Genomic DNA, 72,089 nt, shown 5'->3' on the forward strand with positions numbered 1-72,089 from the left:
TAAGAAGGTTCCCGAATGGTCCAAGAGCCAGTCGATGAGGGTCTGTATGAAGATGATGGGATATATACAAGAGAGGATGTTTAAGGTAGAAACAAGACTCGGTAAGAGATCTGATATGTGGTATAAATGCAAAGAAACAGTCCAAGTGATGCCAAGGTTATAAGCCTCAGTGACCGGAAAACTTTACCTAGTGTAATAGAGTTCCTACAATAAGGTCCAAAAAAGAAAAGAAACTGCCTCAACCAGTAAAAGTTTCTCCTCCTTGACGAAGGTAATATAAGTTTGGAATGCACGATCCTTTTAAGGTTATTAGTACAACGAACTCATAGATAGTACAAAATAATTCATGACAAATGCTTGAGAAATTTGAATGAATCCCTTCGTGAAGTCAGAAAGGGGAAAAATAACTCTGATGCAGGATAGATCTTTTATGTCCAAGGAATTTCAAAGTGTTTTTTTTAAGTAACGCATTAGCTTTTTAAGAAAAACAGATATTGCACTTTGGATATGAAGAATTACTTTAGAACTGTTGAAATTTTTATTACAACTCAAAGGTTCTTAATCTGTATTTTAAGAGTCTATGTGAATGTTCAAAAGGCTAACAATGTGCTATATTTCAAAAGGCATTGGTTATGAAGGTCACAATGGAATCTTCAGAGCTAATCAAGTATAAGTCATTTACAAAGACATCCAGAGAAACGAAGTGACTAAAGTTACATATCTGATCAAAGTTCCAATTTCCTATGCAATCATTTTTCTCTTACACTTATACCTCTTGCTCATCAAAATGTTTAAGGTGTGTCATCCTATTATGATTAATCATAGAGAGCAACAAAAATAAAGAAATGAGACAGGAGTTTTAGTAATTCCTGAATATTTTAAAGTAAATCGCAGATTCTTCAATGTAACAACTTCTGAATTCCTAACATTCCTATTAATCTGAACCTGCTCTCCCACAGCTACTCTTTCCCCTCCACCCTTACCCTTGTTGTAAGCTTAAGGAGAAAAACGGTTAGGAGCTTTTTTTTTTCCATTGGAGCAGCGATGCAAAGAGTGGTATTAGATATTGCAGTCTGCTGAGATGAGGATATAGACTTCTCTTTTCATTTTCTGTTTTTCCCCATACTTCCCATCACTAGTTCCATTATGGGTACAAAATTAGAAAGTTCATTTGATTTGGGCATTGATCGTCTAATAGTCTCAGTGAGTGGATCAAACATTGCTCAGAAAAGAGTTACAAGACACTAGCGTACATATATTCTGTTAGGTTGTATTGCATTACATTGCAATATATTATAGTTATTTTTATATTTTGTTATGTTACATCACGTTACATCACATCACATCAAATGACATCACATTACATCATCACATGATGTATTCTGTCATATTTTATGATATCTTTTTATTATATCATATATTATAATTGTATTATGCCATATTATATAGCATCATATTAAATCATATGGAACTTATCATATCTCATTAACTTATTATATTTACTATATCCTCCCATTTATTCAGCACCTCAAAATGCTATTATTTACAAAGTTCACTCCTCAGAACAACTCAGTGAGATAATATATAGAAATTGATGTAGTAGACTATAAGGAAATATGCAAGAGAGAGTGAGGAAATATGAAAATTCTACTCTGAAGAATTTAACAAGATTCACCACCGTCGCACGGGCTAATGGCAGTGATAAATTGGAAAAGGGGAATTGTAACACAAACTACGTGCGAAAATATACCTAAGAATCAAGAACTCAAAGTGACCACTCAAAAGTCTTACACCTATATAACATGAATATTTTCCTTAGTCGAGTAGGAAGACAACAAATATAGTGAACATTCATACACTCACTCACTCTCACACACACACACACACACACACACATTCAGAGACATACACACACATGGAGACATTGATACCTTATAAGAAAGGAAATCATGGGTTACTGTCATAATAATTACTTAATAACGAATTATCTATATGTGGTTTAATCATGTTCTTGGTAGAGGCTAATCTTGGTAGATAAAAGCAGTAGAATTATCTTTGAAGAAAAAAAGGGGATATAGCATGGAATTACATCAGCTGCAACACCAGAAATATAAACATTCAATGTCAAGTATTTTGAAATGGTCAAAGGGAAAGATATAGACCCTCATCTATTTCTTTTTAAAATTCATTTCTTCAATATATTTTGCTTTCTTCCATCACCAGAATTTTTCCTAGTGTCCTTTCCTGTACCTCCAGAGCCATCTCACATAAAAAATAGTATTTTCAAAGTAAACTATAACAAAGAGAACAGCTAGGAAAAGTTCAATTTAACAAATAAATCTGGAAACATAACCAATATTCCACACTGATGAACTTCCCACCAGTGTAAATGAGTGAGGTGGGAGTGCCATTTTAACTCTTCCTTGGGGACAGGCTTGTTTGTCATTCTACCACATTCACTTTTGATTATTTTGTGCTTGTGGTTTCATTTACATTACCATAGTCCAAGTATATATTGTTTTCCTGGCTCTGATTTCTTCACTCTGAGTCAGATCATGCAAATGTCTCCATGATTCTTTGTTTTCATGATATTTGCAGTTTATTATAGCACAGATAAATATCTGACTACATTCATGTACCACAATCTGTTTAATTATTCTCCAATTCTTTGGCATCTACTTTCTTTTCGATTCTTTTCTATGACAAAAATTAGTGCGATAAATATTTTTTTATGGATGAGGACTTGATTCTTGTCAAAGATCCTAATAGTGTAATATCTGGCTCAGAAAGTGTGAATGTCATACCCTCTTTATTTGCAAAACTCCAAACTGCTTTCCAAAATGATTGAACTACTTTGCTGCTCTACCAGCACTATACCTCTGTGCTTACCTTCTTACAATCCCATACCTTGCTTTCTGAGAGTAGCTTGATGCTTTGTGAAGTCAAAATACTTACCACAATGAGAATGTCCAATAACTTGATTTTCTTGCCCGTCAGAGATGGCCAGGGAAGGGAAGGGCAACATAGAGTTAGACTACAAGCCCAATTGTAAGAGTTCACAGAAAGTTAACCAATCAAGAAGAGTTTCATAAGCATTTACTATATACTAGGCACTGTGCTTAGGGCCAAAGAACATGAGATGACAAACAGCATAAACTCACAAAACAGTGAGGGGGAAAAGCAGTAGGGGGAAAAGTTAGTGTGGAGTTCTTGGGGTTCTAAGTCGATTCATAAGTTACAGTGGCTGAACAATATAGAGACGTGAAATGGAGCAGGTCTGAATATTTTTTCTGATCAGTGGTGATAACGGAACTACAACATTTGAATTCTACCTCCTCTATGCCCAGTTCAGAATGTGAGGAAATGGCAACAGCAGTTGAACAGATAAAACTAGGAAGAACACTTGGATCTAACCAACACATCCAGAAGAATTGCATAACGATAAAATTTACAATTAATTAAATGAATACAACAAAATTTTCATGGTACTGAGGAATATGTTTTCAAGGTATCTAAAAGGAGGAAAGAGTTCAGAAGGAGTGAGAGGCTCCTTTCCTTTTTAAAATGTGACTCAAAAATACAGCAGCAATTAAGCCTCACACACAGTCCTCATCATGATAAACCATAGGAATGGACTGTGCTTGCATACAAGGTATCCTGGATGGATGCATCATAAGGGAAGAAAAGGTTTTCAGAGGTTGTTATCAAGCAGACCATACCTTCTTAAATGGACGTGTTTGGATATCTTTGTTAATTTTTAAAAGTCCTTGACTCAGAAAAAAACGTTTAATCTTCTCCTGAAACATGATATCCCCAATCCTATGCTAAAATCATACAAAATTCTGTAACAGAGGCAGCCAGTCGTTTAACAGGGGACAAAACAGAGACATATTTGCTTCCTTTATTTATCTTTTTCTTGAAGGATGTCTTTTGAAGACTGAAAATGAAAGGATCCCAATCTATTCAGTGAAATTCAACAAACATCTTTTTAAAAAAAAAATTTAATTTATTTATTTTTCAGTTCTCAACATATAATTCCACAAGAATTTGAATTAAAAATTTTCTCCCCACCTCTCCCCAGCCCCTACTCCAGGACAGCATGCACCCCATCCACCTCTTCCTCCAGTCTCTCCTGCCTTCTAGTACCCATCTTCTTCCTTCCATTCCCCTACACCTCTATTTTCTTGTAAGTAAAAATAGATTTCTGTAGTCCTTTGTCTGTACATCTTCATTTCCACTTGCATGCTAAAGCAATATTTAACATTTAGTATTAAAATTTTGAGTTTCATATTCTCTCCCGCCCTCTCCACCCATCTCGATTGAGATAACAAGCAATTCAATATAGGTCATAAATGTCTAACAGTGCAAAGCACCTCCACATAGTTTGGTTTTAAAAGACTTACCACATTACTCACTGTCCTATCCTGCCCTCCACTTATTCCATTCTCTCCCTTGACCTATCTTGCCACAATAGTGTTTGCTTCTGATTATCCCTTTCCCAAATTTGCTGTCCCTTATATTATCTTCCCTCTCCTATGCCCTTTCCCTTTGCCTTCCTGTAGGGGAAAACAGATTTACACATGCAGTTGAGTGTATGTTATTCCCCCGCTCTAGCCATATCCCATGACAGTAAGGCTCACTTATTTCCCTTCATCCCCCACTCCTCGTCTCCTCCATTGTAAAAGCCTTCCCTTCTATTTTTCATATGAGATGATTTCCTACATTCCACCTCTCCCTTGCTCTTACTCATAATACATTCCCTTCAAAAGTAAATTTCATCTTTTTAGGTATTCTCCCTTCATATTCAGGTCATCCTGTTTCCTCTGTCTATATTGTTTATGTGTATACATATATACACATATGTATGCAAATATATTTATATATATACATATATATATACAGAGACATATACATACTCAGACACACATAGGCATATATAATATAAATATTTACATACCCATACATATCTGAATCTACTCATAGACATATGGATTTATATACATATAATATATATGTATATGTGTGTATACACACACACACACACACACACACACACACACACATATATATATATATGTATATACTACCTCTATCTGCCCTAATAATGTAAAAGTTCTCAGGAATTGTAAATAACAACTTTTCACGTAGGAATGTAAGCAACTCAGATTCAATGTGTCCTTTAAGACTTGGCTTTCCTGTTTATTTTTTCATATTTCTCTTGATTCTTGTATTTGAGAGTCAAATTTTCTATTCACCTTTGGTCTTTTCTTTTTTAGAAATTCGTATTTATGAGCATTTATTTCCACAAGATTTTGAGTTCCACATTCTCTCCCCGTCTTTCCCCTCCCCCATCCCAAAACACCCTGCATTCTGATTGCCCCTTCCCTCATTCTGCCTTCCCTTCTATCACACACCTACCTTTCCTTGTTTCCATCTTCTCTGTTTTATGATGGAACAAGATAGATTTCTATACCCCATTACCACTATTTCTTACATCCCAGTTGTGTGGAAAGCAATTCTGAACGTTGGTTCTCCAAACGTTGAATTTCAGCTTCTCTCCTTTCCTCCCTCCCCACTCATACCTATTCAGAAGACAAGCATTTCAATATAGGCTCTATTAGCAGAGTTTTGCCAAAGACTTCTATTATAAACATGTTGTGAAAAACTAACTATATTTCCCTCCATCCTATCCTGCCCTCTATTTACTCCTGTTTTCTCTTTAGGTTTTGTCCCTCCCCTAATGTGTTTACCTCTAATTACTTCCTCATCCCATTTGCCTTCCCACACCCCAGGTATCCCTTTCTCCCCTATTTTCCTGTAGTGTAAGATAGATATTTATAAGAAATTGAGTGTGCATGTTATTCCCTCCTTAAGCCAAATGTGATGAGAGTAAGCTTCACTTTTTCCCTCCCACCTCACCCCTTTTGCACTCCATTGAGAAAGCTTTTTCTTTCCTCTTTAATAGGAGATCATTTGCCCCCTTACATTTCTCCCTTTCTCCTCCCAATATATTCCTCTCACCTCTTAGTTTTATTTTTTACGTATCATTACTTCCTATTCAACATACCCTCAGCCCTCTCTCTCTCTCTCTCTCTCTCTCTCTCTCTCTCTCTCTCTCTCTCTCTCTGTATCTCTCTCTCTCTCTCTCTCTCTCTCTCTCTCTCTCTCTCTCTCTCTCTCTCTGCCTATCTGTGCATGTGTGTGTGTGTGTGTGTGTGCGCGTGTGTGTGTACTTCCATCAACTAGCCAAATACTGAGAAAAGTTTCAAGAGTTAGGAATATTATCTTTCTATATAGGAATGTCAACATTTCAACTCTAGTAAGTCCCTTATGGTTTCTCTTTCATGTTTATCTTTTCATGCTTCTTCGATTCTTGTCTTTGAAAGCCCAATTTTCTATTCCATTCTGGGGTTTTCATCGTGAATGCTTGAAAGTCTTCTATTTCACTGAATGACCGCTTTTCCCCCTGAAGTGTTCTACTCAATATTGCTGGGTAGGTGATTCTTGGTTTGAATCCCAGGTCCTTTGACTTCTGCAATATCATATTGCAACTCCCCAGTCCCGTAATGTAGAAACTGTTAGTTGTTTTGCTTTTCTGATTGTATTTGCACCATACTGGAATTTTTTCTTTCTGGCTGGGTGCTGTATTTTCTCCTTGACCTAGGAGCTCTAGAATTTGCCTGCAATATTCCTAAGAGTTTTTCTTTTTGGATCTCTTTCAGGAGGTGTAATTTTTACCTTCTGCTTCGAGAATATCGGGGCAGTTTTCTGAGATAATTCCATGAGAGATGGTGTCTAGGGTCTTTTTTGGGATCACGATTTTCACGTAGTCCCATGATTTTTAAATTGTCTCTCCTGGATCTATTTTCCAGGTCACTTGTTTTTCCAAAGAGATATTTCACATTGTCTTCTATTTTTTCATTCTTTGGGGTTTTTTTACTGATTATTTTATTTGCTTTCAGTGTTGTCCAATCACTTCCCATTACCTTAGATTTTTTCAGCATCCTCGTCCTCATTGTCTCCTCTCTCCCTACTCCATCGCAAAGACAGCAAGCGGTATTAAAGAGCCTATACAATACATTCCTACTGAATGCAATTTCACCTCCGTCGTGTTGAATAGAAGACTTAAAATGAGTGGGAAAAACCATAAAACCAAACCAAAGGTAACACACAAAAAATGGTGTGCTTCATGCTGTGATGAATCCCACAGTTCTTTCTGTGGATGTTAAAGGTATTTTGCCTCCAAAGTCCATTGGGAATTGTTTAAGTCCTTGCATTGCTTTGCAGGACGAAGTCTACCAGAAAAATTCCTCACACACTGTGGTTGTTGCTGTGTCCAAAGTTCTCCTAGTTCTCCTCCTTTCACTCAGCATCAGTTCCTGTAAGACTTTCCTGGCCTCTCTGAGGTCTTCCTGTTCATCATTTCTTATAGCAGAAGAGCATTCCCTTACATTCATATATCACATCTTGGTCAGCCATTCCCCAAATGATGGGCATCCCCTTGATTTCCAGTATTTGCCCATCATAACTAGAGCTGCTTTAAATATTTTTATACGTGGGAGACCCTTTCCTATATTGCTATATCAACGGGTATGAACATTTTTGCAACCCTTTGGGCATCGTTCTAAATGGCTCTCATGGGTGACTGGATCAGATCACAGGTCCACCAACAATGAATTAATGTTCCAACTCTCCTACATCGTTTCCCACAATTATCATCTTCGTGTTGTCTCATGTTAGCTTATCTGATAAGCGTGATATGGCACCTCCAAGTTTTTTTATTATTTGCATCGCTCTAATCAGTATTGATTTACAGAATTGGTTCATGTGACTACAAATAGCTTTAATTTCTTACTCTAAAATGTGCCTATCCCTATCCTTTGACCACATACCAGGTGGGAAATGACCTGTATTCTTGTCCACTTGACTCAGTTCTCTCTATATAGTAGAAACTAGACCTTTTACACAGACCCCAGTGGCAAAACTTCTTTCCCAGTTTCCTGTTTTCCTCCTAATCTAGGCTGAATTGGATTTGTTTCTGCAAAAACTTTTCAAGCTAATATAATCGAAATTATCCATTGTGCACTTCATAACGTTCTCCCTCTCTTCAGTCAAATATTTCTCCATTCTCCATAAAATTGACAAATACAGTATTACATGCTCCCCTAATTTGTTTATAGTATCAATCTTTATACCGAGATCATTTGGACTTTATTCTTGTGTAGGTATCACGTTTTGATCTCTATCCAGTTTCTGCCACACTGCTATCCAGTTTCGCCAGCAATTTTTGTCGAACAGGGGGTTCTTTTCCCAGAAGCTGGAATCTTTGGCTTTCTCGAACAGTAGATTGGTATATTCATTGCCTATTGTGTCTTGTGTACCTATATTTTTCCCCTGGTCGGGTCTACTCCTTTGTGTCTTAGCCAGTAGCAAATGGTTTTGATGAATGCTGCTTTGTAATACAATTTGAGATCTGGAAGTACTACCCCACTCCACTCGCATTTTTTTAATTAGGTCCCTTGATTTTCTGGACCTTTTGTTCTTCCAGATGAATTGTGGTTCTATCTCTATCTTTTCTAGCTCTAGAAAATAGTTATCTGGTAATTTGATAGTATTGCACTAAAGAAATAATGTAATTTCAGTTGAATTGTCATTTTATTATATTGACTCAGCCTACCCATGAGCAAGGGATGCTTTAATACCTACTGAGATCTGACTTTACTTGTGTCAAAAGTGTTTTGTCAATGTGTTCATATAGTCCCTGGTTTTCTTCTGACAGGTAGAATCCCAGATACGTTACAGTGAATACTGTAGCTTTCAGTGGGAGAAGGTAGAGAAGTAGGAACTCAAAGTTTGAGGAACGTACTTTGTAGAATTGTTTTTGCATACAACTGGGAAAAAGGAAATAAAGGGAATATAATGGAGTACAGAAATTTATCTTGCCCTGCAAGACAAGGGAGAGGACAGGGACAAGGGAATGTAGGGGTATGATAGAAGGGAGGGTATATTGAGTGAAGGGGTAATGAGGATGTTCAGTGTTTTGGGGTGGGGTTGGGGAGACATGGGGAGTAAATTTGGAACTCAAAATTTTGTGGAAATAAATGTTGAAAACTAAAAATAAATAAACACTTGAAATCAATGAATGAATCAATGAATGAATAAAAGCTGTAGCTTACCTGACCCTGAGGTGGCTGTTGTGAGAAAGCAGAGGCCAGGTGAAATCATTCCAGATTTCCCAGGAGTTACCAGAGAGCTAGCTGCCTTAGATGTGTGGGAGGAGTGGTCTGACCACAGAAGATCTCCTCTGTCGAACTAGAGCATAGGAACACTCGGTGGTTGGTGAACTTGTCTGCACTACTGTCTTCCCTTGTCCCCTGGGATGCTGAGGCATGTATAGATTCCTGGTGTTGGTTTGCGGACTCCAACGCACTGGGGTTTCACATTTCTTCCTTGTTCGCTGAAGTTCTTGATGATTTCTTAGAAGATATTGTCCAGGTCCTTTTTTGCACCATGGCTTTCTGTTAGACCAAGAATTCTTTCATTTTTTCTCCTGGATATATTTTCCAGTTTAGTTTCAGAACACCTACACTACTGGTCCCCTTCAGCCTCAGCAAGAGGGACCACCCAGCCCTTTGAGATTTTCCTAACCTCACAGGCTAAGAGACTGTTTTCGACTTCGACTGATCCCACTGTTCCAGAATTTCTCCTGGGGAATTATTTTAAGGGTTTTTCAAAGATCAACAAGAGGAAGGGGACAGCATTGAACAATCACTCCTGCATCTTGGCTCCCAGAAGTTCAAGTAGATAACTTACAGACTTTGGATCTGTGGGCTGAGAGTCACAGGAGTGACTGCTGCTGTTACCAAGGGTCCTGTACATCTCTCTCCCTCACTTACACAGGACTCCTTTTCTGGGCTGATATGTTGGAGAATTCGCATACCTTCTTCAGTTTCAGTCCAGCCAGGTGCTCCACTATGGTGTGTTCTGTGCTGATGCAGCATGTGCACTCCACGCTCCCCCAGCCCCATGTTAGAGATTCTTCCCGTCGAAATTCCAGACCGTCCTGGGTTGGAAATCTGCCACACTCTATCTCACAGTGGATTCTGCCACTCTCATATTGATTCAGGGTAATTGTAACAGGGCAGCAGAGTCAAGATATTAGAGTGAAAGGAACGACTCACGTAAGCTCTTGGCAAAACTCCTTCGGATACCTCTGAAGGCAAAATCTGTCCAAATTTTGGATGTGTGTGATCCAGGGAGAGACAGACTGTGGTGGATTCAGAACCCAGGACAGACCGGAAGGTTCACAGGAAGGATCGGTTCTGCGGGGGTCAACCCACAGCGTACAGTGCAGTGTGGCCAGCACAGTGGAGTGGAGGGGCCCCGGGAAACCTGATAGCAGCAGGCAGAATGGACAGAGCTGCAGCCATGTTTGGGAGGCCATCAAAGCCAAGCCAGTGAGAGCTACTGAGTGCCAGATATCAGCAAAGCAGCTCCTGAGACTTTCAGTCCTCAGATCAAACAAGGTGAACCTACTTGAACTCCTGGGAGCCAGGATGGCAGAGTGATCAGTAAGTGCTTTCTCCTCCCACCCTGATGACTGTGAAAGAACCATAAAATATTTCCCCATAAAAATCCTGAGTCAGCGGGAACAGCAAAGGGGGCAAATAGTCTCCCAACAGCTGAGGCTAGGAATATAGCTAAAGGGGATTTCTCCTACTGTGGCAGAGGCAAACCAGAAGGTCAGAGGACCCAGGGCAGAGAAAAGTTGCACTGGGACCCAGCCGAGCCTCAGCACCGTGAGAGAGGCCCCAGAAGGGGTGGGAACTCAGACTAGCATCTAGGAGTGTCTTAGCACTCCAGGAGAAAACGGGAAGACAATAGGGCAGCTGTGATCACCATCCCCTGAGCTTACTTTTGCCTCAGTGCAACAGAGGAGATAGCCTGTGACCAGATCACACCTCCCCCACACTTAAGGAGCTAACCTCAGGGCTGATCTGGGATACACAAAGCAAAAACTTGCTCTTAGCTTTTTCACAAGTCAGCTCAGCACCAAGTTGCGCAGCTTCTAACTGAAAGAACTAGAAGCCACAACACACAATCAATATCATGAACAAGAAAAAGCAGAAAGGCAAAAACCATAGAATCTTTCTATGGGAATAAGGACCAAAACACAAATATCAAAGAGGTCAGTACTGGGGCTGTACTTCCTTCTGAAACTTCAGAATGGTCTAGAAACAGCTCACATGCACAAACAACTCTGCAGGAACACCTGAAGAAAGAAATAGAAGAAAAACTGACCAATGATTTTAAAATGATAAAAAAAAAGAATTCACTGATGAGAACATCTCCTTGAAAAGGAAAATCGAACAAATGGAAAAGGAATACAAAATTAACTGGAGAAAATAACTCCCTAAAAGGAAAAGTTAGTTAAATGGAAAAGGAAGAGAAAAACCAAACTGGGAAAATTGGGCAAATGGAAAAGGAAGTACAAAAATTAACTGGAAAAAATAACTCCATCAAAGGAAAAATTGGACAGATGGAAAAGGTGATGACAAAGTTAACTGAAGGATACAATTCCATAAACATTACAACTGGGCCACTAGAAACCAATTAATCAAGGAGACATCAAGAAGCAGTCAAACAAAATCTAAAGAATGAAAAGATAGAAGAAAATGTAAAATATCTACCTAGAAACACAACTGACCTGGAAAATAGATCCAGGAGAGACAATTTAAGAATTCTTGGCCTGCCAGAGAGCCATGATGAAAAAAAGAGTCTGGACAGTATCTTCCAGGAAATCATCACGGAAAACTGCCCAGAAGTGCTAGATCCAGAGGGCAAAATACTCATCGAAAGAATCCACCGTTCACCTCCCGACAGCGATCGCAAACTCAAAACCCCAAGAAATATCGTGGCCATATTGCACAACTATCAAGTGAAGGAGAAAATACTACAGGAAGCCAGAAAGAAACAATTCAAATATGGAGGAGCTACAGTCGGGATCACATAGGACCCGGAAGCTTCTACATTAAAAGATCGAAGGAATTGGACCCCAATATTCCCTGAAGCAAAGAAGCAGGGATTACAACCAAGGATCAACTACCCAGCACACTTCAGCATAACATTTCAGGCAAAGAGAACACCATTCAACGAAGTGAAGGATTTCCAGACCTTCCTGACAAAAACACCCGAAAGTAATAGACAATTTGATATTCAAATGCAGGTCTCAAGAGAAGCATAAAAAGGTAAACGGGGGGGGGGGGGGAAGACTTGTTACTCAATTTGTTCAAACTGCTTACCTCCCTATGAGGGAAGATGGTATCTGTTAATCTTGAGAATTGTGCATCTATTATGAAATACCAAAGAGATATATGCAGAGGGAACGGGCATAAAGTAAATGATGTCATGTTAAAAATATGATTGAAGTATGCCCAAGGGATTCTAAGAGGAGATGTGAAGAGGAGGAAGCAGAAAGTGGTAAATTACATCACAGGAAGAAGTACAAAAGTATAGTAGAGGGAAAGAGGGGAGGGTGATGAGCATTGTTTGAGAGGTAGTCTCATCAGATTTGTCTCAAGGAGGGAACAATAACCTCAAGTAGATAATCCTAACTAGCTCCAGAGGCAGTAGGAAGGGAAGGGGGAAGAAACAGGAGGGAAGATAAAAGGGAGGAAAGAAGCAGTAAGGGTAAAGGAGAGTAAAAGGGAGTGGGGTCAAAAGAAGGAAGGGAAGGCTGCAGGAGGAGGTGGTGAAAAATCAAATTTATTCAGATTCTCCTTTTAGAGATATCTGAAGGAATTTCTGGTACAGCATAGGTGAGTACATGCTCTCCATCTCCCATCTTGCACAACAGCCCCCTCAGTTTCTGTTAAAAAGCAACAATCATCCAAACTACTTGGTACTAGCTAAGACATAGTTGGTTAGGCATAGGTTAGGTACACAAGACACATTAATCAATGCTTATAGGATCCTATTGTTTGAGAAACCCAAGGATTCCAGCTTCTGGGATACAAACTCACTGTGTGCCAAACCTGCTGGGAAAACTTGAAAATAGCATGGCAGAAACTGGGCATAGACCAATGCCTGACAGTATATGCCCCCCAAAAAAGTCCAAATGGTTCACGATCAAGCTATAAAGGCTGATACTATATAAAAATATCAGGGAGCAAGGAATAGATTATTTGTCAATTGAAGGAGAATGGAGACATTTATGTCCAAATAAGAGATAGAGAATATTATGAAATGCAAAATGCATAATGTTGATTACACTACATTGAAAAAATTTTGCACAAACGTAGCCAATGCACCCAAATTAGGAGGGAAGCAAAAAACTGGGATTCTTATGAATTTTGCCTGGAGAAAGGCCTGATTTCTAAAATATATAGAAAACTGATTCAAAGTTGAGAAGAATACAAGGCCTTCCCCAATTGATACACATTGAAACGATATGAACAGGTACTTTTTAGAGGAAGTAATTAACGTTATGTATGGTGACAGGAAAAATGCCCTAAATCATTCTTGTTTAGAGAGATGAGAATCAAAACAATACGCAGTTAACTCTCCGTTGATGCACTAAGATGTTAGCAATCAGCAGCAAGAACTCATATATGTCGGACCAGTGTTCTCCAGTACACGAAATGGAAGGAAAAATACATCTGAAAGTAAGCTTGTCTTCTTTTTTAATTAAAAATGACAACTAGTTTAGCAATTGTATCTGAATAAGAAGTAAACCTGTCTTATCTATTATTTCTTAAATAGAAATTACATTATAATGTTCAACGATAGGTAATTAAAGTGTTCTAGCCAATTTAGTGGTCTCGAGAATTCCTGCAACAACTAACAATTTGAGGGACACTGTTAAAAATATAGTGAAATAAACGTTTTTAATAAAGGATTGTACAAACATATTTTCATACATATACACCTGGTGCATATTAAAACATGACAACATATTTTCGAAGTCAAGATTTTTTCACATTTGTATATTTAATGGAAAAGCAGTAAACATTGTCAAACATAGTTCATTTGATACATAAACATTATTTCTTCCTCTAAGCGTATTTCTGGATGCTAATTCATCTTTGACATTCTCAAGGATTTTTCAGTCTGTTGTCTATTGGAGAAGTCCGTCAAGGTTTGTAATCAAAGTTTATCAGTAGCTGCTGGGAAAGGAACGAAGGAAAATCAATTGACCTTATATATATGTATGTTTATATGTGTGTATGTATACACATACCACATATATGTATGTGTGTAATTCTTTACTTTTCCTTGGGACAAAGGATTCATTATATGAAGGAATTCTGTGTGTGAGAAGCATGAAAATTGTCACTGGTACAACTGAGCCTAAGAGTGTCCTGAGCCCTTTGAAGTGAAGGAAGTTGGTCATGGTGTCATAGGCAGCATGTATCTTATCATAGGGATGAGTTGAACTCAAGCTCTTGGGGAAGTCATCTACCCTACAAGGTGTTTTAAAGTTCAAACACAATGCTTTCAATGTTTCAAGTGCTATAATAAAGTTCATCTTCTTATTACACTTAAGATGTGTGTTGCCTTGATTTCAGCCAATTGTTACTATGATCTTCTTTTAAATTTTTGCTGTAGAAAACACTATATAAATAACAATCAGGATGGTGTTCATGAAAACCTCTTTACTTATGCTCATGTTGAACTTTACTTCCTACTTAAGTATGCTGATGTTTGCTTTTGAGTTCACCACACAATCAATCATGCCAATAATTTGATTTGCCTGTTTCAATAAAATAAAAACCACAATAGCAGTTAGCGGCAACTTCTTTGTATCTTTTGGTTAAACTGATAACCAGGGCGTCAATAAAAATTTTGCTTTGATTTTCAGTACTGTTGGTCATGGGACAAAGAGTGTCCATTGAGATTCTAACAATTATATTGATATTTGTAAACGGTTTTTCAATCCTGTCATTCTTAGTACCGTTTGCCCCCTGTCTCCTCACCCTTATGAAATCATCGTAGAATCACAGGATTAAACAGAACAATAGACTCTCAGCATTGAATATGACTTCAATAGCTTTCTAATCCAGACAGTCCTTAATCCTCTATCATCCTGAGGGCATTCGCCCAATGTGACTCATTTCTCATTTGAAGATCAGAAGGTGCTACCGAGAACTCAGCAGTATTCTTCCTTCTGTTTCATGGGATATGGTGGCCAAAGATTCATTACTTACTGACCAGGCTTCAGCATCTGAGTCTCTCTTTAATTGACCAGGCTTCTCTTCTGAAAACAGACACAAGAGGGCTTGTGCCACCTTTCTAGCTTATTGGAAAGAAGCTGCTAAATCTTGCACTTCACCTGCAAAGAAGAGTCCCTGGTTGCATCAACGGGATGAAGAAGAGGGATGTGGAAATGAAACAGCACCTCTGTGGAAGTTTTCCACCATATTTAAAAATCAGGTATAGTATCTAAATATAACATTTTATTTGTGAGCTGTTAGAACATACCTTCATTGAGTTCCCTGGTTATATTTTCTTCCAACTCCTGTCACATCTGAAGTCAAATGAAAAACCAAGTCAGAACAGTGAGGTAAATGAGGAAAAAGGAAGTCAAGATAATACACAGAACTCAAAAAATCATATAAAGTATATAGACATTCAAAGAAATGACTAATAAAATTAAGACCTCAGTATATTTGATTTTAGACTTTCAACAGAAAAGCTACTGACGTAATAAATTAATATTATTATGAACACAATCATGAATTTCTCACGATTAAATGCAAAGAGACATGTGAACATTTTTTAGCACAGTAGTCATGTCTCAGGTTGGGAATACAATTTTCTTCTGTGTTGAGCAAATTGTGCCCTCTTTATTTTCATTGGATCAATATAACATTTTTCTCTAAAAATAAAATCAGTTTCATATCCTATGCTTCAAAATAGTTAATTTCAAACATTAAAATTGTCTTCATTAAGCTTCATTCTAAACACAAAATGACCCGTAAGAGGTCCTTAACAGAGAAGAAAATTCCTGGAAATGATGAAATACAATACATTATCGCCAAGGAAGGGCAGAGAGTACTAAATGAAAGCAGCTCCTCCATTGTCTGTTACATTCGAATTATTTCTTTATTCAGGCAGACACTGACTTCATTTGAGATTCAAAATACATGCATTCTCCTTGTGCAGATTTTAGAAACCACGCTAAGATAAATTCTATTTCCATCTTTAAGTTATAAAGAAGGAAGGAAAGATTGTTTCCTCATTCATTACTTCAATTCTTAAAACCCCTTCATAGATACAGGAAGAGAAGATGAAATGGGAAATCACTGTTGATAACGATTAAAGTGGTATAGTTTCCCTTTCAGGAGACAAATGAAATAGTTTGAATAGTATAGACAGATATGAGGTCACTCTTACAACATACACATACACCATTATTTGGACATTTTGTTTGTATTGAGTGTGACCTGGTGTGGAGTATGCCGACTTCTCATGTACTATAATTTTGTGCCTCCAATCTTATGGCCAGTATCGTAATTAGTTTTTCTGTTCTGTATTCTGCAAATGTGAAGTTCAAAATGGGTTTGTGGGAATTATTTCGTGTTTACTTAAGTAATGATAATGTCTGTTGCCTACGCAAGAGTCGAGAATGCCCTTCGGGCTGAACGTAAGGTTAATGTAAGGTTAATGGATCATGGGGGAAGAATTCAAGACCTCCCCATCCAGTAATGGGCCTCAGACATGTTTTGCTAATTTCTAACGAGGCACAGAGTCACAATAGTCTTGCCCTTCAGCCCTGAAAAGAGTATCTACGCTCTGAGGTGAGGGTTAATTTTGGGCCTTAGTATTTGGACTCTTAATAATCACTCTGAAGGCAGGAGTGTCCATACTCTGACTACTTCTTAAAGAGGCCTATTCAATGAATGAGCAAGGAGTCACCCTAAGGGAATACCTGTATAGCCATTGGCCTAAAAGTGCCAAGGTCTCCCATTGCATCTGTGGTCATCTCCAGGCTTCCTGAGGAATATCACTTCACTAGATTCAGATGGCTCTGGGGACGAAGTGATTCTATTGATGTTGCACAGCCCTCCCTCACTCAGAACAAATTCAAGTGTCATCAATTCTTTGATGGGAAGGTGTTCTTCGGGGATGAAGAAGAAACACATGTATGTGTCCATGGAGAAAAATATTCATAGCAGCTCTCTTTGTGGTGGCCCAAAACTGGAAATCAAGGCGATGACCATCAATTGGGGAACAGCTGTATAAACTGTGGTATTTAACGGTAATGGAATGTTAATGTACTATAAGAAATGATGAAGAGGAAGACTTTGAGAGACCTGGAAAAACTTGTATGAAATGATGCTGAGTGAAAGGAGCAGAACCAGAAATCCTTTTCGCACAGCACCAACCACAGTGTGTGAGAAATGTTTCTAGTGGACGTAGTCCTTCGTTGCAATGCAAGGACTTAAAAAATTCAGAATGGTCTCTTAAGGTAAAACGCCTTTCACATGCAGACAAAGAACTACGAAATTGGATCACAGAATGAAGGAGAATATTTTCTTTTGTATTATGTTTTCTTTTGTTTGATGATTTCTCCCATTCGTTTTAATTCTTCTAAGGAGCACGAATAAGATGAAAATGAATTGAGTACGAATGTATGTATAGACCCCATATGAAATTGTATGTTTTCTCATGGAGGGCGGGTGCAGAGAGGAGGACGGAGAGGAAGGGATGAGAGAAAAATCTAAGATATATGGAAGTGATTGTAGAACACTGGAAACACATAAAATAATAATTAAAAAAGAAAAAAATGTTATTCCATCTTCTATCTCCAAGATATTCCAAAGACTTTCTCCCATGCCAGGCATATAATCCCACCTTCCCTGGGTCTTTCAGAATTCCCAGTATCTTTTGAAAGCTCAGTTCAAGTGCGTCCAAGTCCTATTTTAATTCCGAGTTCATTTGCCCACCGTGTAAAACAAATGATCTTGTAGGTAGTGTGTATATGCTTCGTACTTACTTAGATAAAAGCATAAATGGCTTTTAGTCCTTTTCAACGACATCCCTCCTTCCACGCAGTGGAGATGGTATTGAGACAATCATAGTTTAAGTCATTTTATGAATATTAACTTAACTGTTGGTAATTTCAGTGTAGGATGACTGAGAAATTGCTCTGTTATTGCAAAAAATCCTTAACACCCTTAATGAAGTCACCACAATAAGGGAGAAGACAAAATAAAATTCTAGTGAAACTGAAAGATAGCTTAGAGGGATCGATCATTGTTGGTTTCACTACGTGCTCCAAAGCAACAAGATCCATCTTTCCACATAATTGGCCATCACATACAGCAATGATTACGACAAGTCTTTATAAAAAGACCACCATGAAGATAATTGTTACCTCCATGCCAATAATGTGTTGAATAGAGCAAAGAAGAGACCTTCTGTGAGAAATAAAGAGGTATTATTCAAATCATAACTTCTTTTGATGTTTAGTGACTTCAGAAGAAAGATTGAAGAAAAGGGGATTCTAGAAGGTATGCTGAAAAACATAACTCACGTTTGAGAAATGAAAGAGAACAAAGGCTTTTACGATGATTTAGAATATTTCTCTGTCTGCATGTCTCTTCTGATGATTTTTTTCCAGAATTTGAAGGTAACTACCCAAAGCAAAAGAAAACCACACACAAAGAAGAAATGAAATTGGTTATTATGAGAAAAGAAAAGATTGATTCCTGGAAATGACATCAGAATCAGCTGACTACAGTCTGAATATAGACTAGTTGTTGTTTTTTTAATGGCAAAAATAAACTTCTATTCATAAGGGAATTATATGGTGATATAGATGCCCCAGCATCTATGGTGGTCCAAGCCATGAACAGAGAGCAAGTAAGACCATTGAGTAATATTGAGTACACCCATTTTCATAGATATAGTTGCAGAGAACAGAAGGGTGAAACAAATTGTTGATTAAGGAGCTGCAGAAGTAAGAACACATGTATAGATCTTACGCCACACGATTCAATGAAATAAAATGAAGTGAAGGTGAGCTGATTGGCAAAGGGAAGGAGTGATTATAATTCCTATCTATGTACAAGTGAAACAAAGTGGTCAACTATGGCTTAATAAGGAGACTTTCTCATGAAAGTTTTCCTAAAAATTGCAAAACTATCTGTTTTCAAAATGAACGTTTTAATTAAAACTTCACAATGAAGACATGTTTATTAACTTTTATTCATGTTTCCTTATCATATCTAAATCACTCAGAAGATTACAAGCCATTGACCCAAAATGCTTAATCATTTCATCTTCCCTGAGTGATTAACACATTCAGTACATATATTTTTAAGGCATTTTAATTGTGTCTTTAAAAAAAATGAAACATTTGCTGTATTGAATGTTGACTGCATTACATTTATCATGTTGGCTCTGGGAGGTCCTTAGAATTAGGCACGTTTTATAAAGGGAGAGAAAGATGCCATAGATATGCAATACCTTTTAAGTTTCTAATCTTAGTTGAAGAAAATACGCATACAAATAGAAACTAATAACTAAATTAGGACGTAATTCTTTATATTATATGTGATGACTTTGCCAAAGATTTCTCTACAGTATTGAATAAAAAAAATGTGTTGATATGGGTATGGCTTTTTGTGTTTATATAGATGTTGAAGACGTTCTAAAAAAAAGCAGAAGGATCACAGAAAGACTGTGTTTTAAGTGTTAAGATGCCAGTACCATGGGAAAACAATCAGAGGAGATAAAACCCATGTTTAAGAACTGGTTAATGAGGAAACAGAATTCATTTTAAGGAATATGAGCGGCACTAGTCCCGGGTACATAAAATGTGTTCATTTATGTATGGCTACAACTGAGGACGTAACAGATGGCATAGGATAGTTGATCCATAAAAACATAAGTACATTTGCATGCATAAAATTTAAGTATCTGGCAATTGTTCTTCCAGTAGAGTTGTTACCTCCGCAAATTTGCATGGAGTGTTTCTTGTGTTAAGAAGAACACCACGGGATTAATCCCATCCACTGTAATCTCCAATTGTTGTGATCTCTCCCTTTTATAAATACTTATGTGTATATCATTCCCTCAATAGTTGTTTATGTGTTATCTTATATTAAAAATGAAATTCCTCTATTTTGCATTGGCTTCCTATTGAGGCTGCAGATTCTTCAAGGAGAAAGGGCATGTCTTACACAAAGCCTTTGCAACCTACTGAGGACCTACTATAGTGCAATTAGCATAATTAACATGCACTAGTTGATGATGTAAGTTTTGAACAAGGAAGAAACTGTAATTTGACTGAAAGCTGACATACTGAAAACTTGCATGCTCTGGGACATTAGACGAAAAAGGGTGCCAGTTTTCCCTGATCACAAATAAAATGAGGTAATTTGTACTGCCAAAGATGGACTCCAACTTATTGCTTCCTTGCTTTACCTTCGAGGGCTCGGTCCACACCTAGTTTTTTGACTGCAGCCTGAAGCCAAAAGCTTTGGAAGGTTATTATTTCCATCAGTGTGCTCCTAAAAGAAGGAGGGAAATGAAGACAATGAGTGATAGGGGAGTTAAATGGAAAACAAAGCTTATTTCTTTGCTATACTGATTTCTGAAACTTAGAAAAATTTCTGAAACATGAAAATGCAAAAGAAAAAAGTTTCCATAGGAATGAGACTGGCCCTCACAATAATTTCTTAGTTAAGACAAGTAAACTGAAATGAACCAGGTGAAGAGAACACTTTTTTAAAATTAGGAAGTGCTTATGAAAATGTGGGAGGCCGTGATTAGTTTAACATAATCGACAATGGTCACTATGTTTTTGGAGCAGAGACAGTAGCATTTATCATGTGTCTAATATGTGCCTAAAATAAAGGCCACAAAGCTAAGAGATTTACAATTATTATCTCTTTTGATTCTTACACCAATCCTGGGAAACAGCTGTTGTTATTATCCCCCAAATGAGAAAGATTAAATGACTTGTATCACACAGATAGCATCTGAGGCAACATTTGATATCAGATCTTTCTAACCCCAGGCTCAACTTTCTATGCATAATTCCTTCAAAGTACCTCTAAGTGGAAAAGAATCTCATGCTCAAAAATTCTGTTTTTGACCACATTGGCTTAAATTTCACTTACTTTATCACGTATGATGGATACTAGGCTGAAAATGTTTTGAAGAACATCGCTATTATCCACTTCCATACTTTTTTGGTTGGCATAATGATGAATAGCATACATAATTACATACAAATATGGGAAAGCAACCGAGAATGGAGAAATCTACTTGATGGTAATAAAGTGAACTCTTTAGGAAAATTTGACTGCAATGTTATTCTACGCTTAACTTTGCCTTCATTGTAACAATTTCCAAAAATAATAATAGTAACGATACAATAATTATATATGGAATATGTATTTTGCCATTGAGGGCTCTGGGAAATTGAAAATTTGTTTAAAAAAATCAGACTAGAAAAACTCAAAGTGCTTTAGTCCAAATGTCACCTTGCAACAATTTTAATTTTAGCTTAACTTTCAACTCATGGCAAAATCCACAAATAAATCTTTCGTTTTCTTCTTCTTGTTCTTATTCTTCTACTGCTAGTACTACTGCTAATACTCGTACTCCTGCTACTAGAATTACTGCTACCACTACTATCACAACTACTCGTACTACTTTTACTACTACAATAATAAAATTACTTCTACTGCTAACATGCTGTGAAAAGGAATTCTTTCAAAAATGACAAAGTATAAGTAATCCCTGTCTTGTAGGAACATTTTTCTAGTTGAGTTACAAAGACTTAGAAAAAAGAAATGATAGTTTGATAACAGATGTGAACACCATAATGAATATACACTTAAATCCTAAATTATGTGCTATCTGATGACACGTGGAATTCAGGAGATTAAGAAGTCAAGACAGGTGAAAAGTCCAAAAAGGAGCCTGGGAAAACATTCAGTCAAAAGTCTCTTGAAGTTGAAGAGTAGAGTAGGAGGAGTTGTTGTAGTAGTGGTAGCGGTAGTAGTGGTAGTAGTAGTAGCAGCAACAGTAGTACTAGTAGTACTAGTAGTAGGGGTAGCATTGGCAGTAGCATTAGTATTAGTAGTAGTAGTTTTCAGAACGTTTATAATATTGGTGAAAAAAGAGAAACATCATACTGAATATACTTTTCATTAATCAGGGACAAATTATTAATTGCGTAATTTGATTTTAGTTTTATTTTTTTGCTTCTGTAGTTTTTTCTGATCTTCATTATCAATTCGATAAAATGATGTGACTTGCTGTGAAACTACTGTCTGCAAATGATATTTGAGGGAAAGACGAAATTTTGTTGCAGGTATCTGACTTTAGCCTGATAGAAATATGTCCAAATAATTTCTATTACTGATTTCATAAATCAAGATTATCTTCCAGAGTCTGCAATTTTGGACACTGTGCAAGAATAAGTGTCAAAGCAATAAAAAAAATGGAGATAAATGAAAAAATCCTAGGGAAGCACAATTAAAAAATAAGATCAGTAACACACAAAAGTTAATGCTACATGCATAAACATAATCCTTTTGAACAGAATTACTGTCCTCAGTTTTACAGAAAAGTGGTGGTTCGTGTTTGGAATTTCACTAAAAATATGATACAATCTTTAGTGTTTCAAAAATTAGTTCAGAGAAGTCTGAGTTGCAACTACTCGGATTGTTCAGCATGGTTACATTCTTGTAAAACATGTAGTGGTAATATGCTCTAGTATCTCAAAAGAGATGTCTGATTTGAATTGTGATATTATTCCTAGCATGACATTGTAGAATTTTTCTTAAGTTTTAGCACTTCAAATAATTTATTCCATTACAGTATTAAAATGGAACATTAGGAATATTGTTAGAAGAATAAATTTATCAGTACTTCTGCATTAATGATTACCCCTATCAATATTTATTGTCAAAATTTCATGCAGTACATAATTTCTTTCAGCAAAGTGAGCCATCTAGCCTAAAAGATGATTTTAAAATTTTATTTGTATAATTTCATTTTTTATTTTATTTTTTATTTAAGATTATTGTCATTTCTTTATTTAATTATGCTTATTTTATTCCACTGATTTATTACATTCATATTAACTTAGAGACTATTATGTCATTATTTTCTTATCATATGTCATATTATTGGTTCTCATGCTCCTTTCTTACATAGCAGAATTTTTACAATAAAGTTAAAAATGTCTACCTGCTGAAAATTCAAATTCCTCAATTATTTTGATCAAAATTACTTTAACTTCCATTTCTGAAAGTTAAATGCTTATCAGATACATTATTTAAAGATCTACCTCTGCTCAGCTTTCTCATTTTCATATTTACATGTTTGCTTTTTAAATTGGTTACATTCACTGATTTAACCATTTTTTTCTCTCTTCTATCACAAGAACTTCCTTTTTAGTATCAGCATAAACTCTATTGAAGAGATCAAGAAACTGTACCTGGGCAAGACTCAATAGCTTTTCTTGAAGGATGACTGTCTTTTGGGTGTCTTCATGCTGTAGCTGAAGGAACATATTTGAACACTGAATTTGGGCACGTATTTCTTGGATAAGGTCGTTTTTGACAAGATGTATTTTTGCGTATTTTTTCCCAATTTATTTATTTATTTTTAATCTTCAACATGCATTTCCACAAGATTGTGAGTTTTAAATTTTCTCCCCATCTCTCCCCTCCCCCACCCCAAAACAGTGTACATTCTCATGACCCCTTCCCCCAGTCTCCCCTCCCTTGTATCACACCCCTTCCTTCCCATATCTCTATATTCTCTCTTTTCCAGTAGGGCAAGATACATTTCTATACCCCATACAGTTTTCTACACCCCATTACCTGCATTTCTTATTTCCCAGTTATGTGAAAAAACAATTCACAAGAGTCATTTCTAAAACTCCTCAAAACTGATTGTTTGTAATTACTTCCTCCTCCCATTTACCCTCCCTTCTGTCATCTCCCAAACCCTACTTATCCCTTTCCCCCGTACTTTCCTGTAGTGTAAGATAAATTTTCATGCCAAATTGAGTTTGCATGTTCTTCCCTCTTTAAATCAAACGTGATGAGAGCAAGCTTCACTTTTTTCCTCTCACCTCTGCCTTACCTTAATTTTATTTATTTAGATATCATCCCTTCCTATTTAAGTCAATCTCTGCCCTCTCTCCCTCTCTCTCTCCCTCTCTCTCTCTCTTTCTCTCTCTCTCTCTCTCTCTCTCTCTCTCTCTCTCTCTCTCTCTCTCTCTCTCTCTCTCTCTCTCTCTCTCTCTCTCCCTCTCTCCATGTATACATATATATTTACTTATGTGTGTGTGTGTATGTGTGTGTATAATCCCTTCCACTACCTAAATACTGAGAAGAGTTTCAAGAGTTACAAATATTATCATTCCATGTAAGAATGTAAATATTTCAGGTTAGTATATAACTTATGATTTCTCTTCACTGTTTACCTTTTTATACTTCTCTTGATTCTTGTGTTTGAAAGTCTAATTTTCTATTCAGCTCTGGTTTTTTCGTCAAGAATGCTTGAAAGTCCTCGATTTCATTGAATGACCATTTTTTTCTCTTAAAGTGTTATATTCAGTTTCACTTCCTAGGTGATCTTTCAGTTTAGTCCTATTTTCTTTGACATCTGCAATATCATATTGCAAGCACCTTGATCCCGTAATGTAGAAGCTTCCAGATCCTGTGTTGTCCCCATTGTATTGCTGCAATACTCAAATTGATTCTTTCTGGCTGCTTGAAATATTTTCTCTTTGACCTGGGATCTCTGGAATTTGCCTACAATATTCCTAGGTGGGTTTTTTTTTCAAGTCACTTTCAGGAAGTGATTGGTGGATTCGTTCAGTATTTATTTTGCCCACTGGTTCCAGAATATCAGGGCAAGTTTCCTTGATAATTTCATGAAAGATGATGTCTAGGCTCTATTTCTGATCATGGCTTTCAGGTAGTTCCTTAATTTTTAAGTTGTCTCTCTTGGACCTGTTTCCCAGGTCAGTTGATTTTCCAGTGAGATATTTCACATTATCTTCTTTAATTTTCATTGTTTTGGTGGTGTTTTGTAATTTTTTGGTTTCTCATTAAGTCAATAGCTTCCATCTGCTCCTTTCTGATTTTTCAAGGACTATTTTCTTCAGTGAGATTTGGAACCTCCTTTTCCATTTCACTAATTGTGCTCTTTAAAGCATTCTTCTCCTCATTGGCTTTTTGGGCTTCTTTAGCCATTTGAGGTAGTCTATTTTTAAAGGTGCTAAATTTTTCAGTATTTTTTTGGTTGTCTTTTCGCAAGCTGTTGACTCGTTTTTCATGATGTTCTTGCATTACGCTCATAACACTTCCCAATTTTCCTCCACCTCTCTTAGCTGATTTTGAAAATCATTTTTGACCTCTTATATGGCCTGAGACCACTGCATATATATTTTAGAGGTTTAGGATGTAGAAGACTTGACTTCCCTTGATGGTATGCATTGTTCTTCCTCATCCAAAGAATGGAAGAAATACCCGTTCGCAAAGAAAATAGTCTTTTATACTCATGTTTTTTCCCTTGTTTGAACTTTTCCCCAGCCAGTTTCTTGACTTTTGAATCCTTTTTCAAGAGGAGGGTCTACTCTGGTTACATGTAAGTTCTCAGTTCCTGCGAGGTGGCAAAAATAAGGGGGAGGGATTGATTCCTCTCCTGGCCTCTGGTCTGGTCAGTGAGCAGTATTCCCTCTACAGAGACTCCACTAGCTCCACCACACCAGCTACCATTCCTTCTAACCCCAAGGTCCCCACTCAGGATTGAGATCCACATCAGTTTCTCAGTTCACCCAGGGGTTTAGGCCAGGGCTCCAACAATGGAAGATGCAGCTGCAAGGGTCCTGCACCTAGACTGCTGCATTCCCTTCTCACCCAAATGAAAGAGCTTTCTCACTGACCTTTGAAGCTGTCTTTGGCATTTGTGAGTTGAGGAATATGGGACCTGCAGCTGCTGCTGGTGCTTTCTTGAGGCTTGCTCCAGTCTTGTCCCTGTCACTGTGCTACCTATTCTGTTGTTCACTCTGCACAGCATGACAGACCTTTTCTGTGGACTTCAAGGCTACTCAGGGCTGGAAATCTCTTTCAATCTGACATTTTGTGGCTTGTGCTGCTCTCGAGTTTGTTTAGATTTAATTTTTACACGTATCTAATGGGCTGTGGGAGGAGAGTGCTAGAGGTGCGTGCTTCTACTCCATCATCTTGACCATGCCCCTTTGACAACGCATTTGATCGGTTCATCCTTTTCCTGTTCAATTGTGTTTTCAAATTCCTTTTGCCTTCTGTTTTGCATGGTGTAATTCTCTCTGTATGCTTTCTCAAATGAATGTCTTTTTTCTGAGGGAATCATGTACATGGTACACCTCTTTTTCTAACCTAGTGATTATGTTCACCTTTAGAGAGCTCTTAACAAAGGGAACCACGGTTTTCTCTTAGGCTAGAAAAGTCATGACTTAGTTTGTGTTGTAAACGAAGCTATTCTTCACGTTGTCCCTGAAAGGAATGTTCAAGAGCTCTCTCTGATGTCCCATTTGGCTCATGAGCATGAAGAGCAAAAATCAGAAGGGAACAGTATGATGCAATTTCTTTCTCTAGACTGCTGTCCTTCCCTTTGCATTGTTTAATTTAGAGTTCAACACTGCATTCCCAGTTGTCAGAACTTTTATTTTTTCCACCCTAGTGGAATATGAATTTAATTAATGCTTCTTTATTCAGTTGTAATTCCTTTTGAAGTTCATCATTCTTTGCTTTTAAAACTTCAATGTCTTCTACATATTGATTTTATTTTTCCTGATCCTTAATTGTTTCTGCGTCTACATCCACTTTGAACATGGCAAATTCATCCTGTATGATTCCATTTTTATCCAAAAGATATTTTTCTTTTTCATTCCTAACAGGAACCCAAACATAATAAACAGAAAATATGTTAGTGAAAATAAATTCATGAATTGTGAGTTTTGCTTAGAAATTCAAAATCAACCCCAGGAGGCCAAGAAGGATAGTGTTTTCAGTAAACTGAGGAAGTTTCATCTATTTCACATTTCTGTCAGACTCAATTTTCCTAAAGAACAGGTCTTAAAAGTGCTTCATCAGTCAGAAAATATGGACTGTAATTTTAAGCCCACAAAGCTGTCTGCTTTCGGTATATTTGATTTCTTTTGCACTATCCATTCTATCCCACACGGATTAGTCACGATGTTACAATAAAAATAGCAAAACCTAATTATTTATGTGGGCCTTCTATGGTTTTTCAAAAGTACTTTCAAAACATCATGTCACCTAAAACTTTGATGAACCTTTTGAGAGACATATTTGTAGTCATCCTCCCCATTTTGCTGATGAGGATTTATGAATGAAGTATCCCACACCAGAGACAACATTTTTTAGGCTTGCTTACCATGAGGAACCAGATGATAGTCACAGTCATTATGAAGTGACATGCCTTTAGCGACCCTTTATTATTGTGATAAGTTGATGGAGATCTCACATTTTCAAACTTTTTATTAAGCAATCTTCTCTGATTTCATCAACTGTTCATTATCTCTGGGACATTACCAGTCTATGAGAGACTTATACAAGTTCACATACTTGAAGGTGGGAGGGAAAGATTGGGATGGAAAGCAAGGCAAATGGACCTGGCAGTACAAATCACACCTTCCTGTTGGATGCAACAAATACTCCATAAAGAGAACAGTTCTGGTCTTTCAAGGAACAGGTGTGCCACCTACACAGAGAGATGGAAAAGGGACACTAACCTGAACCTGAATCCCTGCTATCAGAAGAGCTCAAGTTGCTGCTGCTGCTACCCCAGCCTGAGGAGCTGCTGCCACCGCCGTCACTGCTGCTGCTCTTCTGGCTCAACCTTGTGCCCCGCACCCCCCTGCCCCCCGCATGGCCTTGGACACTTGTGTTTTCACAGTGTGAGATTTCCTGGGTCTCTTTCCCACACCATAACGTATTTTTCTATTTCCCTCAGGATTGATGCTTTTAGTGTTTCAAAATCAATTTCTTTGTCATCAGAATTAGAATTCAGTAAAGATGGCTCTCCTAACTCTGTTATATGGACGACTCACACAAGTTTATCTCTGCGGCGTTTGTTGATAGCCAAGCTTAACTGCCTTTTTTCATCATAGTTCCTAGGCTTAGCATTATCTTCCTCCCCAGATTTATTGCCAACATTTGTTCCTTGAAATGTTTGGCAGGGTATTTTTCAGCTTTTTCTGTAGTTATTTGCTTAATTTTTTTTCCTCTCACTTTCATCTTTATTGATACATTTTTTTTTGTTTCTTTCTGCTTCTCTCTTTTAGATCTTTTATTCTTTTTCTTCAGCTTTTGGTAAGGTCCTTCAGACAGAACTTGCAGGTGTTGATGAACACATTTAAGCTGCTCTTGCAGTTTTGCACTCTCTCATCAGGAGACTCTCCAAAAGAGTTGTCTTCAAAGGAAGCATCTGCTGGGGATGGAAGCTCAATTCCAGGTGGACAGTCTCGGGCGGGTAAAGGTGGGAACTTCTAAATCTTAGAGTTCTCACGAGACCCCCCAGGAAACGACTGGGAATCGAGGTGAACCGAGCTATCTCGTGTATTTCCGCCTCTTCCCGTGAGAAACGTGATGGGAGAGAGCGCTCCCCGCCCTCGACATTGTCCCGGATCTGGGCACACTATTGTTATCTAACAGCCCGGAATTCAGATGCAAACTATGCTGCTGGAGGGTTTAAGTAGGATCAGGAAAGCCTGAAAGCTCTCTTGGGCGGAGGGGCGCGGAGTGGTGAGGACAACAAGGCTCAGCTTTTCCTCTCTCTTCTCTCCCCTCCCCCTCTCTCCCCACTTATACTTCTACTTCCAATCTCTTATTCTAAGATCTTTGCCTCCTTGGGAGATTCTTCGTTCCCTCCTAAGGAAGAATTCCCCTGCACTTGTAACTAGACCCTGAAATAAAGCTCAACCCTTGTTCGACTCTGGAGCATTCTTTCTCTCATACCAGCATCCGGTTTGGCCAACCGAAGACCTCGGGATAGAGGTAAGAAGACTCGGGTAGCCCTCAGGCCTCTAGGCCTGGCAAGCATCACTGCTACTTTCTCTACAGAATGCTTTGGTGACATCCTTTTCTATATAGCACATAGACATTCTTGCAATGGGTTCATCTGTGATCTTGGAAACTGAATCTCAAAAACATCTGAAGTGTTCTTGCCATCACTACCACCTCAAGATCTGGTGGGTTATACTTGCAGCAATTCATAAACGTTAACTGAACATCTGCAGCAAATTCACGTGCATCCTTACATTTCTGGTTATACCTTTTTCTTTAGTTGTGCCAAGGTCCATTGGATTTTTGACAACATCATTGTACTTATGGAGTCCTAGAGCAGTACTGGCAACAGGCTTATGGAAAGGTCAAGTATATGCTACTTCGTCCTTTGAAAACATTTCTTCAAGAATTTCATTACGGTATTTTAATTACTCAGTTAATTTAACATGTTCCCAACTCTATATTTTTGCTGAGAATCTGGTATGATATTCTTGACAACTTTTTCTATTACAAGTGGTATTTTAGCAGATTTGTGCTCAACCAGGCTTGATGAAGATTCACTACTTGCTGTATCTATCCACGTTATACAGGTTATAGTATCTGCTTTCCTTTTCACACCCCTTTTCACTTATGTTACAGCTTGTGTGTTATAGCTTGGTGGAGCTAGTTTAGCAATGTGCAATGCAGAAAGTAACGTCTGAGGACATAGAGGAGATGGAATCACTTGCTGTTTAGCTACCTTTTCTGATGCCTTAGGGAATGGTTTTTCTTTCATAGTGGAAACTCCTGAAGATTGTTGAGTACCTTTTCATTTTTTTTCCTTTCCACCTGCCACTAGTTGTTCTGAAGGCATTTGAGACAGTTTTTGCAGAAACAGTTTCTCTAAGACTTGTGTCATTAGAACAATGTCATCACCTGGCTTGCAAAACAATTGCAAAACAATATTTTCAAGTCTTCTATACATTCTGAGGCTTCCGCATAGTATTTATGTTCCAAGAGCTTTAGGAGGCTGTAATAATCTGGGAGAGTGAGCTTGGCCGCATCCACAGTCTGCTGGAAGGGTAAAGAGAAACTTTGCTGCCATAGAGCCTTCAGGACAATCTTCTGCAATTACTGCAGTTGGTTTGTGAGGAGGCCAGTCTTTCTGGCATTTATGTACTCTGGTGGAAGGGGGTTGGCAATAGCCATCTGTTGGCTTGACAGAGACATTCTGAACAGCTTTTTCCTGATGGAGTGTTGTCTTCCATGTATTTGTATCGCCACTCACCCATCGGCGTTACTGCTCACTCGAAATGGTGACCAGCCTGACTCATTTTGGAAGTAGTAGCTTCTATTTCTTTGTTCACTCATGGAGGCTTATTCAGAATTCCATCTTACAAAGAACTGACACTCAGACCCTGCCTTTGTCTTTGAGTGTCATTTTGCTCTTCTTCAACCTGGGGAGAACAATATTGTAAAGTTTTTCATCACTTTTTTCTTCAGAATTCTGCAGAGACATTTTAACTTTAACTGGAATATAGAATGTGAAAAAGGATGGAAAAGAGATAAAAATTCTAAGAAAAGGAGGCTACTGAAAACGAAAGGGAATAAGGATATCATTTCAAAATTGTAAGGGACCCTCAAGAACTATTCAGTCCAATTCATATCCATTGCTAGGTGTGTAACAGAAGTGCAGTTTAGTCTTTTAGAACTACAGATTGTGAGAGCAGAAAGGGATACTAGAGATGAGTTAGCACATCATGGAATAAATGAGGAATCAGAGGCCTGAAACAGGAAGCCATTTGTTGAAAATCATGTGGATGGCAATGGACTGAGGTAGGACTCAAAATCTGGTAAAAGTCACAGTCAGACGCAGATTTTGGACAATTTGTGTATGTACACATGCATATGTTTCTGTGTACATATATATAGAGGAACAGATATACACATATACACATATGCATATATACATATATATGCATGTGTGTGTATAGATATATATATAGATATATAGATATATACATATATAATGTAGGTATTCGGCAATTGTTCTTCCAGCAGAGGTACTAACTTAGCAAATTTATATGGAATATTTTTGGCGTTGGAAACCCAGTAATGGATCAACATCACCTGCGCTAATCTCCAACTATAATAATCTCTCCTTTATATAAATACTTACAGGTATAGCATTTATTTAATACTTCTTTAAATTCTACCTTGTATAATAAATGAATTTCCTCTGTTTTGTATTGGTTTCCCAGTGAGATTGAAAATTCTTCAAGGTAAGAGGCCATGTCTTACACCAAGTCTTTGTAACCTGTTCAGAATCTATCATAGTACTATTTGCATAATTAACAGTCACTGGTTGATGAAATAAGTTTTGATGAAGAAAGTAACTATCATTTCACTGAAGTCTTACGTAGTGAACATTTTCATCATCAGGAAAATTAGACAAGAAATGGTGCCACTTTCCCCTGAGTGTGAATTAAATGACCAATTTCATGTTGTCAGAGATGGAATCTAAATTGTTGCTTCCTTGCTATGCCTTCGCACCTAAGACCATATATGAAGGCAGATCTTTGTAAGTCTAGGTTCAAATCTCTATACAAAATTCCCCAATGTATCTCTGAAAATTCTCACCATCCAAAGTTCTCTTTTTGACTGCTTTGACATAGATTTTGCTTAGTTTTCCACGTACGATGGATACTAGGTTGAAACTGTGTTTTGAACGTTATCAGAAATATCTATTTCTATAATTTTGGGCTGGTATCATGATAAATAGCCTACTACATAATACATGTAACTGTGGGAAAGCAACTGATTATGGAGAAAGGCATTTTATAGTAATAAAAGGAGCAGGTTGTGAGACTTTGACTGCCATGTTATTCTACGATTAACTTCACATTCATCGTAACAATTTCTAATACTAAAAATGTTGAGAATGAAATAATTTTATACTGAATTTCTATTTTGCCACTGGGTCTCTGGGAAATTGAAAATGCATAAAAAATAAGACCAGAAAAACAAAAAAATGCTTTAGGCCCATTATTGCCTTAGAACAAATTTAATGTTGGGTAAACTTTCAATTCATGGTAAAATCAACAAATAAACATTTACTTTCCTTGTTCTTCCTCTTCTACTACTCGTGCTACTACTGCTAGAACAACTACTACAACGTCTTTTACTATTACAGTAATAACACTTACTTATACTGCCAACACTCTGGGAAAAGGAAGCTCTATTGAGTAAATGAAGAATAAATAATTCTTGTCCTCAAGGAACCACAATCTAGTTGAAAAAAACAGACTTAGAATCAGGACATGATAATTTGTTAACAGATGTGAACACCATAAGGAAATCAGTATAAAGTTAACCACTAAATTATGGTTTGTCCAAATCTAAGTGGAATTCAGGAGATTAAGAATTCAATAGGTATGAAAAGTTCAAAAAGCGTTATGGCAAAAGAATCATACTTTTGTAATTCAAAGGCACCTTGAAGTGAAGAGTAGATAGGTTTTAGATAGGTATACTAAATAGGGAAGTGTAACTAAGTGAGAAGAAGAGGGTGCTGAACGTATGGAGCTGGAAATCAGCATGGTGAGGTCACTTTGATTAAGGTAGAAGATAATAATGAGATTCTCCACCTAATTACTTTCATTCTCAATGGCATTTTGCATGTGTAATTTATATATTTACAAATTTTGACGAAATGACATTTTGCTTTTATTCAAGGAGTAGTTCGAAGAGAAGGAGAGAAATAATTTCTACTTCACAGTGCTGTTTGGGGGAATAAATCAGGAAATAAATGTAAAGGTCTTTCTAAATATGAAGTATGATAGAAATGATTTACTTATTATTGGCAGTTGGAAAAACACCCGATTCTTTGTGTAAGGCTAGAAAAACAAAATTGGCAACCACATAAAGAGTGAATGCTGTGAAATGATTAAATATTGGGTGGGGCTAGGATGGAGGAGTAGGAAGATGCATATACTTTAGCACTTCCCCTACAGCCCACAAAATAACGGTAAAAAGGTCTCTCCACAAAGTGTAGAGCAACAGAAGTCTCAGAACAACAGAGCAAAAGAGGTTTCCAGTCAAAGGCAACCTGCAGGCTTACAGGAAAGGTCTATCTCACAGGACGCTGAGCAGAGCAGAGCTCAACCCTGGCCATGCGGCACTGGGAGGAAGAGGACCTGAACAGACCTCTGGGAAGAGCTCCTAACAGGGAGGATCCTACTTACTTCAACCCACAAGCAACACAGAAATCACCCAAAGTCAATGGGGGAGGGATTTCCCAGCTGGGGAGAGGTAAAGGGATTTCTTCAGCAATAGCCCAAAGTGATGGCAGAGGCCAGGAGCAGACACGGGAAGCCACAGAGGGTGGGAAGTAACCTGGGTCCATTGTTCAAGAAGCTCAACTGAAAGCCTCTGGCAGTAGGGAGCAGCTGATCTAAACGTCATCCCTGAGTGATAGTAAATGGCTGTGAAAGTGCCCCAAAAAGGGAAAAAATGTAAGACCATCAAAGGTTACATTCTTGGTGACCAGCTGTCTCCTCCCATCCTTTCAGACAAGAAAGAACAAGACTTACTGTCACAGGAAGTTAAGACCTCTGCCTCCAGGGCCTCCAAACTGAACTTAAAGTAGACTCAGGCAATGGAAAAACTCGAAAAGCAAGGTAGCACCTGGTTCAAGGACAACCACAAAAATGCTGAGGAAAATAAAACCTTTATAAAGAGACTGACACGATTGGGAAAAGAGGTCCAAAAAGCCAGGGAGGAGAAGGAGGCAATAAAAAGTTGAATTAGGCAAAAGAAGGAAAAGGTTCAAAAGCTCAGTGAGCAAAACAGTTCTCTGAAACAGAGAACTGAGTTCAGGGAAATGAATGAGTGTAAGATAAACCGAGCAGTTAGAAAACAAACAAAAAAGAGTTTGAAAAAATACAAGATAATGTGAAACACCTCAATGGAAACACAAATGACCTGGAAAATAGATCCTGGGAGGACAATATAAAAATTATTGGACTACCTGAAAGTCATGATCAAAAAAGGAGCGTAGACATTATCTTCCATGAAATTATTGAGGAAAACAGTGCTGATATTCTAGAACGAGAGGACTAAATAAACATTGAAAGAATCCACTTACCACCTCCAGAAAAACACCCGAAAAAAGAAACTCCTAGGAAGATCATGGCAAATTTCAGAGTTCCAAGGTCATGTAGGAAATTCAGCAATCAGCTAGAAAGAAAGAATTCGAGTGTTGTGGAAATACAATCAGGATAACACAAGATGTGTTAGCTTCATCATTAAGGGATTGAAGGGCTAGGAAAAGCATATTCTAGAAGTCAAAGGAACTGCGATTAAAACCAGGAATGAGCTACCCAGCAAAACTGAGTATAATACTTCAGGAGAACAAATGGTCATTCAGTGATATAGAGGACTTTGCAGCATTCATGTTGAAAAGACCTGACTTGTACAGAAAATTTGACTTTCAAACACAAAAATCAGGAGAAGCTTCAAAAGATAAACAGGAAAGAAAAGTCATAAAAAAACTCTCTAAATCTGAAGTGTTTATCTTCCTACTTGGAAGGAAATTATTTATAACTCTTGAGACTATTCTCAGTGTTTGGGTAGGTGGAAGGATTGTATACACATGCACACATGCACACACACACACGCATTGACAAAGAGTACAGGCTGTGTTGAATCAGAAGAGAGGATATCTACAAAAATAATATATAGAAAAAACCTGAAGTGTGAGGGAGTAACATACTGGGAGGAGAAAGGGAGAAATGCAATGGGATGGGCTATAACTCATAAAGAGAGAAAGAAAAATCTAGTTCCATGGAGGAGAAAAGGGAGAAGAGGACAGGGGGTAAGTGATGCTACTCTCACTACATTCGTCTAAAGGAGGGAAATTAAATGCTCACTCAAATTGGTATAAAAATCTCTGTTATACTAGAGGAATGTAGCACAGGAGGCAACAAGAGGGGTGAGGGGAATGATAGAAGGGAGGGCAAATGGAAGAAGGGAATAACTAGAAATAAACACTTTTGGGAAGGAAGAAGGTTAAATGAAGGAATAAAACATACCGGGGAATAGAACAGGATACTGGGAAATATAGTTAGTATTAGAAAACATGATTATTATAGAAGTCTTCTTTAAAGCGGCCTGCATTTACTCTGTATTAAATTATTTGCCTTCTCTGGGGGATGAGTAGGGAGGGAGGGAGGGAGAGAAGGAGAGAGGGATGGAAAAAAGGTTGAATTCAAAGCAGTAGAAAGGAATGCTGATAATTTTTATTGCATATAACCCATAAACAGGTAACACAGGTAGTGAGGTACAGAAATTTATCTTGCCCTACAAGATAAGACAGAAGATGGGGAAAAGGGAAGGGTGTGGTGTGATGGAAGGGAGGGCTCATTGAGTGAAGGGGTAATCAGAATGCAGGGAATTAGTGGGTGGGGGGACGGGAGAGATAGGGAGAATAATTGGACATGTTACAAAGTGATGTTAAAGCACTTAACATTAAAACAATTGACAGAATTAATTACTGAGACTACACCAGAGACATCGTTAGATTGGGGAAATGCATTTTATTCTAAACCTCCTAGAGTCAGGTAACCTGGGGTAAAATGGGCATTGATGGAAAGGTTAAGGTTTGATTGGTAAATTTTTTTTTATGATCGTTATTTAAGTGGGAACTAAAACAGGTATAGAACGGCATAGAAGTCACTTAAGACTTCTCTCAAAAGATGTGCCTTAGCCAATGTGAAATTATAGTCATAACTGAAACCGTGGTCATTGCAACTTGCTATTTGAAGATGCTATGAGACTACTAAGTGACTGTTCTTCTGAATCTAACTCCATATATGGATAGCAAAATAGTAATCTGAGCCTCCAATCCATGGTGCCATTAAGCCTGTATAGGAATTGAAAAAGGTGATCTCATGGGAAGGGTGGGAGAGCGGCTGTACAGCCTGGGCTGAGGTAGGATTCTCCTGACTCAATTTCCCCACTGATAGCTGGCAGACTCGAAGCCTCAGTGAATGCAAGTTGACAATCTATTCCTGCCTGAAACTGACAGGAATTTGGGGAGATTTGTTTTTCGCTGCAATGTCCTAACACTTAGTGGCAATTTCCTCTAGTCAAAAGGGTGGTAAGCCTAATACGAGATCAATTAAATTATAGCTTGTTGGTAGGGGAACATCCAAGGTCAAGTCTAAAATTAAGCTATTAGGCTTAGGAGTTTAGAACAACAACAGTAAGCTAAGGTCGTCTACTTCTTAGTAGGAATGTGGAGACAATTAGGACAAGGGCTTATGAAGTTAGCATACATAGTTATCATTAGTATCTCAGTTGGATACTGCTAAAAAAAATTACATTGCGGTCTACATTGTGAACACTTTAAAAGAGATATCACCCGACCAAAGGTGGGAATTGTTTTATGTGATATGAAATATGTTACAAATGAAAAATTAAAAAAAATATTAAATATAATTTAATTTAATATATTAAAATTCAAGTGTACAGTTGGTGGAGTTTTTATGTCTAGCTTTATGTGAGTGTAAATGACAGGCATAGTGTTCAGAAAATTTATAATATTGATGAAATAAAGGAAATAGCACACTCAACACACTTTCCCTTAACCAGTGAGAAATTATAGATTTTATGCATACATACATTACTTTTCCTTTGATCTAATTTCTCCTGTAGTTTTTTCTTATTTTCAAAATCAGTTCGATAAAATGATGCAACTTGTGAAACTACTGTCATGGAATGATATCACAAAGAATCAGCAAGTTCTTGTTGAAGCTTTCTTACTGTAACCTGAGTGAAATATTTCCAAATTATTTCTGTTCATGATTCCATGACATGATATTAGCTCATAAAAAAACGAACACACTTTTAAAATGAACAGAAATTAATATTTTCTCTTTCAACTTAACTTCATTTATATATTCATAATTACCATAGATTTACAGCTAGAGATATATTAAGGACTATTTAATACAAGCACCTCATTTTGCCAACATGAAAACTGAAGCCCAACGAAGTTAAATGAATTACTCAAGGTCCTAAAGGCAGTCATTGAGAGAGAAGAGGATTGGAACTTGTCTCCTGAGACTACAAACCTCAATTAACTATACAACTTCACCTCCACTCAGCATGGATCAAATGCTGTCTTCTTCTTGCTCAGTGTACTCCCCATTAAGCAATGCATTCAACCTGATTTCCCCATCACCTCTTTCAGAGAAAAATTAAAAGACCTCCAAAGTTACCTAGGGACTAAACTCTTTTATCTGAAATTGACATGGAAGGTGATGTAATGGAGTGGGAATAATCAATAGTTTTTATATTTGATAGAAACATTAGGGGTTTCCCCTTCCCTTTTTCAGAAACGTGAACTACTTTCTTTCTCTGCCCCTGCCTTTACAATGAGGAAGACATGCATAAGAAAGGGATGCATTTTCGTTCCTCTCATAGTTTCCCCTGGAGAATGAACATAGGTGCTGATATCCTTATCAGGCTTAGTAAAAGCACTTGACAAGTATGTTTTAGTTTGCTCGCAGCCAAAACTGCAACATATATCCTTGTTAACTACCTTTCACATGTTCAACTCTCTTTGCCAAGGCTTCAAAGCAATTCACTTATCCATTAGAATAGGAATTACACGTCTGGCTGTAGCCAATGGACAGAGAAAATGAAAACAATAAAAATAGGGTAGTTTTCCCACTTATGTATACACAGTATATTGCAAGGTCAGTGTTTCTACATACATAAGTATATTCATCCATATGCACATATCCATATGTCCAAATATGCACAGAAATACACAGTCACAAATGCATAGAGAGATATGCTACAAAATATCATCTTCAGTTCACCATACAGCAAAGTATGTGAATGCACCAGTGAGTAAGAGAAAATGAAACCAAAAAATAAAAGGAACTAAAGCTTTTTTTTCTCTTATTAGATAATATTAAGTGCCTTGAAACATTAAATTTAAATAACATCTAGTAAATTTTTGAAGGAAGCAGAAAGCAGAAAGATGGCAATAAAAACTTGTGAAAATAAAACTGACCTAATTAACTAAATACATACAAGTAAACTGAATTGTAGTATGGAAGGACTGGATTCAAATTCATGACCATATATACTAAAAATAAAATTTAAAAATTTTTTTGTGACGTGTTTCCCCATTGAATTGATGATGAATCAGAGAGAATGAGAACTGCTAGTAGATTGTAAGGGGCAATGCATATTCAACAAATAAAAGGCAATGATTCTAGAAACTGCAATTTTGGACACTGAGCAAGGATAATTATTAAAACAATAAAAAATACTGAGATAAAAAAAAATTAGTAGGGACACCCAAACAATTAAAAAATAAGATTAGTGAGGACACCTCAGGGGCTGAATCTGCAGTTGCAACAGTGAGGCCTCAGACCCCTTGGCCCACAGGCACCAAAGGCCAGTGATGGGGTTCAATCAGCAGACCAGGAAGGGAGACGGCTTTCCCATAGCTCTGGCAGCAGGCAGTGGCCACAGATCTTGCACAGCAGCCCCTATGGAAGCTCCCTTGTTGGAGCGTAAAAACCCCTGGGGCCATTGAAGAGCTGAGTCTTGCCTCTGCCCTGGGTGGAGGCCCTGGGCTAGCTGCTCTTTGCTTCACACTGAATGGTGGCCCTGCCATCCAGCCTATCTGAAAATCAGCCCCAAGTGCTGACTTGGGAACTCGAGGCCAAGTGCCAGTGGAGAGGTATCTGCTAAGATTCTTGGCATAGAAATCCCTCTCTGCATCCAGACCAGGACACGCTTGATTGTGCCACTTTGGAGGAAGTGAAATCTCACAGATTCCCGGAGAATACCCTGCTCTTGCCAAAGGACCCAAAAGTCAAGTAACTGGTTGGGAAAATGCCCCAAAAAGGGAAAAAATATAAGACTGTAGAAGGTCACTTTCTTGGTGAGCAGATGTCTCCTCCCATACATTTGGATGAGGAAAAGCAATGCTTACCCTCAGGGAAAGACATAAAAGTCAAGGCTTCCGTATCCCAAACAACCAAAATAAATATTCAATGGTCTCAGGACATGGAAGAGCTCAAAAAGGAATTTGAAAATCAAGTTAAAGAGGTGGAGGAAAAACTGGGAAGAGAGATGAGAGAGATGCAAGAAAAGCATGAAAAGCAGGCCAACACCTTGTTAAAGGAGACCCAAAAAAATGCTGAACAAAATAACACCTTCAAAAATAGGCTGACTCAATTGGCAAAAGAGTTTCAAAACGTCAATGAGGTGAAGAACGCTTTAAAAAGTAGAATTAGCTAAATGGAAAAGGAGGTCCAAAAGCTCACTGAAGAAAATAGTCCTTTAAAAATTAGAATTCAACAGATGGAGGCTAATGACTTTATAAGAAAACAAGGAATCTCAAAACAAAACGAAAAGAATGAAAATATGGAAGATAATGTGAAATATCTCATGGGGAAAAACAACTGACCTGGAAAATAGATCCAGGGGAGACAATTTAAAAATTTTGGGATTACCTGAAAGCCATGATCATAAAAAGAGCCTAGACATCATCTCTCATGAAATTTTCACGGAAAACTGCCCTGAGATTCTAGAACCAGAGAGCAAAATAAATATTGAAAGAATCCACGGATCACCACCTGAAAGAGATCCAAAAAGAGAAACTCCTAGGAACATTGTGGCCAAATTTCAGAGTTCCCAGGTCAAGGAGAAAATATTTCAAGCAGCTAGAAAGAAACAATTCAAGTACTGGGGAAATAAAATCAGGATAACAAGAGATCTAGCACCTTCCACATTAAGGGATCGAAGGTCATGGAATGTGATTATCCAGAAGTCAAAGAAACTAGGACTAAAACCAAGAATCACCTACCCAGCAAAACTGAGTATATTAGTTCAGGGGAAAAAATGCTCTTTCTATGAAATAGAGGACTTTCAAGTACTCTTGATGAAAAGACCAGAGCTGAAAAGAAAATTTGACTTTCAAACAGAAGAACGAAGAGAAGCATGAAAAGGTAAATAGCAAAGAGAAGTCATATGGGACTTACTAAAATTGAAATGTTTACATTCCTACATGGAAAGATAATATTTGTAACTCTGCAAACTTTTCAGTATCTGAGTAGTTGGTAAGATTACACACCCACAGACACACACACACACAGCACAGAGTGAATTGAAGAGGATATGATCATATCTTTAAAAAAAATGGAATTAAGTGGTGAGAGAGAAATACATTGGGAGGAGAAAGGGGGAAATGGAATGGGGAAAATTATCTGTCATAAAAGAGGAAAGCAAAAGACTTTTCAGTGGAGGGAAAAAGAGGGGAGGTGAGAGAAAAACATGAAGCTTACTCTCATCAATTCGACTAAAGGAAGGAATAAAATGCACACTCATTTTGGTATGAATACTGATCTTCAATACAGGAAAGTGGGGGAGAAGGAGATAAGCAGGGTGGGGGGGATGATGGAAGGGAGAGCATTGGGAGGAGGGAGCAATTTGAAGTCATCACTCTTGGGGAGCAACAGCATCCAAAGAGAGAATAGAAGCAATGGGGGGGCAGGATAGGATGGAGGGAAATATAGTTAGTCTTACACAACACGACCATTATGGAAGTCATTTGCAAACTTACACAGACATGGCCTATATTGAATTGCTTGTTTCCCAAAGGGAATGGGTGAGGAGGGAGGGATGAAGAACAGTTGGAAGTCAAAGTTTTAGGAACAACTCTCAAGTATTGTTCTTACTATTAGGAAATAAGAAATACTGGTAATGGGGTATAACAAGTTATCTGGCCCTACAGTTCAAAAGAGAAGATCGGGACAAGGGAAGGAAGGGATGTTCGAAGAGAGGGTCGATCGGTAATAGGGGCAATTAGAGTGCTCAGTGAATTGGGGCGGGGGGAGGGGAGAAATGGGGAGAAAATTTGGAACCCAAAATTTTGTGAAAATGAATGTTAAAAGCTAAATAAATAAATTTTTAAAAAATCCAAAAAAAAAGTAAATATGTACTGGTTGACTTTGTAGCTGCAAAAAAAAAATAAGTTTATTAACACAAAAAATATTAATGCTTAGTGCATAATTATATTCCTTTTAATAGAAATACTGTCCTAAATTTTAAAGAAAGGTAGAGACTAGTCATTGGAATTCCACTAAAAATATGATTCACTCTTCAATGTTTCTAAAACTAGTTCAAAGGAGTATGAATAAAAACTCGTCAGACTGATGAATATTTTAAAAATCTTATGAAAAGGGTAACGGTAATACTCACGAGTATCTCAAGGGAGATATATGATTTTAATTGCTACATTATTCCTAGCAAAATTTTGTAGGATTCTTCAGAAGTTTTAGCATTTCAAATAATTTATTGTATTTCATTAAGAAAATGTAATATTTGGAAAGGAATGAGAATAATAAATTAATCAATATCTATGCACAAGAGATAACACTATCTATGCTAATGAAAAAAAAATTTCATTGACTATACAATTTCTTTAAGCAAAGTGAGTCATCTTACCTAAAAGATGACACTGACACTTTATTTTTTTATTTTATTTTTATACTTTTATGTATTTATTTTTATTTATTTCTACATAAATACTTTCTTTATGAAAATTTATTTCTATTTCATAGAAATTTTAATTTGATATATTAAGTATTTACTTTTATGAACTTAATTACCTGTATTTTACTGTATTTCATTTCATTACTATTATTAAATTCACACTTACTTATGCGTTTTTATGGTATTATTTTATCATACTATTGCTTCTCATTCTTCTTTCTTACATTTCAAAATTTTGACAATAAAAGTTAATAATATTGCGTGCCTGCTGAAAATTCAATGCTTAAATTATCTTCATCAAATCAATTTTGACTTTCATTTCAAAAAGTTACATGTTTACCCAAGCAGAATTCTTAAAACCCTACCTCTCTTTCAGCCTACACATTTTCATATATACACATTTGCTCTCTTAAGTACATACATTCACTGGTCAACACTTTACTTCTCTATTCTACCGTAAGAACTTGTTTTTCAGTGTCAGCACAAACTATATTCAAAAGATCAATGAACAGTACCTGGGATTCACTCAAGAACTTTTCTTTAGTCATGGTTTTCTTTTGGGTGTCTTCAAGCTGTTGCTGAAACAACATATTTTCACTCTGAATTTGTGCTAATCTTTCTTGAATAGATTCCCATTTGATAATGTAACTTGTTCACTTTCCCCTTTTTCAGTTGATTTGTGTGTTGAAGTTCCTTTTCTTCTGTTGGGCAAGGTTTAATTCTCTCTGTATGCTTTTTAAATGGGTGTCTTTTCCCTGAAGCAATTGTGCACCAGACAGCTAATTCTCTAAACTATTGGTTTTTCTTTCAGCTTTAGACAGTTCATGAGGAAGGACACCATTGTTCTCTCTTAAGCTAGGGGTGTCATGATAGCTTGTGTTGTAAACAAAGCCACTCATCTCATTCTCCCTGAAAGGAATGTTCATGGGCTAGTTTGATGACTCACTTTGCTCATGATCGAGAACAGCAGAAATCGCATGGGAACTTCATGATGCAATTACTCTCTCTACTCTGTCTCTGTTTTGCATTGTTCAATTTAAAGTTCAGCACTGCATTTTCAGTCGTCAGATCATGTACTTTTCCACTGCACTGGAATGTAATTTTTCTTAAGACTTCTGCATTCAGTTGTAATTCTTTTGAAGCTCCTCAATCTTTTCTTTTCAAACTTTTATATCTTCCATACAATGACATTCTTTTTCTTCATCCTTAATTATTACTGTGTCTAGTTCGAGTTTGAGCTTGGCAACTTCGTCGTGTAGGATTAGATTTTTATTCAACAGACATTTTTCTTTCTCATTGCCGTTAGGAATCTAAATATAACAAACAGAAAAAAAATGTTACTCAAAACAAAATTATGTATTCTGATTTTCCTTAGTAATTCAAAATAAATGCCAAGGTGCCAAGAAGCAGAGTTTCCTCAGAAAAAATTAAATTAAGGGAGTTTCACCTATTTCACATTTCTGTCCAACTCAGTTTTCAAAAAGAACAGGTCTTAAAAGTGCTTCATCAATCTGAAGATAAGAAGTAAACTTCTAGTCCCACGAAGCTGCCTTTCAGCATATTTTATTTCCTTTGCTCTATCCATTCTATTCCAAACTGGATAGTCAAAGCGCTACAATAAAAATAAAAATACTTAATATTTACACATTGCCTTTTTATATTAAATTATTTTTTTGTTTTCCGTGTTCTAGAATCACTTCCATATAGCTTAGATGTTTTCCCTTTCCTTCTCCTCCATCACCTCTCTCTACACACACCCTCCCTGATTCTGTGTACAATCTTATATAGGTTCTACACGTACATTCCTATTAAACACATTTTCCTGTTTTTCACGTTGCAGAGAACAATTAAAATGAATGGGAGAAACCATAAAACAAAACATAATCCAAAGGAAAATGGTCTGCTTCATTCTGTTATCCAGTTCAGTATTTCTGTCTCAGGATGTGCAAGGCGGTTTGCCTCCAGAGGCCATTCAGAATCTTTTAGGTACTTGCATGGCAATGAATTACTAAGTGTACCAGAAAAATTCGTTGCACACTGCGGTTTTTGCTGTGTAAAGAGTTTTCCTGGTTCTGCTCCTATCACTAATCATCACTTCTAATAAATCCTTTCAGGTCTGTGTGAAGTCTTCATGCCACGTTGCCTTTTAAGGTATTTTAGAAAGTTCTTCCAATATATTATCACGGCTAAAATTTGCAACACACTTAAGAAGGAAATATTTAGATTATTCTCCCCATTTTACACATCAGGACTTACGGTAGGAGATATTACTGAATAACCTGCCCATTGTCACACTCAGTACGTAGTAGTAGCAGTGTTTCAAACCACGTCTCTTCAAACTCCAAATCAAACATGCTGTTGCAATAGCTAATTCCTCTTAGGAGCTGAAGACAAGCATTTGTCCTACGTTTAGAATCATTGTCTTGGTACAATTATATTATCTCCAGAACAATGAAGTGATAAGTCATAAATTTCTTAGTGGAAGTCCTCAGAAAATTCTCTTTGCTGATAGCTGTAGCGTTTTCACAGCAACACTGATTTAAATCTTTTAGAAGTTGTTAAGTCAAAACCTCTCATTTTCGGGATGGAAAAAGTGAGACCTGCAGTGTGTTCTCCTAGTGATGGTAACCTACCCTTCACCATCATATTTTAAAAGAATGATGAAAGCATTACTGAGGCCAAAGTGTAAAAAGTGCATATTGCACTTGTATCATAGTAAAACTGGTCCAGGAGCATTGTTCCCCATTCAGGACTGGTGGAAAGAGTTACATCAAAAAGCTTATAAGCTCCATGCTGTGACATCCTTTCTGGAAGTGTAGCAGGAGGGTATGAGGAGGTTTCAGCTGAGTTAAAAGGAGCACCCCAGGGCACCATTAACCAAGGATTACTGGGGGCCACCAACACAAATGATTTCCTTCAAACAACTTTTGAAGAAAATATGAAAATGCAAAACTGTAAATTTAGAATTTGATGAATATGTATTCCTATCATGGTGAGCAATGTTGAATTAGAATGAATGTAGGAATTCAGGTCACAGATAAAGCCAGAGGTCAGAAATCTAAGAAAAGTTTTTCTGTGGCAAATATTTTTTACTTCTCTTTCATGGGACATGAATGAGACAACAAAGTGAAATAGAGCAAATTAATAATATATACATATGTGTGTGTGTATATATATATACATATATATGTATGTATATATATTATATATTATTATATTATATATAATTATATATGTATTATTATATATTATTAATTTGCTCTATTTTTATATATTTGCTCTCTCTGTATATATATATATAGTAACCCTTAATCTCTCTCGTGAAAAGTACAAAGAGATGAATCGCTTAATCAAGGAATAAAAATGGTTTGTTTTGGAGGCGTCACTTTCTACCTCTTTGCATTCCTTTCTCCCACTAATTTAGGAGTGAATGACACTGATGAGCTCCCCCTTTTCTCTGACCAGAAAAGGCAAAGGCATTACTGAAATCCAGGGATTTTTTGAGTTGAAGTAGAGTTGGGTCTCAAGAATGGCCATTGAATGAAAAAGGAAAAAGGAACAACCAAGCATAACAAACAGCATATGCGGATTTTGATAACCAGCCATGTCCCGACTTGTGTGCTGTAGACAGATGTACCGGACTGAGGATGACAAATATGTAGCAAAATGAAGAAGCACAGTCCTGATTTTGAAAATATGGACTTAGGTTGGAAAGTGATCAAAGTGAATACCTCAGAAATCTCAGTGAATTGGGAAGAAGCTTTCTTTCTGCTTCCAAGAGGATTATTCACAATTCCACCTTGTTCAACTCTGGCTTTTAGCTCCAGAAAAAAGTCTCTTTGAGATGAGCTCTTCTTCGTCCTGGGGACAACAATTTCAGAAAATTTTAAATCATCTTTTTTCCTTCCAAAGTCAGCAACAACATTTGACCTTCAACTGGAATATAGAATGTGAAAAAGCAAGGAAAATAGCTTTATAGATTAAAAGAAATGCAGGCTACTGAAAATGAAAAGCCAAAATATAATAGCATTTCAAAGATGGAAAGCAACCTCAGTCACTACCCAAGGCAAGCCTTATCAATTCTTAGGGACCTAACTCTTACAAGCCTCAACTTGAAGGCTTCACAGGTGGGGGTGGCCACCACGTCTCAAGTGAGCGCATTCTGTTTCAAGATGTTTGTGTTGGTTAACAATTTTTTCCTGACATTCACCCTAAAAATGTACATTTTGGAAACTCTGATCCATTGCTCCGAGCTCTGATCCTCAGTCTGAAGCACAGAATGCTTCATCTTTCTTCAAAATGACTGTCCTTCAAAATCCTGAAGACATAAGAATCAATATCTTTAGTTCCTTTAACAGATCCTCACAAGTCATGGACCCCCAGGGTCTTCCTGTTAGGCATCGTGCTTACTACTTGTCATAATTCTGTGAGAGCCACAAATGAATTAATCAGGATAAGCCAATCTATTCACTTCAGAGTACACAGGGATTTTCACCTTGTCTGTTTTGAAAGCTATGCTTCTCTGAATAGGATGCAAAATTACACTAGCTTTTGGGTTCTCAGATAACAGTACCAACTCAGCTTCAGTTTAGAACTGACTAAGATTAACATCTTCTCAGACAAAATGCTGTCCAATTCTATTTCCTCCAACTTATACTTATGAAACTATTTTGTATTTAATTATATAATTTTGTATTCATTCTTACTGAATTTCATGTGATTAACAGGTTCCATCCAGTGCTCTGACTTATGAAGACTTTGTCTTTCCTCCATGTAGAAAGACTTGAATAATTTTACGTAAATTAATAAGAAAATAAGTAAAAGATAAAGATCCTAGAGAGCAACGAACTATTCTGAAATAGTGAGGGATGTATACTAAAGTGTAATGTAAGGAAGAGCAAAAGGGAATGAACTTGAAATTTCATTCGCCAAGAATTTTCAGGTAAGGAAATACTCTCTGCAAAAAGAGAGGATTTCTCTGGAACTTATATTCTTATGGAAGGTGAGGAGAGATCAGTGGTGTCAAATAGATGCCCCCAGGACTGAGTTTTGTGAAGAAATTCGGGGCAATTTCAGACCTCTGGCTCAGAGTCAGGTAAGATGAACTCTGTGTCAACATTTGAAACCAGATCTTTCTGGACTTGAGGCTTATTGTATTCATTACATCATGCTGATTCTGTATTGGGAGAAATACTTCACAAAGTACCAATTCCATTGTACTTTTCCATGGCCTTTTAGACTGTAATTTTACATTCAAATGATACTAGACGGGAATTTTTTTGTTTGTTTTATATTTATGTGTACTTATTTACAAATGATTGAACATAACTTATTTATTTAAGACATTATTTATTTTATGTCTTGTTTAGGATGAAGTAGCTTGGTAAACTGCATTGCCTGTTGTATTTCCCATTTCCATGTAAAAACAATTTTATAACATTTGTTTTCAAAACTTTGAGTTCCAAGTTCTCTCCCTTCCTCCCTCCCCACCCACCTTTATTGAGAATTCAAGCAATTCAATATATGTTATACATTTGAAGTCATACTAAATACTTCCAAAATAATCATATTGTGAAAGAATAACTATATTTGCCTCCATCCAATCACACTTCCCATTTATTCTCGTCTCTCATTTCACCCTGTCCCTCCTTCAAAGTGTTTGCTTTGGATTACCCCCTCCCCCAAACTTCTTCCCTTCTGTCAATCCCCCCCTCTTATGCCCTTCCCCTTACTTTCCTGTACGGTAAGATAGATGTCCATACCCAAGAGAGTGTGGATGTTATTCCTTCCTTAAGCTAATTCTGATGATGGTAAGGTTGACTCTCTCACTCTCACCTCCCTCCTCTTCCCGTCCACTGTAAAAGCGTTCTCTTACCACTTTTGTGTGAGATAAATTACTCCCTTCCACCTGTCCCTTGTCCATTTCTCCTCCTCCCGGTACATTCCTCTTTCAACTTTTATATTACTTTTCAATACCATCCTTTGATATTCAACTCACCCAGTGCCCGCCAACTATCATAATGAGAAAAGTCTCATGAGTTACAAATTTTTTTTCCATATAGGAATATTAACAGTTTCATTTTAATAAGTTATTTATGATATCTCTTTCCTACTTTCCTTTCCATGCTTTTCTTAAGTCTTGTATTTGTAAGATTCTTTTTCTGTTGAGCTCTGTTTTACTCAAATATGTATTAAATTCCTCTGCATCATTGAATATAATTTTCCCCCACTCAGTTTTGATAGGTAAGTAAGTCTCAGTTTTAATCCTTGCTACTTTGACCTCTAGAATATATTCCAAGTTCTCTGACTTTTATATTGCCCAAGCGCCCAATTCTTGTGGTACTGGGATTGTTGTTCCACAATATTTGGATGATTTCTTTCTGGCTGCTTCCAATATTTTATCCTTGACCTGGGAACTCTGGAACTTGGCTATGACATTCTGGGAGTTTTCCTTTTCGTATCTCTTCCGGGAGATGATAGGTGCCTGCTTTCAATTTCTATTTTATTCTCTGTTTCTAGAATATCTAGAATATCAGTTCTCCTTTAGAACTTTTAGAAATATGATGTAGAGACTTTTCTTATATCATGTCTTTGAAGTAGTCGAAGATTTTTTCAATTATCCCTCCTGCATCTATTTTCCAGGTCAGATGTTTTTCGGTTAGATATTTCAGATTATTTTGTGTTTTATATTCTTTTGGTTTTGCTTCGTCATTTCTTCATTTCTGATACACTCTTTATCTTCTGTTTGCTCCATTCTAATTTTAAGGACTCACTTACTCAACGAACTTTCGGGTTTCCTTTAAAATTTGGATGATTCTGCTTTTTAAGGCATTCTTCTCCTCATTGATTTTTTCCACCTCTTTTGCCCTTTGGTCTAGTCCACTTTTTTAACACGTTATTTCCTTCAAGATATTTTTGGTCTCGTTTATGAACTTGTTGACTCCTATTTTGCCTATGATTTTTTTCCCCTTACTCTCTTTTCTCTTCCAAATTTCCCTCTATTTCTCTTATGTGATTTTCAAAATCCTTTCTGAGCTCTTCTATGACCTGGGACCAATTTATATTTATGTGATATAAAAATCATAGCCCTTTCTTAAGATTAAAAAGACTATAATACTCACCTCCCTATTCCAGGAAACCCATACATATTCTTAACAAAAAGAGATGGAAATAGTGTCTTTTAAATTTCATTTTCCCTGATTCAAATGATTTGCTACTGTTCTCAGTTCAAGGTCCAGAATTCTGAGAAAGCATTGAAGTTTCTGTTGAGCTCCACTTTTTTACATCATCATTCTTTTTTCCTTAACTGATGTCTAATATTTTCAAATAGCATTTCTGCAGTCACTTGCTTCACTTCCTCTTGTTTCAGAGTAAACCTAGGTGAAAATTGCCTTTTTTCAATGACAGTTCAGTGGAAGGAAGTAATAAATGCCATTTGAATATACTCATCTGGATGTCTAAAAGAAAAAGAATGTTCATTTCAGCTGAACTAAATCCATGTAGGGAACTCATTGTCAAGAAACTCCCTCTATTGATGCAGAGTGGTCCGTGCTCTACCCTTTGAAGCTTACCTTTTCGTATTACCTGTGGCACTGAGAATTTGTTGGCCTGCACAGGCCCACAAAGTCAGGACATGTTAGAAATTGATGGGGTGCTTGGGTGCATGTGATTGGACTCCTATTCTAAAATCACATTTCTCTTCAAAGATAACATTTGTTCTTAGCCTCAAAACCCTATCTCAGGCAGTTTCTCCCCAGTCCAAGCACACAGCCTGCCCCAGCAACCACTATTTTCTCATTTACTGATACAGTAGCAAGTTCCAACTAGAGAATTCATGAGTTTAAACAGCTGTATGCTGGCTGACCTGTTTGTGTACTTGATCATAATGACATTCACTACTCACTGACCAATCATATGTATCTTAGACTTCGATATAAGTACACTCCCTTTCATTTATCTCCTCCAACAAGATATTCATGAGATCAGGACGGTATTCCTTAGTCAGTCCTGTGGCCAGTGGTCAGTCCTGACCACTAGTTGACTTCGTGAGGTTTCAGGCCTAAAATTGTACCTCCATGGAGTGGCCCTTATTCGTTTCCAGACGAATGTTGGGTAAAATACTTCCCCAGTAGCAAAACTACATGTTCCTTTAAGAACTACCCATTCCATAATCCCACCTTGAATCATCTAGTTAGCCTATTTGACACATGTTTTACTATAGAAAATGCTCTAGAAACATTACCTGTACACAGATAAGGTTGCAGGTGCCCTAAGGACCCTTGTCCGCTGAAAAAGGTAAATCTTTACTTTGAGTTCAGAAATGCTTGAGTCTTTGCATTCATTCGAAGTGAACTGCCCCTTGTACTATGATCTTGGCAAGGGTCTCACTGCCCCCCTTCTAGCCTTCATCAAAATCAGTGAGGAACCCATTTTTTATCCAGGCTACTTTAGGGCATTATAGTTCTATGAAAAATGGGTCATATTCTTATTTGTGTACAACTTCTTTTTTGTATTCAATGAAAAGGAATTCCATAAATTCTATATAGCTAGAACAACAGACTTTTTTCATTATTCCTGAGTTTTGATGCATTGGGATGACTCTGGAGAAATGTGTAGAAGGGCATGTACATAAAATTCTATCCATTTTCCCATCACTATTGATTATTCAGAGTTGACTTTTTTACTTCATTTTGAAAAATAAAACACAAATAATTGTGCTACCATTTTCAAATTTCGCTCAAAATACATCTCTTCCTTACATCCCTAGAGTGCAAATGAATAAGTAAGGCTCAACAATAATACTGTTTTAATGACGTAGTCCTTTTCCCTTTCTAATCTTAAATCCCCTGTCACATTTCTTCAACAGTAAGAATAATGCTTCCAAGACTTTCTTTAAAATCGCGAGTTTCATACCTAAGGCCATGGAGTTCTCTGTTCCATTCTGCTTTTTGGTGTACGAACTCACATATCCTTTGTCCTGTTTCTGGCCATCCTTCCTGTAGTCCACGAATCTTGCTTTGTAAACTCTTAACTTTTCTGGTGAGTAGTGGGCAATGCCTTTTTTCACGTTGTAGTGATCAGTCCTATCCAGGAACAGCATCCTCAGGTTTCACAAGTTTAATAAGATGTATACAGACAAAAACACAAAATAAAAATATGAGTATTTTAAAATCTGCAAGACAGTAGCAGTATTCCCAGAACTGAAATGCTCTTGCAATGGCAAAATAATATCCAAGCATAAATCCGGAGAATATAACAAAATATTACTTGGTCAAAAACTTCACATTGTGTATCAGAATAACCTATTTTTCTGTGAGCATTGAAGAAAATGATAAAAGATCACTAAGGGATAAATTACTTAATAGAAAAAATATATATGAAAGCTCAGAATTCTTCACAGTATGAGAAAAATATATGTGGAAAGTAAATATTTTGATGTGTACTCTGCGATGGGACAAATAAGATTAATATAATGGATGCTATGCCTAATATCTATATATTTCAAATATACTGAATGATTTTATAAGTATCATAAATGCGTTTTATTTTACAAAGTTGTGTGGAAACACGGCTTCTCCTTTAGAGATTTATAATAGCAAAAACCGTTCAAGATTCACATGGTAATATCAATCTTCGTTTATTCATTGGCCAGACTTCTAGTAACTTGAAACAAATATAGCTGAAACAGCAGAGGAAAGTGAAAAATTCTTTATAGTATTAAGCAAAATAGCTGCCCCTTTACTCTTCAGAGAGGTATGGAGCCAAATTGTTACCTAACCCAGAGGTAGTAACGTGTGTTATGTCAAGTTACAGATTCAACAGATTTGAGTATTGGGTTTCCCTTGGTAACTTTCAATTCTTCGTATATTTCAGTGTTTAGCAAAACTGAGGCAACAAGACAAAACTCGCTTGCTAGATGGAGCCACACTGATTGTAGCAGGAAGTGAAGCTGACGGTAAGAGAAATGATAAGCTGAAACATTCAAAGCAAAGGAAGAAGCTGTGGCACAGAGAAGTCAAAAGGCATGTTAATACTCACACAATTGGTATGTGTATAAGGCAGAATCTGAACCTAGCCATTTCTGGTACGGTGTCCAGTACACTGTACTATATGTCATGTTGACAGAAGAATTACAAAAATTAGGCAGAACACTGACAAGATTGTTGACATTTTGTGCCGTTTTATGGAAGATTTTAGTAATTTAACCATTCTTTTCATGAAAGAGATCACTGCCTGATCTCTTGATACTTGAAGTCAAGTCAATCTCTTCAATGGTTCTCCTTTCACCAACCAAGCAAATAAAATTAATGCACCTTATCCTACCATGAAGTATTAATAACACACATTATATAATATAGCACTTAGAGGCTTACAAGATACATTCCACCCCCCAAAAAATCCTGTGAACTATGGTATTTTCTTGATTAAGAAACTGAAGCTCCAAGTTTAAGTGACTTGGCAACAGAAAAAATCTCGGCCCTCGGCAAATTTGTAATCCCCTAAGTTTCCATATTTAATTCTCACTGCTAAATACTGTCCAGAAAAACTCGATTTTTCGCTGTCACTTTTCTGCCTTTTTACTCAGTTTCCATCGTTTAAAGGTTCATTTCACCTCCCTATACTCCCATGATCTATAGCTACTGAATTCATACCTATCCTTTAAAACTCAACTCACATGCTACCTTCACACACAGGTTATTTTTTCTTGAAAGTTAGTGTTCTTTCCCCCACTGAAGCTCACAGAGCATTATGACGGTGCATTTCATACATATGCGTATATATACAAATATGCATTTGTATGAATATTTATATATATAAATACATATATAGCACATGTGTACACATATATCTACTTAGGTACACATGCACTTATATTTATATGAATATACATATCAGTATTCGAGTTACCTAGGTAGGGTATATCCCCTATTAGATTGCACACTCAATGAGATAACTTATACAAACTTTGTGTATTCAGCACAAAATAGGTACTTAGTAATTGTTTTTGAACTGACACAAGTAGAAGATGGCTGAAAAATTTATGACCCTGCAATCAACACAATCCCTTTCCCCTTGGCCAAGGCCTGTCAGTGATTGACTTTCCTCTATTTTGTTGTGAATGAATGGCATAAGGTTGCAATGGTCTCTTCTTGTATACATGCACGTCCTCGATTTCTGTTTAACAGTTATTATGTTTCGAAATTTTAAACTGTACTTACCTTTGCAATCACTACTGAGCTGTTCAACCAATAACAAAATATTCTTACAGTTTAAGGGAGATAAATCGTCATCCTCTTTATTTGTCTCAGAGGACTAAGTGACGTCCTCCCAATCATTTGCACACCACTTTGTCCTGTAAAATAAGTAACAGTAGGGGAAAATTCAAAAAAAAATCAGAAATCTTTAAAATAATAACGGTGGCTAACATTTCTCTCACATATGAGGGTTTTCACAACACTTTATATACATCATCTTGTGGCATCCTCACAACCATTTTGTGAGACAAGCATTACTCAAACTCATTTCACAGATGTTAGGTGGCTTGTCCAGCACCACAGAGTTAGCTAGGATCCCAAGGACGGATTTTAATGTGAGTAGAATATAAGGTAGTTCAAAGTTTACTCTAAATTCTTCATGATTAACCTTTTAACTTTCAATATGCATTACAAATCTAAAAGGCAAATAACAGTTTATAGAGTTTATGTATTCTCATTTCAGATATTATAACATGACCTTTATACTAGGCTCAAAAAGTGCAAATTAAGGACAATGATGTATGAAAGGTGATATAAACACCACACTATCCAATATATGTTTAATTTCTGGGTTTTTAAAATTTCTCCTATCTTCATTGAATTTGGCATCCCTTCAGGTTATTTTTATGTAGTGTCTCCCCTCCTTTTCCCTGTCTAAATATTAGAGTTATTTACAGTCACTCCTCAAACCCATTTATCTGACTGTGACCCTAAAACTCTACTCAAACTGCTTCCTCCAAGGTTGCCAATGGTATCTTCACTGCTAAATCTGATCACACTTTTTGAAGTCTTTTTCTTTCATCACCTTACCTAGCATCACAGCCTTGGTAATGAGGCTGACACAGGCACTGACTGACCTAACTCAGTGTTTGGGAGGGTCCAAAGAATATTATGGAAGAGAAACTGTATTATACTGTTGTATGCCTGTGAAACCTGGACACTATAGCAGGTCCATGACGGGAAACGGAATCTCTTTCATTTGAATGGTATTAGGAAGATTCTGAAGATTATCTAGAAGGACAAGGTACCAGACTAAGTTCTTTTCTAGATATTGAATGTTCAGGCCTTCAAACTCTACAAATCTGATGGGCTGGTCACATGGTTTGAATGAAAAACTTACGCTTGCAAAAAAGACTCTTTTTTGAAGGACTCACAAAGAACAAGCGTTCACACGGTGGTTAGAAGAAGCAATGCAAGGACACTCTCATGGTCTCTCTTAAGAACTTTGGAATTCATTATGTGACATCGGAGACACTGGCACAGGACTGCTCATCATGGGGTGACCACATCACAAAAGGTGTTGTGCTCTGTGAACAAATCTGAATTGAGATAGCTCAAAGGAAACACAGGATACCCAAATTTGTTCACAAATACTCACAAGGACCATTTCTGCCTAAAGTGAGGTAGACCATTGCTAGTCGGAACTGGTATCATCAGCCACAGTCAGACACACTGAATCTGGACTCAAGCACAATGATGTTATTTTGGTCTGCTTTGAGAACAGAGGTCATACATACTGGAAGCATTTTCAGGTTGAGGAAGGATACAGTGGAATTGTTATTGGCAACTGGAAGACGGGTTTAATTTCCAGGAGAGAGGGATAGCTTATGCTACTGGATGTGATCAAAGTTGGTCCCTATATGTACATTCTTGTGGGGATCAATCAAATCCTGGCAATAAGGTGCTGATTGTTTTTGCTGAGAAGTGAATAAAAAAGTCTCTAGGTAACTCAGACCAGATGGAGAAAAGTTCTCGGGTTCAATCTGTATCAGTTTTAGGGAATCTGGGCTAGAGTCTAGACCTATGAATTCAGGGATCGTGGGATAATTGAACACTTACATATAATCATTGCCATTTCTATTTAATATTTGTCCACTATTTCCCTTTATGAATAGTTCAGAAAAAAAAATGGCTGTTAGGTCAAAGTTTGGCAAACTTTGGGATGGATTACATTATCATGCATGTAGTAGTAGGTACTCTGTTACATTAATTGATAGAGTTTTTATTTAGTATGCCTTTAAAAGAAACAAATAAATCAATTTATTGGGAAATGATTATCAGGGAGATGAGCAAAATCCAGGAAAGCTTCCTGGAGTTTACACCTGTGAAAGTTTCTGAAGGAAGAGAGAGATTTCAACAGATAGCCCGAATGCATACAGAGCAGGACAAAATACAGAGTAAGTGGTAGAGCAGTTTGGCTGAAAAATGAGAGTGAAGACGAGCAGGATGAATTAAGACTGGTCAGACTCCTACTGTCAAGGGTCCTAGAAGGCAGCGCTCCTTCATCTCCTGAACATTTGCTGGAAGGTGTGTTTTTCTGCTGGGTATTGGAAATATTTTTTTTGACTTTGTACATTACCCTATGCCCACCACATTTGAATATCCTTAGACTACATATCAAGATAGCAACACGCCAAGAAAAGGAGGCAAAAGGTGCAAAGAAGGGTGAGAGCAAAAAGCATAACCTATTCTTGAATAAATGAATTTAGGGAGGGAAAACATATGTCTGGGTAAAAGTCAGTAATAAGAACTCCCAGTATAGACTGAGGCCTTCATACCCTCCCTCAAACTTTATGAAAGTAAGAGAATTCTTTGTTTCTTTTTCTTCCTGATTCCAATGAACTCATTTCCTACTATCTATATTTCTGACTTCCTATTGCCTACATTTTTCTTCAGTCACTGTTTGCTGTCAAGAGTGTGAACATTAACAGCCTTTCGAAAGCAGATACATAAGATTGTTTTTTAAAGATGAAGGTTATTACTCATTTTCTTCAATTTGTGTTTTATCTGATAGACACAGCGAATAAATAACCAGAGGTTTCAGGATCAGGGAATGAGAGCGACCAGGGAGTAAGCATCACAGGCAAAATTTGAATTCAGGTCCTCTGCTTCTACAGCCAAGGCAACGTTTCTCCAATGGACCACACTTCATTCCTGTCTACCTAGTTAACATTGGAAAAAAAACTGGTTTACTCATTTTTATTAATGAATATAATGTCTACTCTTGATACCGAGTTCCCAATGGAGTCATGGATTTGTGAATTAAGGATTTGTTAAAAATCATCATCGAAAAGTTCAAGAGCAGTCTGATAAGTTCAAGTATTATTTCCTTAGTGTCTCTGCCTCGGCTTACCTGTATAATTTGTTTGACAATAATTGTCTCATTTTTAAATCTTCAAAAGAAAGCTGGGCATATTTCTGTCTCTCTCTCCCTCAGTACCGTCTTGATATGAGTTTGTCATTCTTGAGAGTTGGGATTCCAGATCTCTTATTGGTTGCTCCATTTGGTTCCTTAGATCAGCATTCTTATTTTCTAATTTGTAATTATAAATATTTCTAATTTATTTTCTCTTCATTGTTCTAACTTGTCTGTCTCTGCTGAGTCTAAACCAAACGGAAAACAAAGAATGAAATTAATGAGAAACTGCCCAGTTTTATCGTGGAAATTAACAGATGTCTACTTCTTAGCTTTCACTTTAATTTCAGTCAGGGATTCAGAGACCGATTCTGAATTTCTAAAAATAGATTCGAACTTTGAAAGTATTGATCATAAAGTTCATCTGAATTAAATTTTAACTAAAAGCAACAACAGCCCTATTTCTACAGGAAGTTAGTCATTCGTTTGCACTCTGGTACTTACTCTGGTGCTAGTATTAGGATCATTCCAAAAAACATGTATAATTCCAAAAGTTGTCTTCAACTCCAGAATCTCTGGGAATGCTTACTTTGGGTGTACAACCGGGAAAAATATCCTAAAATTTCATTTACATTGAAATATTTTACAATCGTAGTCGTGGTAAATGAAGTTACCTGGAGGAATGTATGGAGTTCCTTTGGTTTTTCATCAGTTTCCAGCCATGCTCGTTCATCAAGATCATGTTTCTATTCTGTGCCATTTAGCTGCATTTTAGCTTAGGAATTTCCAGATGATGTCTAATAGCAACAACTTCTTCTTCCAGGTGTTTGCTGTCTGCTTCCAACTGGTCACATTTCTTTTGCAAGATTTTCCTGAAAAAAAACCTCTTCTTGAAGATTTTGATCAATTGATCCCAAGTGTTTATAAAATGAAAATGCTGCTTCCAATTGCTGTGTAAGGTATTTAATCTGTATAAAAGAACATTATCAAGTTACACCAATTCAATTTAGGTCTTTCAAACTAAAGACTAATTTTAAACTGATAACATTAAATTATTTTGAATTCAGTTGTAATTAAATGCATCATTCTCTACATATTACAGCTACAAATTGTATTTCCTGAAATGATTACTCAGGTAAAGTGACAAATCAAAAACAAAATTAAGACTGAAATGATAAACCAAGAATTTCTTTGATTAGCTCTGATACTCAGTGTAATCCACATTTCATATTTCATCCCATATTTTCTTCTGTGATCTCTAATTTTCTCATGCATCTTTTTTCCAGCTCTTAATACAGTGCGCAGATATCAATAAAATTCATACTCGAAGGAGATCAATAAATTCTTCACTTATGCCAGGCCTAAGGCAGCAAGACATCTCAAAAGGAATTTGGAAAGACATGAAATTTCCTTTCTCATTCTAATGAGAAGACTGATTCTATGTTGATAAACTTCACTGAGAAATCAAATACATTTATAGCCATTTGAAGGCGACATGGTAGGATTTTGGGTTACAGAGCCAGAGAAAACCAGAGAGGTCTTTCTCAAAACTCAGGTGACAGTACCCAGGGACATCACATTGTTTCTCAGAGCTTCTGTTGTGAAATGGCCGTCTTCCTGCTCCCCAAGTGCTTTAAGGGAATAAACCAACACGCTAAACAGGACTCGATCGTTATTCCTTCAGACCCAGGGGTTAGAGGACAGACTGAAATAAGTGATCAATAAAACATATGCTACCACTGCCTTCCAGAGGACCAATCCTCAGTAAATGTTAAGAAGTTAATTCTTTATGATAAATATTGATGAGAACTGCAAGACAGGAGATATCATCTACGAACATTAATGAGAGTTAAGATAAAATGTTTCTAAGGAGTCACTTGACATAGAAAAAAAGAGTATTACTATTAGTTAGCATTTAAATAGCACTTTAAGCATTATCAGTGGGATCACATTTGAACACTTGTTTTTCAAAACCTTGCTAGGAGTTTCCCCCAAATCCTGCTGGGAGTTGGGGAAATGGCTCAATATTACCAAATACTAGAATCCTTACAAATTAAGAAATAGTTCAAGATGAATTACTCAACTTATTATTCCTCAAGTTCGAGAAAAATCTTTGCTTCCCTAAAACAGAAGAGCAATGTATAGGCCATACTGCAATGAAGTCGGTTTCACCCACTTCCTGGTGGAATGATATGAAAATCTCCTAAGTATTCGACTCCTTTCTCCTCTTAAAACAACTCAAGTCCTGTTTTCACTTTTAACTCTTTTAACTCAATTACCTTGTATTATGAAGGTTCTTAATCAGCGGTAATCACCTTGCAATCAAATTTCTTTCGTTGTTGTTTTTTTTGGGGGGGGGGGTGATTTTGCCATTTTAAAAGCTCTTAAAGAGCGAGTGCTTTTCAAATTGTTTCTGCTTAGTAGTCATCTTTTTGGGGGAGATATGATTTGGATCTTTAGAAATCCCGAAGAAGTGTCAGAAGAAGTTCAGAAGTTCTAAGAGATCCTGCAATCAGTGCCCCTAAAAGACTTTCTATCATGTGTTTCTTCAAATAGCTTATCTCCCTCTGGTAGCACTCTGATTGCTGGAAAGTTTTTCTTGAGGTCCAATCTAAATTTGTGTCTTTGCACACTTCCATTGATGAGTAGAACAAGTCTAATATTTCTCTCACCTGAGAAAGCTTTTTAATCCTTGAGAAGTACCATTAACACAATACATTTAAATACATTCTATTTGATATAAGTTCCAAGATGGCAGAAGAAGAAAACCTTCTAGCATATAAATCTAGAAAGAAAGTTAGTAGAGTCCAGAATTTTCAGGGAGATTATCAAGTCCCAAGCTTGTTTACTGAGTTGCTAAGAGCAGCAAGAGGTGACTAGGCCTGAAATAGTAATTGTTGTCTTCCTAGCATGGGGAAGATGTAAATCTCAAGGACATTGGTGTCCAATGACCTGGTGCATATTGTAACTATTTCAAAAGGTATATCAAGGGAAGTCATTTTACACAATTCAATATTCAGGATTACCTGATTTTTTAAAGCATTAATTTCTCTACCCATTTCAGAATCAGTTCACTTCACTCCCACCCTGGTCAACAACATCTCCATTTTCATATTCTTTTAATGCCGTCATGGCTGTTTCCAACGCGTCGAAACATCTGTGACAATGAACAGAATAATTAAGTCAATGTCTTCATAGCTTACATATTATACATTTCAAAAGGGTAATTTTTGAACCACTACCTTAAATTATCCTCAATCATAGAGAAGAAAATAAATATAAAAAGAGTTGTTGTCATTACTCAACACATCTGACGATATTTTGGGAAATAAAACCAGAGAAACAGTAGCCTCACCAATGATTTCATCTCTCTTTCAAAAGATATATATTCGTCATCAGCTCTACATTAATGTCACTTCATTTTAGAACACTGCCCACATGATTTCTCGTTATGCTGTCATATTTGTAGAACGAAGGATGCCTTCCAAATAATATAATACAACAATTAAAGGATAAGGAAATTCATTTTGAATAAAAAAAGTTTTACAGTGCTGTGTTGTTTCTTCGTTATTTTCATTGTCGATCCATGTAAATTGGCTGGGCAAGTGTTTAAAGGTCCTAGGCTACAAAACACAAATGATCTCATTTAATGCTATTGGAATACCAAGTTGCATTTAAAATGTTGCTTTAGTGGATGGAATTACAGGTAGTCTCTAACTTGAAAAATCAGATGGATCTCAAACGCTCCTTTGCAAACTGACTTTGTGGAACAGGGGAGGCATTTCTCCCTCCCACTCAGAGGTAGTACTCTTAAAAGCAGTTCAATAAAAGCCCCGCAAAAACTAATTCTATCGTAACACTACTAAATTAAAGTCCTGGAAAATGCAGGACCATTTAGAGATTGTCCTCTCCCACTAATATGGCAACCTCTCGCCTGTGGTAAGAAGCTCTGATACCTCGACAGTGATAGCCTCTTGCCACATTCAATTAAAAGTCATCCACTGGAATTCAGTTACAATGCAATTTGAAAGCATTAAATGCTTACCTTTCAAAATTGTGACAGAATACAGAATTTAGATAGACCGTGGTCGATGCTCTCATTGAAGCAGGATATGAAATAAATGTGCAGATAATGACAATATACAACCACGTGTAAGAGCTTTAGGCGAGTGTAATGGAAATTTCAATGTGAACTCAGATGGGGAAGGTCATTCATTATCAAGTACAGAGATCAGAGTAGGCCCCAGTGAGAAACTGCATTTGGGTGAGGATGAGTGTAGATACCATGGGTAAATATCACAGGCACAGGACAGATTTGGGAAAGCCCAGGGCATGTTTTGAAGCACAGAGAATAGCCCAGTTGAACAGGAGTGTAAAGTGTAGAAGACAGAATAATATAATTGAAGAGAGAAAAGGCACGCTGCTGGCACATCGTGAAGAGCCTTATATCCCAGGTCAAGAAATGCTGTGGGGTCTAGCTCAAAAGTCATATACTTAACTTAGTTTGGCTGATCCCACAAAATTAGAAGAGGCCTTTTACTCCTTCAGTCTCTGACTGCATTTCATTTCGACCATTTTTTTTTTTATTTTTCTAGTTTTTTTTTTATTTTTTTTATTTTTATTTTTTTTATTATTAAATTTATTTATTTAACTTTTAACATTCATTTTCACAAAATTTTGGGTTACAAATTTTCTCCCCTTTTATCCCCTCCCCCCCCAAACACCAAGCATTCTAATTGCCCCTATGACCAATCTGCTCTCTCTTCTGTCATCCCTCTCTGCCCTTGTCTCCATCTTCTCTTTTGTCCTGTAGGGGCAGATAGCTTTCTATACCCCTTTACCTGTTTTTCTTATTTCCTAGTGGCAAGAACATTACTCGACAGTTGATCCTAACACTTTGAGTTCCAACTTCTCTTCCTCCCTCCCTCCCCACCCCTTCCCTTTGGAATGCAAGCAATTCAATATAGGCCATATCTGTGTAGTTTTGCAAATGACTTCCATAATAGTTGTGTTGTATAGGACTAACTATATTTCCCTCCATCCTATCCTGTCCCCCGTTACTTCTATTCTCTTTTGATCCTATCCCTCCCCATGAGTGTCGACCTCGAATTGCACTCTCCTCCTCATGCCCTGCCTTCTATCATCCCCCCCACCCTGCTTGTCCCCTTATCCCCTACTTTCCTGTATTGTGAGATAGGTTTTCCTACCAAAATGAGTGTGCACTTTATTCTTTTCTTTAGTGGAATGTGATGAGAGTAGACTTCATGTTTTTCTCTCACCTCCCCTCTTTATCCCTCCACTAATGAGTCTTTTGATTGCCTCTTTTATGAGAGATAATTTGCCCCATTCAATTTCTCCCTTTCTCTTCCCAATATATTTCTCTCTCACTGCTTGATTTCATTTTGTTTTAAAGATATGATCCCAACCTATTCAATTCACTCTGTGCACTCTGTCTCTATGTATGTGAGCGTGTGTGCATGTGTAATCCCACCCAGTACCCAGATACTGAAATGTTTCAAGAGTTACAAATATTGTCTTTCTATGTAGGAATGTAAACAGTTCAGCTTTAGTAAGTCCCTTATGACTTCACTTTGCTGTTCACCTTTTCATGGTTCTCTTCATTCTTGTGTTTGAAAGTCAAATTTTCTTTTCAGCTCTGGTCTTTTCATCAAGAATACTTGAAAATCCTCTATTTCATTGAAAGACCATTTTTTCCCCTGAAGTATTATAGTCAGTTTTGCTGGGTAGGTGATTCTTGGTTTTAGTCCTAGTTCCTTTGACTTCTGGAATATACTGTTCCATGCCCTTCGATCCCTTAATGTAGAGGCTGCTAGATCTTGTGTTATCCTGATTGTATTTCCACAATACTTGAATTGTTTCTTTCTAGCTGCCTGCAGTATTTTCTCCTTGACCTGGGAACTCTGGAATTTGGCCACAATGTTCCTAGGAGTTTCTCTTTTTGGATCTCTTTCAGGCGGTGTTCTGTGGATTCCTTGAATATTTATTTTGCCCTCTGATTCTAGAATCTCAGGGCAGTTTTCCTTGATAATTTCATGAAGGATGATGTCTAGGCTCTTCTTTTGATCATGGCTTTCAGGTAGTCCCATAATTTTTAAATTGTCTCTCCTGGATCTATTTTCCAGGTCTGTTGTTTTTCCAACGAGATATTTCACATTATCTTCCATTTTTCCATTCTTCTCTCTTTGTTCTGTGATTTCTTGGTTTTGCATAAAGTCATTAGCCTCCATCTGTGCCATTCTAATTTTGAAAGAACTATTTTCTTCAGTGAGCTTTTGAATCTCCTTTTCCATTTGGCTAATTCTGCTTTTGAAAGCATTCTTCTCCTCATTGGCTTTTTGAACCTCTTTTGCCAATTGAGTTAGGCTAGTTTTTAAGGTGTTAATTTCTTCAACATTTTTTTGGGTCTCCCTTAGCAGGGAGCTGATCTGCTGTTCATGCTTTGACTTCATGTCTCTCATTTCTCTTCCCAGCTTTTCCTCCACCTCTCTAACTTGATTTTCAAAATTCTTTTTGAGCTCTTCCATGGCCTGAGCCCATTGGGTGGGCTGGGACACAGAAGCCTTGATTTCTGTGTCTTTGCCTGATGGTAAGCATTGTTCTTCCTCATCAGAAAGGAAGGGAGGAAATGCCTGTTCGCCAAGAAAGTAACCTTCTATAGTCTTATTTCTTTTCCCTTTTCTGGGCATTTTCCCAGCCAGTGACTTGACCTCTGAATATTTTCCTCACACCCACCTCACCTCCTGATCCTCCCAGCCCGTGTTTGTGGTCTGAGATTCAAATGCTGCTTCCAGCCTCAGGGCTTTTGGCGGGGGCAGGGCTGCTATTCAGTATGAGATTATGATCTGGTGCTGAGATCGGGGCAGGGCCACCTCTCAGGCTCAGTTCCCTCAGGGGGTTTATGCGCAGACCTTCCGCAATGGATTCAAGCTCCCGCCCGCTTGGGGAGCCCCTGTCTGCAGCCGCCTCTCAGCTTCTACCTCCCGGGGGGGGGGCCTGAATTATGGGGGCACCCCACTCCCCTCTCGACCCGCCAAAGAGACTCTCTCACCCACCCCTGTCACCTGTGGGTGGAGGGACTTGTGAGGCCGCTGGAGATCCAGTCCCTGAAGCCTGCTTGGATCTGTTTCTCTCGGTGCCGCAGCCGTGGCCGCAGCAGGTCTGGGCTGGGCTTTGTGTCTGCAGCGCGACGGACCTTTTGCGAGAGGTTTGCAGATCCCTCTGTGGGTGGAGGGACCCGCGTGGCCGCTGGAGATCCTGTCTGTGAAGCCTGCTCGCATCTTTTCCTCTCGGTGCCGCGGCCGCGGCAGGGCTGCACTCAGCTCCCAGTCCCGGCGCCCAGTCCGCAGCGCGAAGGACCCCCCGCGAGAGGTTTGCAGGTCTCTCTGGAACAGAAATCTCCCTCGCTCCAATGTTCTGTGGCCTCTGGGTGCGGAATTTGCCGTGAGTTACTTCCCTGTAGCCATTCTATGGGTTGTGGGTTCAGAGCTATGTGTATGTGCGTCTTTCTACTCCGCCATCTTGGCTCCGCCCCCTCATTTCGACCATTTTAAAGCACTTAATACATTCTCATTTGCACAGCTTATTTGGGTCCCTACATTACCTCTTTGAATAGCCTACAATCACTCACTGTCAAAGCAGGGACTGCACATTAGTAATCGACCCCTGCCAGTCCAGGACCAGCACAGTATTTTATATACAATCGATGTTTGATAATACTTTTTGACTGAATGACAATTGAACAAATTAGGTAAATAATGAAGGAAATAAATTAGGATGGAAAACATAGAGATTTACCATAGAGAAGCATTTGTGTCCAGAAATAGTATACTGAACAAGCGACTGTCAAATGCTGTATAGTATCATTCCACCAAACATACTTTCAGGTACAGGTGCTATGCAGCATTTTACTATAGCTCCAGAGATGCAGGACAGAAGGTTTATTTGTCAGCGGTAAGTTAGTGAAGAAAATGAAAGTGAAAAAAAAAAAAAACCCTTTGTTCACTTAGAATCATCCATGGTGGAATTCTATAAGTGTTAATATACAAAATGAATTTGTACTCAGTATTTAACAAAATAGTGAAGTCCTTGCTTACTTTATGTTTCCTTTGAAAGGCCTGCCAAAAGGGGTCTTACCGATTTAAATCTTCCTCTAATTCATCATTTCTCTTCATTTGTCGTTCTAGAGAATCTTCCAGACATTGCTTCCACTCATTGAGTCTCGTGAATTTTTCCCTTTCAATACGAAGCTTTAAAAAAATTTTACAATGAAAAATATCACAATTGAACTGGCATTTCTCAAAGGGATTCTCTTCATTAACTCTAGCTCCAATTGTAAATATCAATTTAAGCATAGATTGTTGAACCAAAACAAATATGGAAAGATTTGAAAATGATTGATCTTCCTTGACATGACATACATTTCCCGTGATTTCACTACAAACTATTTCTTTTCTTTTGAAATTTAAATCAATGAAAGTTCTGATTTGATTCAATATAGGTATTACTTTTACCAACAATATTCATAAATTTAGGAATGGTTGAAAGGAATAGGAATGAATAGAAAGTGGGCCAAGTTTCCCAACACACCACACCTTGGAGGAACATTGGCCTTTCCTACTTCTCTAGAACCCATGATAATTATCCGTTCAGCTCCACTTCCCCTTTGTGTTGGCACACCTGACCCATGTTCCAATCATTCCTATGTTGAAATGACAATGTATGTCTTTGTAAGTAAGGGTGTAAAACAGTTCTGCTAATCTCTTTGTACTGAAATAAGAGAGATGCAACGTGAGTAAATTGACGTTTTCTTTTTCTCCTTGAGTGGTTATCTGTTGTTCCCGATTATGAGCCAGGTGCTCTTTACTCTCTTGCAAAGGAAGACAGAAGTCTGCTCATTGTGGTGAATACCGCATTTCTCCTCTTTGCTTCCACATTTCTCCAATGAATGATTACCACAGCTGCAATTTCTTCATTTCCTATTTCCATTTCATTCATCTATTTATCTGTAACTCTTCCCTTATTTATTTTCTATTTATCTGTGACTTAATTGGTATAGGAAATTCCCAGTCATAACGTTTATAACGTATCAGTACAAATAGGCCCTGCCCTCAACCGACATCTCAGAATCTGCAACTCTCAGAGTTTTACTGAATAACTTAGGGCACCAAAATTATACAAAACTGGCCCAGGTTCATGAAGCCATTTATGTCAACATTGGGATTTCAACCTACGCTTACGTCTGAGGCAAGATCTCTATTCCTAAAATATAGTGCCTTTCTTCATTGCCATAAAATCAGTTATTCCCTCCTTACTAGTCTACTACAACTGCATTCTCAAGAGGTAGAAGTCATACTGGTATCCAAAAACTTTTCTTCTTAGTCTCTGACTTCACTGAAACATAGATCCTCTTTCTCTTCTGTGATTGGTAATTTATTTTCCCTATAAATTATCCTTTCACCCTGTTTCTCTTTCCTCTTCTATCTCATGGAGACACCTTTGGTCCTGGATCATGACTTCAAGCCGAGGATCAAAGAGTGAGGGAGGTGAGCATTTAATCCCACCTTCTCATTTTACAAAGGAGGAAGCAATCACACTGGTGTTAAATCAGTTGCATACAGTTTAATTAAAAACAAAAGGGCTACTGGGTCTTTCTGTTCTAATTTTGCCCCCACACCAATCTTTCCTACAAAATGCTAAGCCAAGTACTATCAAACATCGTTGTGATCATGTTACTGCCTTACTCAGCAACATGTACAGGAACTTCTATGGGCTATCAGATTGAGGCTTAAATTCTCCGTCTTTTTTTCTCTTATCTCTCACTTCATCACATTTTTCCAACTTTTAATTCTAATTGCTCTACGGCTCCCCTCCTCACACTCCTATGCTTTTTGTATTTTCCTATCGCTCCCTATCCTACTGATCCATCACTTTCTTAGCCTATTGGACTCCATTGCTCTCCTATCCTGCTGATCCCTTCCCAAATCTCGAAGGCAACTCAAAGTTCTCACTTTTCTTCAATGCTTTCCTTACTATTTTGCTGCAATGATCCTTGCCTTCACTGCATTCTTTGAGATTTTTGTCTGCAGCATTCAGTGAATATGCTATTGGGGTAAGTGCCTACATTGAGAATCACCTCTCATTTTAGTTCTTTATTATTTCAGTGTCTACTGGTGATATATTGTATAGGGACCTAGCAGGAATTCACTAAATATTTTCAGGATAATCAACTGCACTATACTCATTTAGAACTATAAACAGAGCAAAAATGGACAAGTCATGAGTTAGTACAGATTTTTTATAAATGAAGAATCCAAGGTTTGAGAGAGAAAAACATTCATAAAAACAAGTTGTATGCCAAGAGACTGAGCCAGGACGTAAAATTTTGAAAGTTCACCCTCCTATATATGCTATCAATAATGTATATACATATATACAGATGTATAGATGTGTGTACGCATATATAAAATTCAGATATTTGGCAATTTTTCTTCCACTAGAGTTGCTACCTCAGCAAATTTGCACTGGGAACTTCTTGTGTTAAAAATAGGGGTGGATAATACCATCTGTTCTAACCTCCACCTCTAGTGATCTCTCCTTTTCATAAATACTTACGTTTACCATTCACTTAGTAGTTGTTTATATGCTACGTTGTATTAAACATGAAATTCCTTTATTTGGCATTGGTATGCTAGAGAGACTGAAAATTCTTCAAGGAGAAAATGCATGTCTTATACATAGCTTTTGCTACCTGCTCAGAACCTCTCATAGTGGAATTCACATAATGAATATTCACTAGTTAATGAGGTAAATTTTGAACAAGGAAGAAATTGTAATTTGACTGAAATTTTACAGAGCAAAAACTTGGATGATCTGGGAAATTAGACTAGAAATGGGTGCTAGTTTGCCCTGAATACCATTTACATGAGGCAATTTGTACTGACAAAGAGGGACTCTAACTTATTTCTTCCTTACGTTACTTTCAAGGGCTCAGTCCACACCTAGTTTCTGGACTGGAGCCTAAAACCAAAAGGTTTGGAAGGGTAATATTTTAATCGATGTGTTCCACAAATAATGTGAGAGAAATGAAGAGAATGAGGGATAGGGGAGTTAATTGGGGAAAAAAAAGTTGTTTCACTCTCGTACTGGTTTCTGAAACCTAGAAAAATGTCTCAAGCGTCAAATGCCAGAGTAAAGAAGTTTTTCTAAGAATGAGATTGGACCTTGTAATAATTTCATAGCTAAGGGAAGTATACTGAAATTAACGAGGTTAAAAGAACGCTTTTGGAAAATTAGGAGGTGGATACGAAAATGGGGGAGGCAGTGGTTATTTGTATGAAAATGACAATGGTCTTTTGTTTTCAGTGTAGCGAAACTAGCATTTAGTCAGTGTCTAATGTGTGCAAGGAACAAAGGCCATAAAGTTGAGTGATTTGCAATTATGATCTCATTTGATTCGCACAACAACCCTGGGAGGTAGGTGCTATTATCAACCCCATTTCATGTTTGAGAATACTGAAAAGATCAAGTGACTTGCCTAAGATCACACAGAGAGCATCTGAGGCTATATCTGTAATAAGATCTTTCTCAGCCCAGACTCAAGATTTTATCCATAATTGCTGAAAATCCCCTTCAAGCTGAGAAACATCTCATCATACAAAATTCTCTTTTTGATCACTTTGCCTTAGATTTCCCTTGATTTACCACTTATGATGGGTACTAGTTTGAAAATATGTTTGAGGAATGTCAGAAATATCACTTCTAAACAGGCATAATGATGAATAGCACACATAACTACATATAAATATGGGAAAGCAAATGAAACAGGAGAAAGGCATTTGACACTAATAATGGAAACCCGTTAGGGGAATTTGACTGTGTTGCTATTCTATGCGTAACCTCCCCTTCACTGTAATAATTTCTAATAATAATAACAACAATAATTTTTTTTTTTACTGAATTTATATGTGGCCATTGCAGGCTCTGGGAAATCGAAAATATATAAAAAACCAGAATAGACAAACTCAAGGTGCTTTCGTATAAATATTACCTTGAGTCAATTTTCATTTTCACTACATTTTCAGCCTAGGCAAAGCCAAGAAATGAGCATATAGTTTTGTCCTTCTTGTTCTTCCACTAGTAATACTACTATTATTACCAGTACCACTACTACTTCTACTAGAAGTACTACTACCAAATCTATTACAACTACTACTACTACTTTTGCTACTACAATAATAACAATTACTCTACTGCCAACATCCTGTGAAAAGGAATTTCTATGGAAAATAAGGAAGCATGAATACTCCCTGTCCTCAAGGAACTCCATTATAATTGGGTAAAAAACAATGAGATAAAGCAATTGATTTTTTGATAAGAAATGCGATCACCATAGGACAATCCATATGTAATTAAATACCAGATTTTGTGGTATCAGATGAAAAGTGTATTTGAGGAGATTCAGGAATCAACAGGGGTGAAAAGCCCAAAAAGCATTATGGCAAAAGAATCATACTTTTGTAATTCAAAAACATCTTGAATGTGAAGAGTAGAAAGGTTTTGAATAGGTAGCACAGATGAGGAAGTGTAACTAAACAAGAAGAGTACCTAAACAAGATGGAGGTATGGAGGTGGAAATCCACAAGGTGAGATCAGATTGATTAAGTTAGGGAATATTAATGAAAGCATTCATCTAATTACTTCAACTTCAATTTATCCTTTCCATGTACAATTTCTGTATGTACAAAATGTGAAGAAATAGCATTTTCTTGTTATTCAAGGAGTAGTTTGAACAGAAAGAAACAAAGAATTTGTACTTGACAGTGCTGTTTGGGGGATTAAATGAGAAAATGAAGGTCAAGGTGTTTCTAAAAATCAAGTATGATAGAAATGATTGAGCTATTATTGGTCGTGGGAGAAACACCTCTTCTCTTTGCATAAGGACAGATAAACCAAATAGTCAACCACAGAAAGAGTGAATATAAGTATTAAAATTTACGTGTACAGATTTTGGAAGTTGTAGATGTAATTCTAAGTCAACGGAAATTACAGGCACAGTGTTCAGAAAATTGACAAAACTGGTAAAATGAGAAAGCAGCAATTCCCCAAACCACTAGGTAGTAGCTAAGAAAGAGAAGGGTAGAGAAGTGGAATGGGCTAGGTACTCAAGAGATAGCAGGCAAAGAATATAGCAGTCTCTGGGTTGATAAACTCAAGGACCCCTACCTTCTGGGATAAGAACTCACTGTTCGAGAAAATTGCTGGGAAAACTGGATAACAATGTCGTGGAAACTAAGCATAGACCAATTCCTGACACCATTCACAAGAATGAATGGGTACATGATCTAGGGATAAAGATTGATACCACAGACAAGGTGAAGGAGGAAGGAATAGTGTATTTATCAGATTTATGGAAAAGGGAAGAGTTTTTGACTAAAGGAAAGACAGTAAGCATTATGAAGGGAAAGGTGAATAATTGTGATTGCATTAAGCTGAAAAGTTTTTGCACAAGCAGACCCAATGCAATCAAGATTCGGAGGGATGTAGTACATTGTAGTTAATGTTGGGGATAAAGGCCTCATTGATAGAGTATATGGAGAACTGAGTCAAATGTACCAGAATACAAGTCATTCCCCAATTGATAAATGGTAAAAGGATATGAACAAACAATTTTCAGAGGAAGAAATTAAAGATACCTATAATCATAGAAGAAATGCTCTCGACCACTTTTGATTAGAGACATGCAAATCAAAACAACTCTGAGGTACCACAACACACCTATTAGACTGGCAAACATGACAGAACAGGAAAATGATAAATGTTGGAGAGGATGTGGGAGAGTTGGAACACTAATTCATTGTTTGTGGAGCTGTGAGCTCATCCAACCATTCTGGAGAGCGCTTTGGAACTATGCTGAAAGGGCTACAAAAATGTGCATACCCCTTCACCCAGGAATATACAGCAATATGACTGTATTCCCAAGAGATAATAAAAATGAGAAAGGGCCCCACATGTACAAAAATATTTATAGCATCACTCTTTGTAGTGGCCAAAAACTGAAAATCAAGGGGGTGCCCATCAATTGGGGAATGGCTGAAGACATTATGGTATATGAATATCATGGAATACTATTGCACTATAAGAAATGATGAGCAAGATGACTTCAGAGAAGCCTGGAAATATTTACATGGTTTGATGCTGAGCAAGAGGAGCAGCACCAGCAGAACTTTGTGCACAGCAACCACCAAAGTGTGCAAGAGCTTTTTCTGGTAGACTTCGATAGTCACAGAAAAAAAAAAATTCCTAATGATGCCCTAAGGCAAAATGCTTTCCACATACAGGGAAAGAACTATCGAATTCAATCGCAGAATTTAACAGATCATTTCTGTATGTGTGTGAGTGTGTGTGTGTGTGTGTGTGTGTGTGTATTATATTTTGGTTTGTTATATGATTTCTCCCATTTATTTTAGTTCCTCTACACAGCATGACTATAGTGAAAATGTACTCAGTAGGAATGTATATGTAGATTCTATATAGAAGTGTATGGCTCTTGGGGTGGGAAAAAAATCTAAGTTTTGTCGTAGTGATTGGAGAATATTAAAACTAAATATATTGCTTAAAAATGTGAAATGTCACACTGAATATACTTTCCACTCATTTGTTTCCAGAACAAATTACTGATCTTTTTGCATACGTACTTGACTTTTGGTTTCATCTACTTCCTTCTTTAGTTTTTCCTTATCTTCATAATCAATTTCATTAAATGATGTGACTTGTTGTGAAACTCCTGTCAGGAACTGATAATTGCAGGAAACAGGTGATTCTCGCTGAAGATTTCTTACTCTAGCCTGACAGAAATATGTCCAAATTACTAATATTACAGATTTCATAAAGCAACATTAGCTCGTGTAAAATAAATATAAATTTAAAATTCAAATCAAAAGTCTATATAATTTTGCATGCAACTTAATTTCTTCAGTATATTCATAATTATCAACGATTGAAAGACAGAAATCTCTTAGGGATTAAGAAAACAACCTCATTTTGCAGGTGAGAAAAACTAAACTCCAAAGAGGTTTAATGAGTAACCAAGGTAATAAAGGTAGACGTTTAGAGAGAAAAGGATTGAAACTTGGCTCCTGGGGCAGCAAAGTTGTTTGGATTATACCACTCAACTTCCATTTAGCACGGAGCAAATGAGATCTCCCTCAGAAGACTCCTCAGAAATTACTACAGTCAGCCTGCTTTCCCCATTATGTCTTAATTGACAAGAATGAGACCACCTCCAAAGCTATCTAGGGACTAAAACATTTTACGGGAAATTCCCATGCAAAGTAAAGGAAACAGGAGGGAAGAATGTACACTTTTTTATACTTGGCAGAAAACTTAAAGGTTTCCCATTCCATTTTTCGGAAAAGTTGACTACCTTATTTCTGTGTGCCAGTCCGTAGAAGAAAGACATCTACAAGAAAAGGTTGTGCTTTCTTTCCTCTCATGGTTTACGCTGGAGAGTGAACATAGGCACTGATATGCTTGTCAGGCTTGGTAAAAGCACTTCACATGCCCAAAGCCAAAATGTCAACAACAAATGTGGCCGCTAGGTACTATTCACATCTTCAACAGTCTTTGCTTAGCCTGCGAGGAAGTTGCTTTCTCTATTCAGATAGGAGTTACACTCCTGGTTTCAGTGAATGGAGAAAAAAGAGGAAACTCTGGAAAATATGCCAGTTCTCCACGCTATGTGTACATAGCATGTTAGAAGTACAGAGTTTTGGACATACAGACGTATTCATCCGTTCACATATATGTATATGTAGATATCCACACAGAAAAACACAACCGTATGTGTATAGAATGATATACTGCAACAATTCCTCTCCTTTTTCACTACAGAGCAAGGGGAATTATTGAATAAATTATGAAAACCAAATGAAGCCAAAAATCAAAAGAAGCCAAATGTTTTTTTCTAATTAGACAAGATGAAGTACTTTGTAAAAGTAAATTTTAGTAGAGTCTCATCAAATTTTTTGAAGAAAACATAAGGCTAAAAGAAGACAATGTAAAGTTCAG

At 37.3% G+C, this 72,089-nt stretch overlaps 1 protein-coding gene, 3 long non-coding RNA genes and 1 pseudogene across 4 annotated transcripts in view; all 5 read right to left on the reverse strand.

Moving 5' to 3' along the window:
* Nucleotides 1-13,867: 13,867 nt before the first annotated feature.
* LOC140523408 (uncharacterized) lies at nt 13,868-15,528 on the reverse strand. Its single transcript, XR_011973393.1, has 2 exons — nt 15,481-15,528; nt 13,868-14,165 (listed from the first exon to the last, which is right to left on the reverse strand). It is a non-coding gene; the product is annotated as an uncharacterized lncRNA (long non-coding RNA).
* Nucleotides 15,529-20,054: 4,526 nt separating this feature from the next.
* On the reverse strand, nt 20,055-27,279 carry LOC140524355 (uncharacterized). The gene is made up of 3 exons (XR_011973685.1): nt 24,461-27,279; nt 23,465-23,527; nt 20,055-20,519 (listed from the first exon to the last, which is right to left on the reverse strand). It is a non-coding gene; the product is annotated as an uncharacterized lncRNA (long non-coding RNA).
* A 497-nt stretch (nt 27,280-27,776) lies between these two features.
* LOC140522492 (bromodomain testis-specific protein-like) lies at nt 27,777-30,646 on the reverse strand (annotated as a pseudogene).
* Nucleotides 30,647-36,580: 5,934 nt separating this feature from the next.
* Nucleotides 36,581-45,534, reverse strand: LOC140524356 (uncharacterized). Its single transcript, XR_011973686.1, has 4 exons — nt 45,344-45,534; nt 43,060-43,224; nt 42,128-42,922; nt 36,581-36,860 (listed from the first exon to the last, which is right to left on the reverse strand). It is a non-coding gene; the product is annotated as an uncharacterized lncRNA (long non-coding RNA).
* A 17,125-nt stretch (nt 45,535-62,659) lies between these two features.
* LOC140522493 (ankyrin repeat domain-containing protein 26-like) overlaps nt 62,660-72,089 on the reverse strand; it is an 11,792-nt gene continuing 2,362 nt past the window's right edge. Inside the window, exons 3-4 of the mRNA XM_072637918.1 lie at nt 70,718-70,867; nt 62,660-64,270 (exon numbers count right to left, since the gene is read on the reverse strand). Coding sequence (XP_072494019.1) covers nt 64,154-64,270; nt 70,718-70,867 — 267 coding nt within the window. The 3' untranslated portion in view covers nt 62,660-64,153. The remainder of the gene's footprint in view (nt 64,271-70,717; nt 70,868-72,089) is intronic.

The sequence above is a fragment of the Notamacropus eugenii genome, chromosome 2 (assembly GCF_028372415.1).
Source record: "Notamacropus eugenii isolate mMacEug1 chromosome 2, mMacEug1.pri_v2, whole genome shotgun sequence".
Taxonomy (NCBI): Eukaryota; Metazoa; Chordata; class Mammalia; order Diprotodontia; family Macropodidae; genus Notamacropus; species Notamacropus eugenii.